Below are 72,089 nucleotides of genomic sequence, written 5' to 3' on the forward strand. Positions count from 1 at the left end.
TTGTTTATGAATCTTTTTATTTTCTCTGGAAAAAATAGAATTGATCTGTAACTTTCTTTTCAATGAGAAAATTCAGAAGAGAAATTGAACTTTTCTTCACTTCATTGAGAAAACTTAGAATTAAAGTGGAACTTTTTATTTCTCTGGAAAAAAATAGAATTGATCTGTAACTTATTTCTTAATGAAGAATATTCACAATCAAAGTATGAATTTTTTCTATCTTCAACAGAAAAATTTAGAACAGAACTTCAAATTTTTTTCACCTCTGAGAAAAATTAGAGCTGAAGTGGAAGCTTTTTTTATTTTCTCTGGAGAAAATTATAATTCAACTGTAACTTTTTTCTTATCGTTAAGAAATTTTTCAGAAGAAAATTTGAACTTTTCTTCAATTCTTTGATAAAACTCTGAATTAATGCGGAACTCTTCATTTTCTTGGTGAATATTCGCGATAAAAGTGTAACTTTTTTCTGTCTGTTGCGAGAAATTTAGAACAGAACTTTAATCTTGTTTAACCTCTTTGAGTAAAATCAGAACTGAAGGGGAACCTCTTTATTTTCTATGGAAAAAATTAGAATTGACCAGTAACTGATTTTTTTCTTTGTAAAATCTCAGGAGGGAACTTAAACTTTTCTTCACCTTATTGGGAAAGATCAGAGACAACAAAAGGCTTTTGTCTTCGAACAAAAAGATGGACTGTCCGTCAATGGTTTAAGAATGCCCTTAAACACAATGGAACTTTTTATCGTAAAGGCAAATTTTCAATATCATAGTATAGGTTTTTTCTATCTTTAATAATAAATTAAAAAAAAAACTAAAAAAAAATTTTCATCTCTTTGAGAAAAATAAGAACTGAAATGGAATTTTTTTATTTTCTCTGGAAAAAAATTCAATTGACCTGTAACTTATTTCTTTTCATTGAGAAAATTCAGAAGAGAACTTGAACTTTTCTTCAGTTCATTGCGAAAACTTAGAATTAAAGTGTAAATTCTTATCTTCATGGCGAATATTCACAATCAAAGTATAACTTTTTTATATCTTCTATGGAAAAATTTAGAACAGAACTTTAAAGTTTTTATTTCTGAGAAAATTAAGAATTGATGTGTAACTTACTTCTTTTCATTGAGAAAATTCAGAAGAGATTAATAAAATCACATGTTTTTTAAATGTGGTTCGTATTTCTGAAAACTAAAACCCAACTTTATTAAAAAATCAAAATCAAATATTATTAATGAAATCAGATGTATTTTAAACTGGGATGTTCGTATTTCTGGAAATTAAAATCCAACTTTATTAAAAAGAATCAAATATTAATAATAAAACCATATATATTTTAAACGTGGACGTTCTCGTTTCTGAAAACTAAAACCCAACTTTATTATAAAAGCAATTATTATTCATGAAACCAGATGTTTTTTAAATGTGGACGTTCTTATTTCTGAAAACCAAAACTCAACTCCATTAAAAAAAAAGTCGTAAAGTACTGTTGTGAGTGCTAAAATACGATAAGTACTTTAACTTTTAAAACAAGTTTAGGAGTAAAAATAAGAAAAGAACTTGATCTGAAATAATATAATAAAGCTTTTGAAAAGTATTTCTTCGTAATTGGGTATGCAAAAAAGTCGTAAAGTAATGTTGGGGGTGAAAAAGGATCAGTATTTCAAATTGTAAAACAGGTTTAGGAGGAATATTAAGAAAAGAACTTGTTCTGAAATAATATAATAAAGCCTTTTGAAAAGTATTTCTTGGTGTTGGGCTATGCAAAAAGTCGTAAAGTAATGTTGGGAGTGAAAAAAGATCAGTACTTCAACTTGTAAAACGGGTTTAGGAGGAATATTACGAAAAGAACTTGTTCTGAAATAATATAATAAAGTCTTTTGAAAAGTATTTCTTGGTGTTTGGGTATGCAAAAAGTCGTAAAGTAATGATGGGAGCGAAAAAAGATTACCAAAACCCTTGAAAATACTAATAATATAGGGTAAAATGTTGTTATTGTAGCTAGTTTAGAAGGAAAATTCTCCACCAAGGCTACCAAAACTCTTGAAAATACTAATAATATAAGGTAAAATGTTGCTATTATAAATAGTGTAGAAGAAGAAAGCTCCATGAAAGCTATGAAAACCCTTGAAAATACTAATAGTATAGGGTAAAATGTTGCTATTGTAGCTAGTTTAGAAGGAAAATGCTCCATCAAGGCTACCAAAAATCCCTTGAAAATACTAATAATATAGGGTAAAATGTTACTATTGTAGCTAGTTTAGAAGGAGAATGCTCCATCAAGGCTACCAAAAACCCTTGAAAATACTAATAATATAGGGTAAAATGTTGCTATTGTGGCTAGTTTAGAAGGTAAATGCTCCATCAAGGCTATCAAAAACCCTTGAAAATACTAATAATATAGGGTAAAATGTTGCTATTGTAGATAATTTAGAAGGAGAATGCTCCATCAAGGCTACCAAAAACTCTTGAAAATACTAATAATATAGGGTAAAATGTTGCTATTGTAGCTAGTTTAGAAGGAGAATGCTCCATCAAGGCTACCAAAACCCTTGAAAATACTAACATATAGGATAAAATGTTGCTATTGTAGCTAGTAGAGAAGGAGAATGCTCCATCAAGGCTATCAAAACTCTTGAAAATACTAATAGTATAGGGTAAAATGTTGCTATTGTAGCTAGTTTAGAAGGATAATGCTCCATCAAGGCTACCAAAAAACCCTTGAAAATACTAATAATATAAGGTAAAATGTTGCTATTGTAGTTAGTTTAGAAGGAAGGACGAGATTTAATGTTCTTGATAAAAACGTGGACGAGATTTAATGTCCTCGGTAAAAGCCTAGACGAGGTTTAATGTCCTTGGTAAAAGTCTGGACGAGATTTAATGTCCTTGGTAAAAGCCTGGACGAGATTTAATGTCCGTGGTACAAGCCAGAAGGAGATTTAATGTCCTTGGTAAAAGCCTGAACGAGATTTAATGTCCTTGGTAAAAGTCTGGACGAGATTGAATGTCCTTGGTAAAAGCCTGGACGAGATTTAATGTCCTTGGTAAAAGTCTGGACGAGATTTAATTTCCTTGGTAAAAGCCCGGACGAGATTTAATTTCCGTGGTAAAAGTCTGGACGAGATGCAATGTCTTTGGTAAAAGCCTGGACGAGATTGAATGTCCTTGGTAAAAGCTTGGACAAGATTGAATGTCCTTGGTAAAAGTCTAGACGAGATTTAATGTCCTTGGTAAAAGTCTGGACGAGATGTATTGTCCTTTGTAAAAGCCTGGCCGAGATTTAATGTCCTTGGTAAAAGCCAGGACGAGATTTAATGTCCTTGGTAAAAGCCTGGGAAGGAGAATGCTCCATCAAGGCTACCAAAGTTTCAGAAATTTAAAATAATTATTCTCAATACATACCTCCAAATAAAAAATAAAATGTATCTCTTAATAGAGTTAGCATTCCCTGAGATGCCTTACCTTTTTCGTTTCTACTTTCAAATCCCCTAAAATGTCAATTAATCTCTGACGTTTACTATGTTCTGGCAACTGTGCTCAGATACATTTTAAATTCCCATGAAACCTTCCAAATTTATAAACACGTCTCATGGACAAATTGTGTCAAACAGATATTTTGCCCCGTCAGTATTTCTAACTCCCTGATAAAAATGTTTACGAAGTGAAATGGTATGCCTTCTTCTACTTTCATTTAAGTGTTTTATGATCGCTGATCAAAGTTTATGTTATTTGTGCCTTTCATTTGTTGTTTTACTATGTTCATGGCCGTATATTTGGCTTTAAAATACATTTCTCTATTTATCTATCTAATATGCAGAATAATTGTACCAAACAAATTTTGCATGCAGACTCGCTATACTTTACACCCCCCCCCCCTAATATACAAATATATCGCCCAATTTTATTTCTAAAGTAGCTAAAAACTGGTGTGTTCTCGAATTTTACACAGCGTAAACTTGAGTGAGTGGTGCATAATACACAAGTACTAAATTCGTTCCCCCTACGGAAATAAAACTCAAATTAAAGTCTCAAATTCGGAAAGCCTTATTTTCCACGGGGAGTATTTTCCGGGGGGGGGGGGGGGGTAAACGCATATAACCATGAAAACCACATACCTTCGTTTCACGAGAAGCAATAACATTTGTTATTTTTTGGTGCTACGTAATTATTTGCTTGTTCTTAAAAATCATAGGCAGCGCAAGAGCGCTGCCAAAGTAAAGAGCAAAGTGGGCAAAATGTTTTGTTTTCACCAAGGCACTTTGCATGAAAGAAGTTATCATAGGATTTTGGAAGGGGCTAATTCATTTGGAAATTGAAAGTTTTAGTGCTCTTTTTAAGAGTCAAAAGTGATCGGAGGGCAACAAGCCTTTTTCCCTCGTATCTTTTTTCGCCGAAGACATACGATCAAAATTTTGAGGCAGCCATGTTGTTCAGCATAGTTGAAAGGTACAACAACTATGTCTTTGAGGATAACAACCACAATACAGCCCTGCGGGCAAGGGAGGTAAGTTATTCAATTTGCTCATTGCTTACACGCAGTATTCGCTATACGGAAAGGGGAGCATGTTTGACCTTTTGTGTAAAAAAGGCCAAGGGCATTCAGGTAAAGCTCTCACAGAATGCTGATAGGAGCAATGACCTAAGTCAAAACACACTATGTGCATACGGGTCGCCCAAAGGGCGCATCTCAACAGTGACTTGTTGGAAAGTGACTTGTTGAATGATGAGGGGGATTATCAATTGACCAAAAGGCAGTGTGGGCACGCTACTGTAACTAGAAGTACTATTTATTTTGCGACTACTACAAAGGCTGTGAATATTTAGGTAACATTTTCAGGAAATGTTGAGGAGAAAGTTTGACTAAATCAAAACACGACTTCCAGTTCTAGGGCATGATGAGGGGGGTGTTCAGCTGACCAAACAACGTTATGTGTATTATAGCTATTACTACTACTAAGCTAAGAAGTGCAGGGCTGGCACCCCCCGTGCCTTCTAAAGACCAGAATATAATTTGCACTTTACTGAAAGAAAATGCATTTTAGATGTTTTTCTGTTTTTAACTTCAATAAATCTGAAATTACTAGGACTTTCAGGAACGAATATCAGTATATATATTAAACTGTAAATCCACATTAATTTATTCAGCCCTACTTCTCTTAGTTTCTGATCTTTTTGAGTTTAACTTGGTTATTTATTGTAATTTCTGTTCGTTTTGGGTTTCACTTATTGATTGATGGTAGTTTACGCTTAAATAAGTATTTGACTTCATTTCTGCTTATCTTCGTTTATTTTGCTCATCTTTGGTTCTTTTTGCTCATTAATCTTTGGTTAATACAACCTGCACCGTTTTCTGACGCAAAAGCAAAATATTAAAAGAGTCAAAAATGGTTCCATCTCTGATCAGACCAGACACCAACTGCTGTACTGCTGAACGCCCTCCTCTCCCACCCCAATCTGTTAAAAGCTTCACTCTTTTACCCCCTTCCGTGAAGTTCCCATTTCCTTTAAATCCTTTCTTGTGATAATCCTTTATATTTAGTCATTTATAGATAACTATTATATGCAAGTTATAGTAAATCATATATTACAACATATGTATAAAAAAGTGAGAAGGTGACTTAAAAGTCACCTCCTTGATTTCCTCTAATAAGGTGGTCCCCATTTTCTTATGTTTCAATTAGTTTAAGAACCTTGAGCACTTTGAAAGGTTGTTTTTTCTCGCTTGGCGGAGGTCCTTGCTGCTTGTTCCGTATTTCTAACTCACTGGTTGAAATTTATCCTCGGCATTGCTTTGTCCTTTTGTTTCTTCGTTTTTACTTCTTCATTTTTCATATTTTCCCTTACCTTGATAGAAGTGCGGATGGAAGACGGTGAACTTCCTCAAGCAAAATCAGCAAAGAAGTACACTATGGGCATTCTGGATGAAATATACATTATATTATTGAAAGCAGAATTCTTTGAAGTCTTCCAAGAAAATGTTTCGAAATGAAGCAGACTCCTCTTTCTGCTACTTTTAACAACTTATTGCAAAAAAAAGATAATAAGCCGTGTCCGTTTCTTGGCTTGATTTGCCCAAAGCGTCACGATTCCTTGAGAAAGAAGGGCTCGCGATAGGCGGATTTGGAAAACGGGCCCAGAGTGTCTAATCACGGCTTTATAAACTGCGACATAAATACCAATCTAAAACAAATAACAATTACTAGTACTAGAAACTTTACTAGTACATAAAGAGTAAGCTTTTATATATTTTAAGCACAATTTTGCCAGTCAAAGGAACACATTTATCGATTCCAATCTGAAACAAAAGCAGACCGAATATTCGCCCTCGTGAAGACTTGTATTTTTTCATTGAACGACGTGAAAATTGACTGCTTGCCTTCTGTCAAGACCTAGTGTAAGTACCAGAAGCAATAAAATTTTATCATATAGAACAAATGCAGATAGAGTTTATTTTGAGAGTGCTCAAAGTAGGCTAAGAATCTTCAGGTAAAAATTTCTAGCTTTAGTCTTCAACCTTTGTCTACTTTGGATGGGATGCTGGGAATTTAGCGCAATTTTAATCACTTTTTTATAATGAGAGCGATGCACGATACAAAAAATTGTTCTGTGAAAAACAGACGCTGAAGAAAATAGTGCGCACTGTAAAAGACCTACTACTTGAAAGGTGCGAGCGGTTAGTATTCCAAGTGCGTTTGGAGCTTGTACTTTAATTGAGCTACAGTCAACTTCAAGCGTTTTACCCTCGTTGTTACAGCTATTCTGCTCGTTTTACTCTCGAACTCTAATTGACTTTTCATAACGCCCGTCACTAAGTAGAGTCAGAGCGTAGTCACTGACTACGCTCTGGAAGCTAGGAAGCTGAAAATTCCGCTTATGGGTTTCAGAATTTTCAACATAAGTTGTCTTAGTATATTTAAAAGGACTCAATTTCAGTTCATCCGAGAATTTTGCCTGCATATCTAGCAATTGCCTTACTGGCAAAGAAAAAAAAATTCAAAGTTCGGATCTTGTTGAAACTACAGTCAGAACTACGGTTGGACTGACTTAAGTCAAGTCGACTACAGTAAACCACCGTAGTTATTGGAGGTAAAGCATTAAACTCGATTAATGAGTATTCATCAGCGAACAAAGGAGTAAATCCATGTCTTTATGTGGAGCGATCAAAATCACTCTAACACTGCTCCAACATGAGATATATTAGAAATAAAAGTTCCCAAATACTCAACTCTCAAATTTTATTAAAGAAAATTCAAATAAATAAAGATTCCATCAAACTTGAAAACACCAATGCATAAAGATTTCTTTCAGAAATATATAATCAGAAGAATGAGAAGAACTAAAACAAGAATGCAGCCAACGAAAAAAATTGTCATGTCCTGATCGCTTCTCTTTTCTATTAATCTAATTACGGTAGACCCCATTCCAATGGAATTTGCAGCATCTAGGGCACGTCCCTTGATCCCTGCAAAATTATAGGTTTCTAATAAAATCAAAAGAGTACAACTGCAATCTAGAATAACGATGAAATTTGCCACTAATTGAAAGATAGCGCTGATAGGATTACGGGGATGGGTTGAATTGCATGGCATGATTATATTTTTATTAGATCTATTTCCTTTTCAGGAGAGGGAGGAGGTAGATTTTCTTAAATTGTACAAACTTTCTTATGAAAATTGCTTTACTTTGGTGTAACCCAATCTTGACTAGTATTTATACATTTGGCATAATCGTGAGACATGACCTCCCTAAGCGTCCTTTTCTAAGTTCAGCATACTATGCGACCAGCATCGCTTTCACGTAACCTCACGAGTCAAATGGTTCGTGTTAACGAGCTGTAAGCAAGGAGCGACTCGTGCTAATAATCCTTTAAGTTTAAAGCTACCCACCAAAAGTTGTAACTTATTCCCCCCTGAAAAAATCCTTTTGTACCCCCCCCCCCCCCCGTAAAAAATCCTAGATACGACCCTGGGCATAGAAAAAGCGGAGAAGGCTCATTTAAAAAGAAAAAAATTCTAGTATTCCTCTTAAGCAGCAAAAAAGATTGTGCCACAGCAAAGTTGTGTTTTGTGGTGCAAAACTGCAATTTTACCCCAAAGAGAGAGGTCAAGCTTTTGAGTGAGAATGCTGAGACAGCCAATCTATTTTAAACTATCGAAAAGTTATTTACTGACAATTTATTTCCATTTTCAGCTAGTTCTAGAAGCGCGGTCTCACTTTGTTGCTTGCAAATGCAATTTAAGCTATAGCCACAAAAACTGTGTAAGTTGCTCAGAAGCTTCTGCTAAGTTTCTGTCACCGTTAAGAATAATACTTAAATGTGTATGGTTCTCGACGTAGAAGGGACTATAAAAAAAAGGGTGGAGTTCAGAAAGTAGAGATTTTTGGATATAATCAGTCAAATACTTCTAAATAATTTTCCGATAACAAATACTACTCAGGTCCGCTCTATTAAACATATATATATTTGAAACTTGCACATCTACGTTAAAAGAGAATTTTATTTTGTTGCAAGTTTATATCGCACAGCAGTCTGAAAAACGGGGAGTACTCATAAGCCAGGGCTCAGGTTAACCTTACCTGCTATTATTTGCGAGATACCAGTAAATCTTAGACCTTGGCTCCGCCAGGGCCAAGTGTGGCACACAGCCTCGGCATCAAAGAAGTCTTGCCGGACGCCTCGGAGCGGAGAAGCAGCCATGATGTCCTCCCATTTTGGACGGAGTGACATTTCAGTACTCCGCAGGTCTCGGTCATACTGTCGTCAGAGGGTGTATTTCAGTCACCCCTTTTTCAACCACCCTCGGGTTGCCACTCCTAGACGGAATTCAGAATATGGTCTTCTGACATTCGAATGACATGACCAAGATGGGTTCATCTTCTCTGCTTCAAAAGATCAGTGACTGGTGGTTGACCTGTTCGTCTGCAAACCAATACGTGACCCTGTCCTGCCACAAAACATTCAGGATTCTTTTGAGGTAGACACTTTCAAATGCTAGGATACATTTTTCCAGTCGGACATTCAGCTTCCAGCTTTCATTTGCATGAAGGAGAACGGACATGTCGTTGCTATTCAACAGACGGAGCTTTAGACGCACAGAGTTTTTCTGGCTTCGTCAAACTGGTTTCAGTTTGTTGAATACCGATGTCGCTTGTCCAATTCTCCTTTTTATATCATAGACTATTCCGCCATCATATTCGATCCAATTTCCAAGATATTTAAACTCATGGACTTGTTCGATCGTTTTTCCGTTGCACATAAGGATCAAAGGTGAGTTGGATGTGGCCATGCTCTTCGATTTACCAACGTTTACTATTAGTCCCATTTTATCAGCCTTGTCCGCTATGGTGTCAAGTAGTAGCTGCAAACGTTGCTTCGCCTCTTCTAGAAGTACTACGTCGTCTGCAAAGTCTAAGTCTGTAAACTGCTGACCACTGACTTTTACACCAAAGCCTGATGTTTGCCGTAGGACATCATCCATTACTAGGGCAAATAGGAACGGGAATAATGCACCTACTTATTTCACCCCAGAGAGAACCTTGAAAGATCGCGTCTCCCCATATTTTGTTCGGACACAACATTTGCTCTCTTCATAGAGGGCCATTATTATATTGACTTCTTTATTGGGTACTCTATAAAATTTCAAATCTTTCATAAAACATCAGGATCGATGAAGTCAAACACTTTTTTGAAATCAATGAAGAGCAGACAAAGATGGGCAGACAACTGATACTAGATACCAATTATTTTCAGGAGCATTTTGCTATGATAAGTCAGTGTTGAAATACTGAGCATTATTACTTGGCAATTAAGTCTTGAGATACTAGGAGGCACTTCCTCATTTGTGAATATTTGTATTTTCGATAAGCATTGAAATTTCTAAATTTTAACCTTGTTGTTAAAATTTGCAGAAAAAGACCTTATTACTTATGGCAACTGTGGCACCAGTTTCAAATACAAGGGTCATTAAAAAACTAAAAGGCTGTTTTGATAGACATGTTTGGTAAAGACTGTCCATATAAAACGTTTGTGCTGAAACTACCAGCGAAACTTATTCGTCTATATTGATTCGATTATCAAAGATTAAGATAGAACAATTTAGCAGTACTTAAGCATCACATGCATTTTTAATCTTCTTTATAATTTTTTTTAGATGATTTTGTCTTTATACTTAATGAAAGCAGAACCATGAAACATTTTTTCATCCCATCGTGCGGTTTATTATGACTGAGGAAAAGATCATTACACAATTTTTTCTTTCTATAAATATTTTTTTTTAGTTTCTCCTTATCACACAGACAGGAGGATACAAAAGGAACGATAAAACTCAGTTAGTTATAAGAATAATTTCCTAGTAATACATAGTTTAAATTGATCTCAGGTGTTTCCTCTAAATTTCAAAATTTACAAAACACCCCAAAAACCGTGAATATTCTTAAAATCCAACTAGGCATAAGTTTGGTGGAAAGAGGGCAAATATTTTTCTCAATTTTTCACAAAAAGGCATACACCACGTCTTTTTTTCCAACAAGCTCTTTTGCTAGCTATTGACGTAAATTTGCGCACTTACGTTAAAAGAGAATTATATTTTTTTTGCAAGTTTAAGCGACTCGGTTATCGCACAGTAGTCTTAAAAAAAAAAAAAAAAACTCAATTCCGATTAATATAGGAATTGAGTGTTTCCTACTAGGTATAACTGGGTATTGTACCTAGTTGTTTATACGAAATAGGTATAATTTTCATATTTTGTAGGTTTTAGCACCTAAGCATTAGAATCACTATTGACTTTATACAGTCATAAGGATATTCTCTAAAAATAAGGATTAATGCCTAAAAAGGACAAGAAACTTTTTATCTTCGAATAATAAACCCTTTTTTCACGAGCCGAATTCGATCAAGTCCATCTAAAAAGCATTTACGAACATTCTCGATATAAAATAAATAACCACAAATTCTAGATATTGGTTTTGTTATTTGAAATCAGTTTTCGAAATTCTAGTAAACATAGATTTTGGGTGTCCCAGTACAAGAAGGATGAAATTTAATCTTCCCCTTTATGTCTATTTCTTACACAAATCGCTTACGATTCCAAAGATATGAGAAAAAACACACAAATCTAAAAGACTTGAGAACAGGGTTTAGGAAAATAAGCTGTGTATTTACAGACATAATTAAGTGACTGGTAAGATTCTGGATATCTAAAATCATCCAGAGGATTGGTACACTGAAAGAATAGAATATAATATATTCATTCACTACAATAGCTGGAGCTAACATGAGCATGTCATGACACACACACACAAAAAGAAGACACAAAACAAAGATCAGAGACAAAAGCAAATAAATAGCAACCCAAAAAATTAAAGCAGCAACTGCTGCTTTAATTTCAATAAATTGAAATGAGTCATAAATAAAATTAATATATGTCAAGAGTCAGTTTTCACGTTTAAAATAGTGACCGTTTATACAGAATATATCAGAATATTAAAAATATAAATGACTGGTACATTCAAAAACACTCACAGGCAAATACCTAAAATAAACTGCATCAAATATTAAATATTTGCCAAGGTAATATAACTAAAATACCGACTAAAATGAAGGACAAATGAACTGTAATATCTCTCGGTAATAGAGGCTGTGTAAGTCATTAACTGTAAACCATTATTTTTTGTTTATCGGAGTCTAGTGACTGGTTCTTCAGAAGGGGGGCTCTCAGGGTTAATCAATAGATCCCGATGAGTTGATAAACTTAAACAAGCTATTTAGAACGAACATTTAAATAAGATTTTACGTCTCTGAAGTGAATTCAGTTTGAACTGTTAAAGTGAATCACCATAAGTGGAGTAATTAGGTTCAAATATATTTTTTAAACCTCTTTTTGTATCATCTCAAGTCTATCTAATCGACCTTTCGTCAAGACCGGATGCCAAGCTAGACATGCATACTTAAGAGAAGGTCTAGCGTAGCTGCAGTATACAGACTTTAAAACTTCAGTTGACATACCAAATCTCTTCAGGTTGAAAAATGAATATAAAAGTAAGGCGCCTCTTTAGTCAGATAGTCAACGTGCGAGTTCCATCTTATGCTTCGTCGAGTTAAAAACTTAGTTCCAAAGAAAATTGTTAGATTATTTTATTTAGCTATTTTTTACCCGTATTTGCTCTATATATTTTGCTCTATATGGGCAGGTAATTTAGAGTTATGTTATAAAAAAAAATCAGAAAACTGAGCATATTTAGTCCCTTGTGGCGGACCACCAAATATATCAAAAAATCCAGATGGCTCATGATCAGGGAGTTGGACACACTGATATCTTTTAAACAGAAAACTAGCAAGCATGCGTACAACAAATGGACGGGCACCCATTACCTGAGCTTCTTCCACTGCTACATTGTGGTCAATACTATCAAAAGCCTTAACTATGTCAGCAAGTAATGCATCAACATGAGCTCAATTTTTAATAAATGTTTAAGGATGGTATCGTGTTATCTTTTATATCCTCAAATAAACAAACCCAAATAAAACTTTCAAACACTTTCGAAAGAGCCGGTGTTTTTTAATTTGGTCTCATATCTTTAATATCCTTAGGGGTCTTACACTTGGGAATTGGGGTAACATGCGCCTGTTTAAAAATACCAGGGAAAACACCATCAATAAAACATTGGTTATAAATTGCCGTTAAAGGAGTAGATAAAAGATTAGCACACTAGTAGTAATCAATGTTATACTTCTAATACTTTATGTTCCATCCTGTTTTATTTGCGGCCTTTACATTCCCTGGCACCTTTCCATGGCAGATTACCAGACTAGTTATTTGGCAGTGTATAATGTGGTCAAGCATGTTTTGAGAGTTTGGTCGTAATAACATAATGTCCTCAAACAGGTTTTTTTTTCTGTTTTTGTTGTCAATTGCACAATGAATGTACGTCATGAGATCACGTGTACATTCTTAAAAAACTGATATGATATAAAGTAGTCAAACATGTTTTGGGGGCATGCACGAAATTATATAACTCAACCGAACTGGTTTTTCAAGGTAACATCCGTTTTTTATGACCCAATCAGAGAGTGGCGGTTACTCCATATATGATAACTTGATTGATGATTGAGATTTTAATAAAAGGAATAGTTTTCTTTACAATTCATATTAGTAGGAGAATTGAATTCAAAGAGAATAGTTTATTTCAGAGGATATTAGTAGAGAAAAAAATGGGTGGTGCATCTACATTATTGGAGCTTAATGATGGAGCCGACAACAGCGGCAACGATATACAAGTACCCAATGTGGCTGTGGAAATAACCGCTGGTTGTAGACTATGTCTTGAATGAGACACTATGTATGCCAGATGCATTATATCATTTAGCAAATTTAATCATGAGAAGCAACTATGTTTTGCTGGAAATGTGAATATTCTCCATATAAATAAACTTCGGTCAGCATTAGATTTCCTATCGAACTATATTTATGAGAACAAAATTCATCAGTGATTATTATTATCATTCTAATGATGTTCAATAAAATTGTTTCTAAATCAATGGTATTTTTTTTCTTTCTATAATAAACTGCCGTATATTTTTTAGAGTAAAAAATTCTGGTTAGTCTGAAGTTGATTGTGAGAGAGTTAGGACTCTAAAAAATGGATAGATTCGAGAAAGAGCGAGTCATGAGGAATCTAGTTCTTATGGAAAACGTTTGATTCTAGATGACAATTTTCTAGAGGTGTCTATTCAAAGGAAGATATTTTCTCGGGGAATGCTTGTCGATATAATGAAAACTGATTCTCCATCATTAGACTATTGTATGAAGCTTCTACGTCGTGGTTCAAACGCATTTACACAATTTATTGATATATTGATCACAACACGGCAAAATGATATTGTGGAAATGCTTTTAAACTTTAGTCTAGAAATTTAGAACTTTTTTTTCATGAGAAAGATGATGCTCGAGAATAACTTACTTTTCTCTCTCTCTCTCTCTCTCCCAGACAATTTTTGATGTTGCTATCTCAGTTTCATTGTGGTAGTGAGAGTGTCAACTCATGAAAAAATGTTCCATACATGCCCATTATGTATGTACGCATTGGGCAGCTGGTCATCATGTGAAAATTGCACAATGATTGATGAGTATGATGAAAAGTGCGAATTATGCGACCCGTATAAATTGCATAGAGGATGTGCGAAAAAAATTAAAGATTGTAATTTCTGTCTTGAAGAGATTTGTGACTCTCATCCTAGAGGCCCCCTATGCCCCAAATGACACTATGATAAATGTAATCAGTGGGAGAGTACATATCCCGGTATGATTGGAAAGAATCGTAACCGTGATTTTAGTTTATTGCTACGAGATTGGTATCGTCGTGGTTTTAGATTGTTCTGGGAGGAGGAACCGGGTCAACGTTTCAACTGTTGGAACAACAGAAGAATATGGTTTCTACGTCATTGTTGTGAAGACAATGGGTGTTATGATTATAAGCCCACTGATTTTTATTTGGTTTTGACGGAATGTGATTCGACACTCGAGGACACTGTTTGTGAAATTGCTTCAAATAAGCAAATTGAAACATGTGAATTCTATAGAATGAATGAGAATAGTATCATTGACTATACAAAGAGATATGACAAGAGTGAAGGCACACTCTACTGCAGAAAATGTGACCCTGACATTCCAGTACATCAGGATCAGTACACTGTGAATTCAGATAATCTACCTGCACTAGTTGTTGTCGACAAATACCTAGTAGGGGATGAAATATAAAGAGTAGAAAAGTCGTTTTATCGTGTATATAATTTTTTTTTTATTAATGAACAATTTCACATCCATCTCTATAACATTTTATTATTAGGGCAATAAAATAAATATTAAATAAAATTGTAAGTATATTCTCCACTAGAAAGTCGTTCAATCGAAGTAAGTCAACGTAGATGTCGAGGAACTGCTTGTAGGTGTAGCCACGACATCTGAACATCAAAAAGAGTAATGCATGAAAGCCATATGTCTTAGTCATTAAATCCTGTACTCTTCGTTGATTTTGAATAATGGTTTTTCCACTGCTTTCGATAAAGTTGCTAAGGTCTAGAGCGTAGAATTTATACGATAGGCCAAGAGGATACAAAAATTCAATATTCTTCGCTGTTTGAAAGATGCATAGCCACTGACTGGTCTTCAAAGTTGATGGACTGCTATTAACACTGATGAGGGTATTTTTCACGTTTGGAATTTTCCTAATGAAGCTCAATGTCATATAATAGGCGTTGAATAGATAAATACATGAGTCAGTGCTTAATTCGCCCAATAATTGGTTCTTGTTCATGGCGCTAGGTCAAATGGAGCATTGCCGTTGGGGGGGAATTTCCCATAGGTTTCGAACTGAAATAGTGATATAAGCGTAATACTCTCAGTCAGAGCATTGGCAAATGTACACTCTAAACGTACATTTCCTGTTCGTACTAAGCTCATATCCTGTGTGCCAGACAAATCCAACACAATAACACAATGATTTTTTTAAAACATAAATTCGGTTATTCCATCCTCAGAGAGTTGAGTTTTGATCTAGTGACTGCATGTTGAACTCGTAGAGTATTCTATAGAATTTTTTTTCAAACTATAGAGTTTAGTATGAAATTCCATTCACTTTGCACACATAATTTGGGGGATCGAAAAAATTAAAATCCTGGGGAGATCCAGTCCAGAATCGGTTGATGCTGCCATTCTTTGCAAAGTCCAAAGCCGACTTAGAAGGGATTTCTTCTTTGATAAATGATGAATTACTATAGCTACGAGAGCCAGTGGCAATTTGACGTTGATTGGTGATTGTATGAGGTACAAGAAGTTTAATGTTGTTACCATTGGCTCTTAGCTTTTCCACTGCCAATGCAACAGAGCTCATAACCTGTTGTTTTCAGACGTGGAGACTTCCCGATGTGATAATGACGTTTGCATCGGGTGCTGCAGGAAGCGTTTTTCTGAAAATAAAATTCGATGGTGCCAGCAGTTACTTTATGTCAATCTTGACATTGGGGGGTAGCCAGTGGGAAATATTGAATATCTCATGATTTAATTTTCCGACTAGATGATACTCTTGGGTCACTGCAGTGGTCACGTCGCCGTCAGTATCAACACCTGATTTATATTCATAGACTAATGATTGTCCTCACAACTCCTTTTAAGCCTTTGGTGTCATCATCATAAATTGTATGTAGCTTGCATAGTTTGATAAATTATTGCTACTGCTCACCAATGTTCCATTAATAAATACATTAATTTGTTTGAATAGGTTGTGTAGAATACAGTTTTCATAGGAGAGACCATCACCGGCATTTGGAGTTGTATTATCTGACTTTTTCTTCACCACAACATTTAAATCAATAAATGTTGACGACAAATCAATGAAATAGTCTTCATTGGAAAATATTTGAAAGTGTATATTCTCCGAGAGGGGTTGTTGGGGGTGAAACTGTTCATAGTACCCATACTTGACACTGACATCAACATTTTCAGCATTGAATAGATTCAATAAGGAACTGATTGATGGATGTGATTCCTGGTGGGGGAGATAAGTCATTTTAAGAGAAGAAATCCTTCTTTGATCTAACAATATTTTTCTTTTTCTTCTTCTTCTGCTTATTGGGGTTCGTTGTTTTAGTCCTCAAAATCTTTATTGACGTCTTTTACTTCCTGTCTGGGTGGAGTCTGATAATTGAATGACGTGCACGTATCCTTATCAATCCCTCCCAATTTTGTCGAGATTTTAGTTGCTGACCAGCGGCTCTTGCTAAAGATCTAGTATTTTCCTTAACACTCTCCTTGAAATTCTTGCCCGACCCCCAGTCCTGTAGTGTGGAGGCGGCAAAATTTGATGCAGCAGGTACAAGATATTTTCTGGCAAGGGGTAGTGCAGAACAAAATAGCCTAGCAAACAAAGTTTTAGCTTAGAGTCTTAGCTTAGAGTTTTTGCTAGAGTTGAAGTTTAGTTTAGTAATAGTTAAGAGTTTAGAGTTTTAGCTTAGAGAAATTTAATTCAGGAAATTATTAAAAAAAAAAATTTAGACGGTGTTACGTGCGCGCACGTAGCCCCGTCTAAATTTTTTTCTTGAATCCGCCATTTGGATGCACAATACAGAAATTTAATTCAAGAAATTATGAAAAAAAAATGTAAGTAAGTAACAAATTCTATGCTTTTTCTGCATCAATTGTCGGATATGTTGAATAAAATATGCAAAGTCGACACTGTTTTATTTCATTTTTTAAGGTTAATTTACACGGGGGTACGGGGGCGCACGTAACCGGCTCACTTAACCTATATAAATGAAATAAAGCTGTCGACTTTTCATATTCTATTAAAAATATACGACAATTGATGCAGAAAAAGCATAGAGTTTGTTACTTACTTACATTTTTTTTTTTCATAATTTCTTGAATTAAATTTCTGTATTGTGCATCCAAATGGCAGATTCAAGAAAAATTTAGACGGGGTTACGTGTACGCATTTAAACCTGTATAAATTTTTTTGTTTCATAATTTACTGACTTAAATTTCTCTTAGCTCTAAGCTAAGACTCTAAACTCTTAACTATTACTAAACTAAACTTCAACTCTAGCAAAAACTCTAAGCTAAGACTCTAAGCTAAAACTTTGTTTGCTAGGCTATTTCGTTCTGCACTACCCCATGTCAGAAAATATCTTGTACCTGCTGCATCAAATTTTGCTGCCTCCACACTACAGGACTGGGGGTCGGGCAAGAATTTCAAGGAGAGTGTTAAGGAAAATATTAGATCTTCAGCAAGAGCCGTTGTTGAGCAACTAAAATCTCGACAAAATGGGGAGGGATTGAAAAGGACGCGTTCGCCTCAGTCACTCATCAGTCTTGACCCAGGCAGGAAGCAAAGGACATCAACAAGAACTTTGAGGAACAAAACAAGGCAGACCAATAAGCAGAAGAAGAAGAAAAAGAAAAATATTGTTAAATCAAAGAAGGATTTCTTCTCTTAAGATGACTTATCTCCCCCACAAAGAATCATATCCATCAATCAGTTCCTCATTGAATATATTCAATGCTGAAAATTTTTATGTCAGTGTCAAGTATGGCTACTACAAACAATTTCACCCCCAACAACCCCTCTCGGACAATACACACTTTCAAATATTTTCCAATGAATACTATTTCATTGATTTGTCGTCAACATTTATTGATTTAAATGTTGTGGTGAAGAAAAAGTCAGATAATACAACTCCAAATGCCGGTGATGGTCTCTCCTATGAAAACTGTATTCTACACAACCTATTCAAACAAATTAATGTATTTATTAATGGAACATTGGTGAGCACTAGCAATAATTTATCAAACTATGCAAGCTACATACAATTTATGATGATGACACCAAAGGCTTAAAAGGAGTTGAGAGGACAATAATCAGGCTATGGAAATAAATCAGGTGTTGATACTGACGGCGACGTGACTACTGTACTGACCCGAGACTATCATATGGTCGGAAAATTAAATCATGAGATATTGAATATTTCCCACTGGCTACCCCCCAATATCAAGATTGACATAAAGTAACAGATGGCCCCATCGAATTTAATTTTGAGAAAAACACTTCCTGCAGCACCCGATTCAAGTGTCATTATCACATCGGCAATTCTCCACGTCCGAAAACAACGGGTTATGAGCTCTTTTGCATTGGCAGTAGAAAAGCTAAGAGCCGATGGTAACAACATTAAACTTCTTGTCCCCCATACAATCACCAGTCAACGTCACATTGCCACCGGCTCTCGTAGCTATAGCGATTCATCATTTATCAATGGAGAAATCCCATCAAAATTGGCTTTGGCCTTTGTGAAGAGTGGCAGTACCGTTGGATCCTGGACTGAATCCCCCCATGATTTTAGTTTTTTCGGTCTATCTAGCCTTGTGTGCAAAGTGAATTGTATTCCACTTTACACTCTGTAATTTGACAAAAAATCCTATAGAACTCTGTACGAGTTGACCATGCATTCCCTAGATCATGACTCTCAACTATTTGAAAATGGAATAACAGATTCAATGTTTTAAAAAAATCATGGGGTTATTGTTTTGGATTTGTCTGGCACACAGGATATGAGCATAGTACGAACAGGGAATGTACGTTTAGAGTGTAAATTTGCCGATGCTCTGACTGAGAGTATCATGCTTATATCACTGAGTCAATTTGAAACCTTGTAGGAAATCACACCCGACGGCAGTGTTCTACTAGACCTAGCACCATGAACACAAACCAAATAATCACCGTATTTAGTATGGATCCCTACAGGTCCCAGTACAAGTCCTATTGCATACCTTCGGACTTCATTGAAAAAATTCCAAGTGTTAACAATACCCTTATCATTTTTAATAGCAGTCCATCGACTTTGAAGACCGGTCATTGGCTCGGACTCTTTCAAACAGCGAAGAATATTGCATTTTTTTATCCTCTTGGCCTTTCGTATAAATTCTACGCTCTTGACCTCAGCAACTTTATCGAAAGCAGGGGAAAAACCATTATTCAAAATCAACGAAGAGTAAAAGATTTAATCACTAAGACATATGGCCTTCATGCACTACTCTTTTTCATGTTCAAATGCCGTGGCTACACCTACAAGCATTTTCTCATCATCTACGTTGACTTACTTCGATTGAACGACTTTCTAGTGGATAATATACTTACAAGTGTATTTAATATTGATTTTAGTGCCCTAAGAATAAAATGTACTAAAAATGTATGTGAAATTGTTTATTAATAAAAAAAATTTATATACATGATAAAAAACGACTTTTCTATTCTTTAGATTTCATCCACTACTAGGTATTTGTCGACAACAACTAGTGCAGGTAGATTATCTGAATTCACAGTGTACTGATCCTGATGTACTGCAATGTCAGGGTCACATTTTCTGCAGTAGAGTGTGACTTCACTCTTGTTATATCTCTTTATATAGTCAATGATACTATTCTCATTCATTCTATAGAATTCACATGTTTCAATTTGCTTATTTGAAGCAATTTCATAAACAGTGTCCTCGAGTGTCGAATCACATTCCGTCACAACCAAATACAAATCAGTGGGCTTATAATGAAAACACCCATTGTATTCAAAATGATGACTTAGAAACCATATTCTCTTGTTATTCCAACATTTGAACTGCTGACCCGGTTCCTCCTCCCAGAACAAACTAGAACTCGACAATACAAATCTCGTAGCACTAAACTAAAATCCCGGTTAGGATTCTTTCTAATCATACCGGGATATGTACTCTCCCACTGATTACATTTATCATAGTGACAATTGGAGCATAGGTGTTCTCTAGTATGAGAGTCACACATCTCTTCATGGCAGGAATTAAACCTTTAATTTGTACGTCATATCCTCTATGCAATTTACACGGGTTGTATAATCTACACTTTTCATCATACTCATCAATCATTGTACAATTCTCACATGACGACCAGCTACCCAGTGAGTACATACATAATGGGTATGTATGGAACATTTTTTCATGAGTTGTCGTTCTCACTACCGCAATGAAACTGAGATACCAGCATCAAAAAATTGTCTGGGATAGAGAGAGAGAGAGAGAAGAGTAAATTATTCTCGAGCGTCGGCTTTCTTACGAAAAAAAGTCCTAAATTTCTAGACTAAATTTTAAAAGCATTTACACAATATAATTTTGATGTGTTGTAATCAATATATCAATAAATTGTGTAAATGCGTTTGAACCATGACGTAGAAGCTTCATACAATAGTCTAATGATGGAGAATCAGTTTTCATTATATCGACAAGCATTCCCCGAGAAAATATCTTCCTTTGAATAGACAGCTCTAGAAAATCGTCATCTAGAATCAAACGTTTGCCCATAAGAATTAGGTTCCTCATGATTCGCTCTTTCTCGGATCTCTCCATTTTTTAGAGTCCTAACTCTCTGACAACCAACTTTAGACAAACCAGAATTTATTTTGCTCTAAAAAATATATGCTAGTCTACTGTAGAAATAAAAAAAATACCATTGATTTAGAAACAATTTTATTGAACATAATTACAACAATAATAATAATCACTGATGCATTTTGTTCTCATCAATATATTTCGAAAGGACATCTAATGCTGACCGAAGTATATTTAAATGGAGAACATTCACATCTCCAGCAAAACATAGCTGCTTCTCATGATTAAATTTGCTTAATGATATAACGCATCTGGCATACATAGTGTCCCATTCAAGACATAGTCTACAACCAGTGGTTATTTCCACAGCCACATTGGGTACTCGTATATCGTTGCTGCTGTTGTCAGCTCCATCATTAAGCTCCAATACTGTAGATGCACCACCCATTTTTTTCTCTACTAATATCCTCTCAAATAAACTATTCTCTTTGAATTCAATTCTCTTACTAATATGAATTGTAAAGAAAACTATTCCTTTTATTCAAATCCCAATCATCAATCAAGTTATCGTATATGGAGTAACCTCCGCTCTCTGATTGGCTTGTAAAAAACGGATGTTACCTCGAAAAACCAGTTCGGTTGAGTTATATAATTTCGTGCATGCCCCCAAAACATGTTTGACTACTTTATATCATATCAGTTTTTTAAGAATGTACACGTGAACTCATGACGTACATTCATTGTGCAATTGACAACAAAAACAGGAAAAAAAACCTGTTTGAGGACATTATATTATTACGACCAAACTCTCAAAACATGCTTGACCACATTATACACTGCCAAATAACTAGTCTGGTAATCTGCCATGGAAAGGTGCCAGGGACTGTAAAGGCCGCAAATAAAACAGGATGGAACATAAAGTATTAGAAGTATAACATTGATTACTACTCACACTCAATAACCAATTTAATCGGTATCTCACTTGGGTAACTAGATTTACGAGAATCAAGTGTCTTCAACTTTTTAGTAAGTGAACTAATCTCTAGGATAGGAATATTTGAAACTGAGTCATTAGGTGGTAAAATTGTTAGCAACGAACGAATTTTTCAAATTGATGCAAAAAAACATTAATTTGACTAGGTAGCAGGGGTCTACCATCATCATCTCTCACTTCAACTTTGGTCACTTTATTACCGATAAAAAAAAAAAAACTAGTTTTTTCAACTGAAAGTAAGGAGCAACATTAAAACTTATAACAAACAGAAATTATTACGTATATGAGGGGGTTCGCCCCCTAGTCAATACCTCACTCTTTTAGCTAAAGTTTTTTTTGGTACTTTCAAAAGAGCTATCAATTCTAATTAACCGGCCTTTGTGATTCAGGGGTTTGTGATTCGAACAAAATTCGAACTTTAGCGTGAAGAGCAAGGCATCGACTAGGGGGCAAACTCCCTAATATACGTAATAAAACATACGAATATAGAAGTTCGTTACGTAAGTTACGTCAGAACAAAATTTTAGCCAAAAAAGTAAAATTAATATGCAAACTTCGTTTTAATTATTCATGTACGGTGAGCCAAAATCAAAGCTGTATTAATTCAAAAACGTTCAGAAATTAAATTAAAAAAAAACAAGTTATTTTAGCTAGTTATTTTAGTAAGGAGCGACATTAAAACTTAAAACGAACAAAAACTATTCCGTATATAAAAGGGGCTGTCCCCTCCTCAATACCTCGCTCTTTACGCTAAAGTTTGGATCTGTCAAAAAACTTTATTTTTTAAAACAATAAAAAACTTTAGCGTAAAGAGCGAGGTATTGAGGAGGGGATAGCCCCTTTCATATACGGAATAATTTTTGTTCCTTTTAAGTTTTAATGTCGCTCCTTACTTTCAGTTAAAAAACTTGTTTTTTTTTGTATCAAAATTGGGTATCAAAATTCCGGTTTTTAGAGTTTCGGTTACTATTGAGCCGGGTCGCTCCCATTTCCCATGTGTTATCCTTGTTTTAACTCTGTACCCTTAAATTGAATCATTGCAGACAAAGTCTATCAAAAACCCTTGAAAATACTAATAATATAGGGTAAAATGTTGCTATTGTAGATAGTTTAGAAGGAGAATGCTCCATCAAGGCTACCAAAAACCCTTGAAAATACTAATAATATAGGGTAAAATGTTGCTATTGTAGCTAGTTTAGATGGAGAATGCTCCATCAAGTCTAACAAAAACCCTTGAAAATACTAATAATAGAGAGTAAAATGTTGCTATTGTAGATAGTTTAGAAGGAGAATGCTCCATCAAGGCTACCAAAAACCCTTGAAAATACTAATAATATAGGGTAAAATGTTGCTATTGTAGATAGTTTAGAAGGAGAATGCTACATCAAGGCTACCAAAAACCCTTGAAAATACTAATAATATAGGGTAAAATGTTGCTACCTGAATAAAACATTAAGGTAATGTAAAGCCATAGGCTTTATCTGGTCTATTAATGTACTGTAATGCAACTGTCAAGTTAGTGAATAATATAATTTGAAATCTTGCTGAATCTGAAACCAAATAAAACTACTTTTGGTAAAGGTGGTGATCTTTCCATAAGCCTACTGAGCTACAAATTTGGTGAACATATCAATCAATACTTATTTATTTTATTTCCAAATAAAATAATTAATCTACTGAAAAATCCAATTTTAAGCACTTTATGGACCCTTAAATCTGATACATTTTACTCATATTTTTGGCCATGGAAAAAAGTCAAAAACTAAATTTATTACTTAATAAATTACTTGGCACTTATCTGTTATAGCACTTATGTTAAGTTCTTCATCTAAGTAGAACCTGTTTATGTGACTAATTCTAATGAAATACCACATAATATGATGAAAATATAATACTTCAGAAACAAATTTGGGCTATATATTTGCACAGTTGGGGGGGGGGGGTATAGCAAGTCTGCATGCAAAATGTGTTAGGTACAATTATTATGCATATTCTGAAGTAGTAATTTTTTCCTAACTTTACACTGTTAAAATAATTTATCCCCCCCAATGTGCAAATATATAGCCCACATTAAATATTTCCTATCTATTTTGTCACTTTTCTTTGTCTTGTCTCACACTGAGTTGAAAGAAACTAATGAAGACGCTGGTTCTTCAGTGTGTAATAAAAATATAAATACATTTAATGCAGAAGCTACACTACAACATTTATTTACTTTGGGGGGGGAGGGGTGCAGGCGAGGTTCACGGACTTTACATGTTTTAAATCAATTCCATTCTCTTGATGTATCTTTTGTTATCAAAACTCTGTTTTTTTTTGTTTTGGTTACTATTGATTCGCGTCACACCTTACTAACAATTCGTTACCACGAACTGTTTGAAATACATTAATCTTTATTTTTTCCTGCATGAGAGGTGGGTAAGTCCATCTTCAACACCTTGTTCTTCATGCAAAAGTTTATAATATTAAAAAAAAACTTGCAATTGTTCTAATTAAACAACCCTTGTGTTTCAGGCGTCGTTCATAAAGAATTGGGACAAAATTCAAGCTTCAGCGTAAAGAGTAAGGTGTTGACGAGGGGGCAACCCCCACATATACACAATAATATCTGTTTGTTTTTAGTTTTAATAATGTTTCTTACTTTCAGTTGAAGAAATTTGTTTTTTCATTTAATTTCTGATCGTTTTTTAAATAATGCCATAAAAACTGTCTCCACCTCCACAGAAAGATCTCTCCTCCCTACAGAAATATTCTCTAGATAATTCAATCTTGGTGATAATTTACCCCGCACAATTACCTTTAAAATCTCCACGTGTAAAAGTGAGTCGGCAAAATGAAAGCAAGACACATAAAAAGAATTTCGTATTGGAATTCTGGCAAATTCCCCCAGTGTAAAATTTCCCGTGAAAAGTTTCCTCCCTGCAAACTTACCTCCCCGTGGAAAATATTCCTTTTCGAAATAAAACCAGCAGAAAATTTCCCCCCCCCCCAAAAAAAAATGCATGCATAGTTCCCAATAACAAATACTATACGTATACAATTGGGAAATTTAAAACTTTAATACCTTTCCATAAGGGGTCTAGGGGGAATTTGTTACCTTCAAAGATATATTTTTTGGGTATTTCGACTATGCTGAACAGCATGGCTATCTCAAAATTTTGATCAGACGAAATTGGGATAAAAGGGACGTGGGAGGGGGCCAAGTTGCCCTCCACCCTTTTTGTGTCACTGAAAAGGGCACTATAACTTTTAATTTCCGTTCAAATGAGCTCTCTCTTTATGTTCAAGGACCACTGGGTCGGTACGATTACCCCTAAAAAAAAAAAAAAAAAAAAAAAAAAAAAAAAAAAAAAAACATGCATCCGTGATCTTTCTTCTGGCCAAAAATACAAAGTTGCAGATTTTTGCAGATATGAGCTTGAAACCTATGTAGTAGGGTTTTCTGATACGCTGAATCTGACGGTGTGATTTTCATTAAAATTCTTTCACTTGTAGGGGATGTTTCCCCCCTCTTTCAAAAATACGGTAAATTTTCTCAGACTCGTGAGAAAAGAGGCCTTTGATGAGTAATAATAAATTTAATAAAATTTATATATTTAGAATCAACTTTATAAGCCCATTCTTTTGATACATTTATTGACATCAAAATTCCGTTCTTAAAAGTTTCGATTACTATTGAGCCGTATCGCTTGTTTTTTTATAGTTTTTTTATTACGTATATATTATTACGTATATGAGGGGGTTCTCCCCTTAGTCAATACCACGCTCTTTACGCTAAAGTTAAAATTTTGTTTAAATCACAAACCCCTGAATCACAAAGACCGTTTAATTAGAATAGATAGCTCTTTTGAAATCACTAAAAAAACTGTAGCGTAAAGAGCAAGGTATTGACTTGGGGGCAAACCCCCTCATATACGTAATAATTTCTGTTCGTTTTAAGTTCTAATGTTGCTTCTTACTTTCAGTTGAAAAAACTTGTTTTTTTTCATTTAATTTCTGATCGTTTTTTAAATAATACTGGGAAATCCGGCGCCCCCTTCATAGAAATATCCCTTACCCTAAGGAAACATCCTCCACGGAAAGATTCTCTCGAGTAACCCCCTCCTCCAGCCCCCCCCCACCAGAAAAAAATCCTTCCTGAAAATGTCTGTATACTTCCCGATAACCAACACAATATGTAAACAATGGGCAAAGCTCATAACTTGCAGCCCTTCCCCCGGGAACTCTGGGGAATTATGTCATCCTAAAGGAAGTATAAATTAAGTGTCTGAAAGTGTTGAACAGAATGGCTATATCAACATTTTGATTGAACGATATTTGGAAAAAAATGAGCACGGATAGGAGCCGTACTGCTTGTCGATTTTTTGGTCACTTAAAAAGGGCATTCGAAGTTGTAGTTTCCGCCAGGGAGAACTCCCACATAACATCCTGGAGCTACTAAACCGATACGATCACCCCTGGGAAAAAAAACAACAGAAAAAGAAACAAACAAATAAACACGCATCTGTGATCTTTCTTCTTACAAAATATACAAAATTCCATGTTTTTGAAGATAGGAGAGCTTGAAACTTCTACAGTAGGGTTCTCTGATACGCTGAATCCGATGATGTGATGTTCATTAAAGTTATATAACTTTTAGGGGGTGTTTCGAAAATAAGTCAAATTTTCTCAGGCGCATAACTTTTAATGGGTAAGACTAAACTTGATGAAACTTATATATTTGAAATCAGTATAAATATCTGATTTATTTGACATATCTATTGGCATCAATTTTGTTTTTTGGAGTTTTGGTTACTATTGAGCCGCTCCTTACTTACAGTTCGTTACCACGAACTGTTTGATAATGCTCTGAACTGTATTAAGGAACTTCCTCAGGTTGGATTTATATATTTGCTTATCATTTTAGAACCACACTGCTTACGTGAACATCTTTTTTTTATACACAATTGTATTTCTTAATTTTTTGAAATCTTCATCAGGACCAGTCAAATGCAATTCATTCCTCAATTTTATCAGATCCCTGGTTCGATATCTTGAATAATCCATGGTTTTTCATTAGATTTCAAAGATTTTCTTTCTTTTTGTGAGAAAATTTCACAGTATGTTCCGAAAAGTTCATTACAGAATAAACTTGTCATTTTGTCACCATAAAGTCACCAGTCATCATGACACCAGCGTTAGGATACAAGGATCGTACATTGTCAGTGCAATTCTGTAAGTAATTCACAAGTCTTTAAGATAGGGACCACGGAGCGGATAGCAAACAACACATATCACCAGTGATTCAAATTCCTTAGGTGGCCTCTCAGGCCTGCATAACAGCCACAAGACTTCGAAACCGAGTTTATTTGGGATATTGATGAAATTGATAACTCTGTTTTTTATAGATGATCGACAAATAATACCAACACTACCACCATCTGTTACTGTAACGTCATCAGATGCCATTCTTGGTTTGAAATAGGTATCATATCCATCAAATGCAACATACTTTTGAGTCGCGGACCACGGTTCACAGATACAAGCAATATCAACAAGTTCATTTTTCAAGCATAGTTCGACCTCTTCCATTTTGTTCATAAGTGACAGGACATCTTACGCTGATAATTTCGGAAATGAAAAGGGATGAATGAAGGGCTTTACTCTACGGTTTCAAATTTGCTTGCCAGCACACTGAATCGCTTCCAAGTTGGGAAACTCGGAAAACATGGTTTAAAAGGTAGGCGAATCTTTGATTTCTTTAAAATTCCAAACTCGTTGGCTGTTTGGACCAGACGGATTGTCAGAATGCTGGCTAATATTAGTTCTTGGCAGTTTCTCCAGAGTTTCAAGAGAAGAGGCTGGTATGATGGGGGAGGGATGTGCATCGACTGATTTAAGACAGGCGGCTTGAGATTCAAGCTCATAAGCGGGACTGGATATAGCTCTCTTTGGCAGCCTTGCATCAACAGGGGTGCATTTTTTTGCTCCCCGTTTTTTGGACTTCGCAACTCAGTCTTGGAACGTAGCTTTTTCCTTCTGCGAAAAGTGAGATGCACATTAGGACAACAGTTCATGAAACAAAAGCCATGAACAAACTTTTTACACACAAATTTGTGTGGCAGAAGACAACACTCGTCAGGGCAGCTGCCTTTTAAAAAATCCATGAAAAACGAGAAACAAGCAATTCTCTGCCTTTTTGTAGCCCCCACTTATGTGAAATCTGCAAACACGTCACTCAGGGGTATGATCCGTTGAATGAGCCTCATCATCTGTATGAACGGACTGAGGAGACTCAGTCTGAGTTCAGTCTGAGTGCCTTGACTGGCAACAAAGCTACTGCATTGAACAGATACATCAGTACTGGGACATTTTGAGCTGTTCCTATTACCCTGGTTCAGGCACTTTTCACAGGTAAAAAGAAAGAATCGCCTCGAGGGCTTCTGCAGAGCAATGACTATGTCTGCATCAATTGCAGCACAGGTCGCATGCATGCGGAGTAAGTATTGATGACAATCAAACGAGGGACTGTCTTTAGTCGCTTCGTCACATATGAGACAACTCGGTACTTATGCATTATATGGTACCCACGAAAGAAGTCGAGTTTGGTTAATGCTAATGAAATAAAATAGGATGAATATATAACAGTTTAGAAACAAATTTGGGATATATATTTGCAAAGTAGAGGGGGGGGGGGTAAAGCATAGCATATATTAAATACGGAACCTAACCTAGGCACCTCCCCCCCTCAAAACCCCAAAAAACAACAGTTTAAATATTGTCGACTCAAGGAGAAACCACGCTTTGCGATCAACTTATCTCTTGCAAATACCCGTTTGACGAGTTTCCATTAGTATTTCCTTGTACAGTCTATAGCGGTGGGTATCGCATAATGCATAAGTACCGACAACTCAGATCAAAACCTGAGAATTTGTTTCTTTCCGCAGTTATATTTTCTATAGCAGCCATAAGTCTGGGTGCAACGCCAGGAGCGGCTGGTGATTTTGTAAACAAGTTTTCACTCGGGAAAATAGTATTCGTTTTAAATTGATCATGGTCCTTCTCGTTGTTATTTAGCTGTTTTGGATTGTTATTTTTGACTTCAATTTATTCAGAGAACAGGTTTTTGGAGAACCTTTGTGCGCACAAATTACGCACATGAAGGTCTTCTTCAAGTCGTTTGAGTACTTAGTTTCTCCACAGCTAAAATGAGGCCATTTACTGCATTTCATACACTGCACGCACCTGTTTCGCTGCTTATTCTTTATGAGCAGATACCCCAATGTTCTGGGTCCATTATAGATACCACTGCTGTGCACAAAGAATAATCACACAGGTTGAACCCTTACTTTATTAAAAGGTTAATATCCAAAAATAAGTTGTTTACACAACGAAGAGGATCACAACGAAAGTGGATCAGTGACTTAGCTGTAGCATCACTTTAGAATTTATTTAGGTTCACTGTTATTAGTCTTCGTCCATCCTCTTTTTCAAAAATTGCCCCAAAAGCTTTCAAAAAGGGTTATTTAAACAAGAAAATAAATGACGTCAAGTCATAGCACGTATCCCAGTTCATTAGATTTCCATAAAACTCAGTAATAAAGTAAACCAAGTCCACATTTGTTATTTGTAAAGCATTGGTTGTAAAAAAAAAATAAATCATTCAGGCACTATATGCCCTGCCCAGACCTCAGTTTGACCCCCCTCTCCCACCTAGCTGAAATTTAGTTTCTTTAAAAATCTGGTCAAAACTAAGATAAGCCTGCATCATTCAACTATCCACAGAAGCGGGTCAGTTTTCGTTAGTATTTCTTTACCTTTATGGTACTATAGATATAGATATATTTCTCACAAAAGCCCCATAGGCCATGGATATTATAAATACACATAAAACATGATAAGTTCAAACACTTTTGAAAATAACACTACGATAGAAAACCCTCCCTATGTCTCATCCCCACACTCACAAAATCTCCCAAATTTTTAATATCCACTTTGCAACTAATTCCTATTTTATTTTCTAAACAACTTCTACGCATGACATTCCTCCCAAAAATTTCCCTTCAAAGAACCTTCAGTTCTTCATAGTAACACATAAAATGTTCTAAATATTCAGACTCCCCGCACATCAGGCAAGTGAAGGGACCTCTCCGTACCTTAACACTCCCTAAATACTTTCTTCTCCCCCCAAGCGACATAAAATTCCCCCTTACTGATAAAACCTATTTTAATGTATCATTTTGGAGCCCAAATTTTAGATATATTTCTTCTCCCCAGGCTTCTTTAATTATATATGGCGCATATTTCAGTTTTGACGGTCATTTTCACTTGATTTGCAAAAAATGGCTCCAACTTTGACCCCCCCCCCCAGGATTTTGACAAGATTGCGCCAATGTATCCTATTTACATAACACACACACACATAATTACTATTGTTTTTCAAGGAAAAATCTTTCCACAGTAGCCTTGAAGGATGCCATATGACTTGCATTTTGTATTGCAACTGGTAGTATACTCCATACACAGGGAGCAAAATATCTTATTACAAAAGAACCTCTAGTCGTATTTCTAAATTGATGTACTAGATTCGATGCTCCTCGTGTATCGTGACTATGGAGATTGCTATTAATAGAACAAATATTTTCGAAAGAAGAAGGAAGTATATTATTAAGATATTCATATGTGAAATACTAACTTGATAATCTCTAGTTTTTGAAATATCAACAAGTTGATTTTTAATGTAAAATTCATTAATATTTTGAGTAATGAATATTTTAAGTGACAAAAGTTTAACAGCTTTATTTTGAATTTTCTGATTTTTTTATATTATGACACAAAATTACTTGCTCATTTAGAGCAACCATAGGAAATATACGGGTAAAAAATAGCAAAACAAAGTAATCTAAGAATTCCCTTTGGAACTAAGTTTTTAACTCGGCAAATTTCATCAAACATAAAACCCAAATACTTAGTTATGCTCACTCTTTTTATTTGATTTCCATTTACTATTAGTTCTGAGTTAGTATCAATACTAGATGTCCGACAAAATAAAATGTAGTTAGTTTTGGCATAATTTATTGTCAAAAGATTAAAATCTGCCCACTCAATAAACTCGGCCAATGCCTTTTTTATTTATATATATATATATATATATATATATATATATATATATATATATATATATATATATATATATATATATATATATATATATATATATATATATATATATATATATATATATATATATATATATATATATATATATATATATATATATATATATATATGTACGGTATATAAAAATAATTTTTTGTTATATATTTTACCAAATTTATCAAATGACGGTTTTACCTTATATTCAACAAATGAGTATTCACTCTATGTCATTACAATGTATTCTAAGGCATATTTTATATTCTCTGTTTTAAATTTTGTATAGTTTATGATGTCAAATTGATTCTTCTTTATTCCCAGTTTATTGGCCTTTTCTTGTATTGGTTCTTTTTTTTTTTTTTTTAATCCTATAAAAACATATCTGGGCTTGTGATAGTCAATTTGAGAAATAAAATTCTTATCTAAAATACGTATCTAGAACTGAGTACCAGCAGTAAGTATTTATCAATGCATATACAGGAAGCTGGTAATTATTTCGAATAAAGCATTAATCTATTTGAAAGCCTTTGAATAAAGTTATTTTGAAAGATGTTTTCACCAGGATATTCGAACAAGGTGAAATTTTTTTATGTCAGGGTGCGCGGAATTTAGCTGCTGAAGCAAAATTCAACTCCTTTTAGATCCTATACTATTCCACTATTTAATACTAATATCTTGGCAAGCATCAGAGTAAAAGTAATATCTTGGCAAAGCGGTAATAAAATAAACGTAATACCTTTTATAGTAACTCGCTGGGTTTTCAAGGTTGAAACCATGGCCTGTGAAGCTTCGATCATGCTGTCGAGACTCGACTTAGTCCTCTGAAAAAATAACAGACGTGTAATTCCTTTAGTTCTGCTTATCAAGAACGATAATTATGGATTTAATAACGGAAAGCCCAAAACAAAACGATTTAGAGCACATTTTCCTTTTTTGACCGAAAGGTGGAATGAGTTTTTGAATCTATTTGCAAAAACATATTTTAAGACAGTTAGAAATTATCTCTGAATATAGTAATTAACATGAAATAGAATTAGCATACACGGTACTTGTGAGTCATTTCTTCTAAAATGAGGATTGAACATGTGTACACCTAATAGCACGGAATTCATCAATACTGATAAAAACCCGATAATGTTTATCATAAAAAAGTAGAGGAGAAGCGTGACACAACTTGATACAACCAAGACCCACATCATGCCTAAAATTTGTCAATAAATACATACTAGAAACCCTTACATCAACTGATTGTCGGTATTCTAGCTCAGCATCTACATTGAGCCTAATTTCTTCAGGCTTGCGTCGGGCTAAAGAACTTTCCTCTAAAAGACTGGCTCTTTCTTGTTGTCTTCTTCTTTCTTTGATCTCACCCTAAAAGATAATAATGACTAAAACAATATTTTCAAGTGAAGCAATGTATTTAGATTAAATGATTATACTATTTATTCTTTTCTTCTTCTGGGTCAATATTTTTTATCTGTGCTTTTCTTTATGAAGATTTCGTAGCTTGAGAATTATTAGAAGTATTAGAATTTCAGTTCCTTTTTTTGTTCCTATAGAATTAGTCCAAGGCAGCACAGAAAATTGGTATGGTGAAAGGAATACATTTATTCACCAAATCACAGATGGAAAGAATAAACACTGTTGTCCTCCGTTTATTTCTTTTATAGCGAATTATGAACTGCTATCTAGTAATCTGTGGAGCATTGTATGAAGGAATGTTCAAAACTTTTATAAATTTCCAATAATAATAATAATAATAAAACAGACTTGTAAAAATTTCATGCATACCATAAAAATTAAAAGATGTACTGCCATCTTGCAATCCCGTCATCAGTAATGTGTGATTAAATATTCAAATCCTTCATTTTCCCGCTATATCAAACGCTCATCTACTATGTTGAATATCAAGAGCCGCGTTTTCAGGCTCAACGGGTTCAAACACGGGTTGTTCTCGTCTAGTTTCAAGTTTTTCTTCTAATTTCAGCGGGTTCGAAGTTTCAACCCCGTGTTTTCCTCGAGAACCCGCTTTATAAAAACGCTTGATGCACTAGACGAGAACAACCCGTTGTCGAAGACGGCTTGTTCACAGCTCAGCGGGTTCGAACACGGGTTGTTCTCGTCTAATGCATGAAGCGTTTTCACAATGCGGATTCTCGAGGAAAACACGGGTTGAAACTTCGAGCTCAAATGAAACTAGACGAAAAACTTGAAACTAGACAAGAACAACCCGTGTTCGAACACGCTGAGCCTGAAAACGCGGCTAAGGAAAATTTGTGCTTGATATACATTAGATGTATTAGGTTATGTAATTATAAAATGAAATTGAGGGTATTTTCAGTGTTTCTAAATGTTGAAATAACTTTTTTAAAGGCTGAAACAACTTTTTATACGCTAAAACAATAATTACTTGACTGACAAATGCTTTTATAAAGCTTCAATGAAGCTAACAAAAGATTATAATTTGCACTGCTATTATTTCCTTGCAATTTAATTTATTCTGCAACTATTTTGGGGTAATTTGCGACAGACAAACTCCAGATAGCGAAAAATCTTTCCTCCAGGAAACAGCTTCAGAAAGATTTCCTTCAGACAAGCCCCTCACAGGGGCGTTAATCCACAAAATTACAGAGGGGAGGGGGTAAAATTTATTTTTCAAAATGTAAACTAAGTCGGGGGGCAGTTTTGTTGTTTGTCCATTTTTTCATATGAAAATATCAACAAAGGTATTTTTCAATAAAAATACCAAAAAAGGGTATTTTTCAATAAAAATACCAAAAAAGGTATTTTTCAATTAAAATACCCGAAGAAGGTAATTTTCTAGATTTATTAGGGGGCAAGTATTTTTGAAATTGGCAGCATTGCCCTCCCTTTCCATAAAATTTGGCTTTGTACACGCATTAGGCTATTTAATTGGTAGAACAAACTTTGTTTTGGTAATTAAAAGGTGTCATGTGAGATTTTCTGTGAATTCAACTTTTATATCCCACACACTGAAAGCAAGCACACCAAACCGATTGGTCATATCGTCAATCATTTAGATCAAATGAGATCATCATTGGTCATTCAAATCAGAGCATCTCATTTGATTATAGAGAAGTAAAAAAACAAAACACTCCTATTCTCTTGAATACGTGATTTGTCTTTTCCTAATATTTGGAAATGGCTGGAAAACAAAATATTTAATGTCAAAACTGTTTTGGTCATTATTGAAAAAAAAAAAAAAAAAAAAAAGTTTATATTTATGTGCTTTCCTAAAATTTTTACGTGGCTAACATAACATGTTCTAAATTGAAGCAGCCAGACTGAGCTTTGGAAAGTGAAATATGTTGCTACAACTATACACAGAAACAAACTTACTACTGTTTGCTTTGTTTGTTCTAGCATACACTTCTGAAAAAGTTTTAAGCATCTGACCTTCAGAGATCAGATAGCGTTATGGACGCTTATGTAGGCAATTCTTTTAGATTTCCTTAAGCAGTATTACAAGTCATCAAAATTTTACTCTCTCAATCCATAATTTTGAGCTTTTTTCCCAGAATTTAAAATATTCATGAGATTTTATTTATTATTCGTTTTTTTTTTTGTTTGATCCACTCTACTCAGTTATTTTTCAAGGCTAATTGTGTTTTTTTCTATCTCTCTTTTGTGTAAATCGTTTTTTTTAGTGTTTCTGTAATTTTATTTACTCACATTGTATGATGCTCAATTTTAAGAGAAGGAAATAAAAATATGGGCTTTTTCAAACATTAATTTTTAAATTTAATGACCATTTCTTATTCAATTTGTTTTGATGCTCTGAGTAAATCATGTGCTTCATTTTGTTTGTTTTAATTTCAAAATTTAAGAACTTGCGGTTGATGTGATTTTTATTGGCCTTTTTAGTCTGCTTATGATTTTGTCACTATTACCAATGATATTACAAATGGTAGTCGTTAATTTTTTTTTTTTTTTTTAAGTTTCCTTCTTTCAAATGTTTCCCAGAAACATAGCTTTACATGAAAAAGAAACAAACCACACATTTGATTACTAAAAAAGTATTTAAATTTTTTGTGATGACGATACTGATGATAATTAAGTTTTTACAAAATAGTATAGCATACAGTATGTTTATTATATACATTAATAGATATACAGTACATAGTATACAAAGTAAAAAGTATATATACAAAGTACATAGTATACAATGCACAGCTACCAAAATCTACCGTAAATAAAACTGTACACAGTAATATATGGTTGAGTCTCTAAGGGACCAAAATGAGAACACTAAAGTAAGAAAAGTCAGTAAGGGTGGCAAGCTTAGTCAAGTTCACCCTATTCGCATTTTTCTTAAATTGATCAGAAGGGCAAAACAACTTTCAAAATAAAAATAAACATTCAGTACATGAGGTTTTTAGAGGATCAATATCTTTGAACCTATGATGTTCATGATATACTAATAGTAATTATACCATTTTCATTAACATAATTATAAATACTCACATCCAAGCTCATCAGATCTGTCCAGTATTTTCGCGTCTTTTCTTTGGCAGCAAAACGATTAGGCATATTAGAAGCCGCAATATCCATTCGGTCATATAATCTTCTCAATTCAGACATTTTCTGTGAAGTTACATGAGTGGCTGGCAGGTCTGATAGGGTTACTAATCCTCTGAGCTCCATATAGAGAGCCTCAAACTGAAAGAAGGTTCAAATTAGTAGAAATATTTTTTTTCAAAAGGAACAAAAGTAAATAAAAGAAAACAAAAATGTCCTCTTGGGCTATTATTTCTCCCCTTACTGAAAAGGTTGTATTTTGAAGAAGTGTTTTTTTTCCCTTTTTTATGGGGTTTTTCTATACTGAATCAACACATTTCCAAAACTATAAGTTTTTAGCCTCTTATTCAGATTCTTGCTGAAAATTAAGTAAAGCAGTTTGATTTCAATATATACAAACCTACTGCTGTATCACCTATAATACTCATGTTGTTTGAGTGTATTTGTTTAGGACCCTCCCAGAATTAGTTCCCCAGGGAAGAAAGCTATTTATTTACAGCAATATTATCATAAAAAATAAACAAGAGCATTACATTCAGTGGGGCTCCCAAATTGTTCAGACAAAAACATGCAAATTAAAGCATCTTATTTTGTTTACTCATTTACAAATAGATGGGCATAAAAAATGAAAAAAAAAACAGTATAACACGTTCATACTTCCCTGAGTCAAGTCAACTTCAAGTCAAAACACCTTCTACTTCTCCTCTCCTAACATCTCCAAACAACCAAAACAAACTTCAACCGAAAAAACATTCAAACACTCTCCCAATTTTTTTTTTCATACCTTCATCCTAAGATAACTAACATTTACCCTCCCATAGGTCTACCCATACATTGCATGATCCACACACTATAACTCCCTAGGCTATGACTTTTAATAAGTCTCCTTTACTTCTTGCATTGATTTCAAGTCAGCCAGAAGAACAATCCATGTTTCAGGTCTTATATGGCATATAGAAAATGATGATCTTGCTGCTAAGTCCTTTAGTGTCCTAAGAATACGACTTTGAAGTCTCATGCGCCCCGATAAGAAAATTGTGTCCTAAGAATACAACTTTGAAGTCTCATGTGCCCCCATAAGAAAATTCTGATCTTGCTGCTAAGTCCTTTGGTGTCCTAAGAATACGAATTTGAATTCTCATGCGCCTCCATAAGAAAATTGTGTCCTAAGAATACAACTTTGAAGTCTCATGTGCCCCCATTAGAAAATTCTGATCTTGCTGCTAAGTCCTTTAGTGTCCTAAGAATACGACTTTGAAGTTTCATGAGCCCCCATAAGAAAACTCTGATCTTGCTGCTAAGTCATTTAGTGTCCTAAGAATACAACTTTTAATTCTCATGCGCCCCCATAAGAAAATTGTGTCCTAAGAATACGACTTTGAAGTCTCATGTGCCCCCATAAGAAAATTCTGATCTTGCTGCTAATTCCTTTAGTGTCCTAAGAATACAACTTCGAATTCTCATGCGCCCCCATAAGAAAATTGTGTCCTAAGAATACGACTTTGAAGTCTCATGTGCCCCCATAAGAAAATTCTGATCTTGCTGCTAAGTCCTTTAGTGTCCTAAGAATACGACTTTGAAGTCTCATGTGCCCCCATAAGAAAATTCTGATCTTGCTGCTAAGTCCTTTAGTGTCCTAAGAATACGACTTTGAAGTCTCATGTGCCCCCATAAGAAAATTATGATTCCACTCCTATAGGGGAGCTGTGAAGTTTTGCAACTGTTACATACGTCTATAGTCACTATACAAGTCTATAGTAAATTATAATTTATGCAAAATACAGATTTCACATATATTTCAAAAAATCATTTGGAAATAAAATTTTCCACCAATTAATACTTTTTCCTTAGAAACCGGATGACTATCTGAAAGACACACTGATGCTTTGAGTCTGACAGCCTTTCACACAACAGCAGATAGTACAGCAAAAAGTTAGAAAAAGCACAAGAACCCAGGGGTGCTAATTTACAAAAATATAGGAGGGGACAAGGATTTTTCTTCTTTTTTAAAAAATAAAGAAGCAAAAAGAAGGTGTTTCTCAAAGTCAATTTTTTTATTTTTTTTTTTTTTTTGGGGGGGGGGGGGGTTAGTCCAACGAAAATGCTAAAAAAGGTACTTCCAAAATTTAACGGATTCCCAAGTCCTAATTCGCACCTCTGATAGAACCAAATATTTCTGTTCATATGGATTTTCTCCAATCCCTACTTGAACATATTGAAGGTGGTTAGGTGGTAAGAACAATATTTAGGTCGAAAGCTGAAACCTTAATCATAACGTTTTCTGACACTCTCGCTTTGGATGGCATAGTCAAGACCGGATCCTTTTTTTGGTGGTGTTTTCCCATTGTTTCTAAGCTATTTATTAACTGATTAATTTTTAAACCACACTTAAAAAAAGTATGAAGGTGGAGTAACACTAAAAAAAAGCATACAAGGTGAATCAATTTTATCAGAAGACCAGTGAAACTTTACAATTCCTCAGACTTCAAAATCCCTTCTTGTGGAAAAACTAAGGCAAGACTCAGGATTATATTCCTGAAAGACTTATTCACCTAACTTAACTACTTTCCAGGACTGTGAAGAGTCCACCTGGAATTTTATCTATTTTCCTTTTTCTTGAGAGAATCTCGCTATGAGAACATTTAATTATTTCTTTGTCATGAAGAATGTGTGTTACCTAAAAGTCGACTGTAAAACGTTTAGAGTAAACAAATGCTCTCTGGACAAACTTTATTTAATGTTTAAAGGTAATAGTGAGCTAAGTGAATTCTTGAAAAAAAGGAGATATATGCGTTATAGATGTTGTTCAAGGTGGGTGGGTGGGGGGGGGCTCAAGACGTCTAGATAAATGCAAGACGTCTAGAAATGAATGTGTATTAGCCACGCCCCGTGCCAACGTTAAACACAGATGCTATATTAAACAAAAAGGATTTGCTATATTAAAAGGATTAAAGAAAGCTGTTTTTTTTTTGGAGAAGCTGCATTTGACGAAAGCGGGCCCTGGTTTTATTACGAAAAGGGGCTTTTGCGTGAAAGTTTCACTCTATGGCTTTTTAGCTTTACTGAATAGGCGAAGCGGTATTAATTGTTATAAAGATGATATTAATTGTTATTTTCACAAAGCGGGTTCTCGAGGAAAACATGGGTTTGAAACTTCGAAACTAGACGAAACTAGACAAAAAACTAGAAACTTGAAACTAGACGAGAACAAACCGTGTTCGAACCCGCTGAGCCTGAAAACGCGGCTAAGGAAAATTTTTCCTTGATATACATTAAATGTATTAGGTTACGTAATTGTAAAATGAAATTGAGGGTAATTTCAATGTTTCTAAATGTTGAAATAACTTTTTTTAAATGCTGAAACAACTTTTTATACAATAAAACAATAATTACTTGACTAATAAATGCTTTTATAAAGCTTCAATAAAGATAACAAAACTTTATTTAATGTTTAAAGGTAATAGTGAGCAAAGTGAATTCTTGAAAAAAGGAGATATATGCGTCATAGATGTTGTTCAAGGTGGATGGATGGGGGGGGCTCAAGACGTCTAGATAATTTGAAGACGTCTAGAAATGAATGTGTATTAGCCACGCCCCGTGCCAACGTTAAACAGAGACGCTATATTAAACTAAAAGGATTAGCTATATTAAAAGGATTAAAGAAAGCTGTTTTTTTGGAGAAGCTGCATTTGACGAAAGCGGGCCCTGGTTTTATTAGAAAAGGGGCCTTTGGGTGTAAGTTTCACTCTATGGTTTTTTAGCTTTACTGAATAGGTAAAGCGGTATTAATTGTTATAAATATGTCAGTATAAAAGAACACTTTGACGGCCATATGGACGTGCTGCTGCAGTTAATTTCGAAACTCCAGACAGAGAATAAAGTATTGAGAGCTGAAAATAAATTACTGAAAATTGAACTGATTCATGTTAAGACCACTGCTCTATGGTCGGAAGTGTATGCCATGTGAAATAATATTCTAATACATGGTATTGAGAATACGGAAGGAAATGAAAACCTGCGAGATACTGTAGTGACTTTCCTCCAGTCTAAACTCGGAATTGCATATGCCGACCAGCTACGTATGGGTACTAAGTATCGTATTTCTTAGAAAATAGTTCACTCCCAGTCAGGAGCCGGCCCGAATCTGCGGCGAACAACGCAAAAGCAAAAAGTCGATGAGCCGATCTATGTGAGATTTGATAACACGGATCGCTCAATCATTATGAAGGAGTGTGGAAGGCTTAAAAGACATGTTTAGTGTGTCAATAGACTTACCAGCTGAGCTCGGTAGGAGAAGAAAGGAATTGCTAGCGCTCGGTTACAATTTCAAACCGTCAAAATCACCAGCTGAAAAGGTTGCAGAGACACGTGTAGTCCGGCAAGAATAAGATTATAGCTAGATGTCAAAATTTCTCGAAATTCGCAGTGGACTAAATTTTCAGATGACTGCTCTGATCCGCTCAAACTGTTGATAACGGTACAATTTGCCGTCGCTGATTCTGATTCTTAGTTATTTAAATGTGTTCATGAATTGTTTTTTTTTTCTTTTTCTTGTCGATTTTTCTGCTGTTATGGTCGATAATGTAAAATTAAATTAAGGTGTAAAAGTATGATTATTATATGTAAGATTTTACGGCTATAACAGCGGAAATGGGTAAGAATGTCATCTGTCAATAAGTTGTTTCTGCTTGCCTGATTGAGTGTTGCGCTTTCCAAAGATATTTCATTTTCCTATTTTTCTTGTGTCTTGCTTATCAGTTATAGTCATAACCCATTTTCTCAACAGGTTAAACACCCGAGTTGGAACCTGATTTCATCGAAAATGTTCAGCTTGTTATCTGTTAAGTCCGCCCAAACCTGCAGTGGAGAAGTGCTAAAATTTTTGTACAAGTAGGCATCCGAATGTAATGTTTTATAGCACAAGAGGAAAGAGACACATTTAATTGCCATGAGATAGGAACGCATTTAATATGCATTTAGCGTTTAATATACTAAAGGAGGCTAAAGGTTTGATTCTATTTAAATAAAATTGAAGAAGTAAATTCTTTTTTATGTTAATTAAAATTGAATATGTAAAATTTGAGTAGTGTATTTTTCATTTTCATTTCAATACTTTAATAACTGGAAAAGGAATTATTCGTAATATAATTCCCTTTCAGTGAAGCGCCAATGACGCCGTAAGCTTTAGATTTATACAGTTAGGAAAGAAAGCATTACCTAAACTCTTGTTTGTAGTGAAATTAAATTTGTCGTGAACAGTTTTGGGAAGAAATAAGATTAAACTAAATATTTGATATATGATATCAAATATATTACAGAGGCAATCAAGCCAGTAGCTCTGTAGCCCACAGAGTGAAGCAAAAGGAAAAGGGCTAAATAGTATCACTGAAAAGCCCGCCCGCTGTTAAATAGAAGAAGAAGATATCAGCTGCTGAAAAGCCCATCATTTCAAAATTTAATTTTACTGTAATTTCATTTTTATTTTCAATATTGTAATAATTATTTAATATTTTTGTTCATTTTAAGCTTATTTTGCATATTCAATTTTAGCTGAACTCGTATTAAGATTTATTTATTCATTTATATTAGTACAACAGAAGAATAAAAACGAAAGCAATACGAAACCGGAAGAATGGATCAACAAGAACAGTGCAAGAAGAGATAAGAAAACTAGAAATAATGTATTTTTAAAAAGAAAACCAAAAACAATTTACCCGCCTCCCTCTCCTGCACAAAAAAGCAAACCAAATGTATTTAAGCTACTCCAACCCATCCAGGTAATAATAGTCCAGCCTAATACAGGTTATATTTTAATTACTTTTAGTTTTATTAACAAGCAATTCTGATTGTCCCCTTCTCTTCTTCACTTGATTAGTTGCAATTCCTTCTTTCTTATTGTTAGACGTTTCTGTTCTTTTCTGGTTTTTATTGGCATTGAGCATGCCTCGTTTGACGCATCTAACGATATTATCGGTCTTTTTTTTTATCTTTCCTTGTCCTTTTTTGGTGGTTGGCGTTTACTCCCCCCCCTCCGGAAAATAACCCCCACGGAAAATGCTCCCAGAAAAAACAGAGAACTCCCCCTCCCGAAAATATAACCCCACGCAGCTGGAGGGTCTCCAATCCCTTTGGACTTAAAAAAAGGACTAGAACTCCCAATTTCTGATCTAATGAGCACAGTCCAAAGTTTCTTTGATCTTGAGGTGGTGGTGTGGATAAGGAAGGGGCAATCCCCTCCTGTACGGAATAAAGTTTGCTCATTTTGGGGTTTAATGTTTTCATTACTTACAGAATAACAGCATAGACCAGAAATATACCAAGAAATCATAAGGGAGTTTGATGTGTTTTCAAAAGTTTCTTTTGTACCCCCCCCCAAAAAAAAACCTTTGCTGGCCTTTTGTTGGAAAACTTTACACGGAGGGGATTACCAGCATGATTTTAAAAACAATAAGAAATTAAGGTGTTTTTCAAATGAAAGTGCGCAAGAAACATTTTCCACCTGAGATTGTCCACAAGAACATTTCTGGGTGGAATTTTCAGCTACAATAGAATGTCTTAAGGGAACTTCCCTGGAGGGGGTACTTTTACGTGAAAAGAGCTTTCGACGAAAACAAACTTAAAAAAAAGGCTTGAAGCAATAGACATATCCATTTCAGGCAAGAAGGGGGTTTAAAAATAGTATTTTCTGGCGCATGGTGGCCGAAACTTTAGAAACACATGTCAATAAAAGTCATTTTTCCTCACATTTTAATGTAAGGAATAATCTCCCCATGAAAAGATCTTCCCATGTAAACTCCCCACCTCCACCAGAAAAATCTCCCCTGAAAACGTATGTTCACTTCCAGATAACCAATACTATATGTAAACAATGGGGAAAGTTTATAACTCGCAGCCCTTCCCCCAGGAACTGTGGGGGGGGGGTAAGTCATCTTCAAAGACATTTTTATTAGATTTTTTGACGCGGCTGAACAAAAGGTCTATCTAACAGTATTGAAATGAAAGTGACCAAAATTTTTTGATAAATTAAAAAGGGCCAGCGGCCTTTTAACTTCAATTTGAATGAGCCCTCTCACATTATTATAGGACCACTGGGTCAATACAATCATCCCTGAGAAAAAAAAAGAAATAAAAACGCATCTATGATCTTTCTTCTGGCAAAAAATGCAAGAGTCCGCAATTTTGTACATAGGAGCTTGAAACCTCTACAGTAGAGTTCTCTGGATTGCTGAATCTGATAGAATAATTTTAATTAAGATCACTTGAAGTTCGAAGGATGTTTTCTCCCTTTATAAAAATCAGGCAAATTTCCTAAGGCTCTTAACTTTTAATGGGTAGCGTTAAATTTGATGAATTTTACATATTTTGAATCAGAATCAAAGTTTGATTCTTTCATATTGAGGTGGAGGTGTGGATAAGGAAGGGGCAACCCCCTCCTGTACGGAATAAGTTCTGCTCATTTGCATGTTATTGGGGTTTAATGTACCCCGCCCCCCCCAAAAAAAATAAAACCTTTGCTGGTTAATACCCTTTTGCTGGCTTTTTGTTGGAAAACTTTTCATGGGGGGGGGGGATTACCAGCATGATTTTAAAACAATAAGAAATTAAAGTCTTTTTCAAATGAAAGTGCGCAAGAAACATTCTCCCCCTGAGATCGTCTGCAAAGAAAGTAGTGCAATTGCTAGCAGCAGTGACTTTGTTGACAGAGCAAACCAAGAAACCAAGAGTATTCTTAGTGTCAATGCTACAAGCAAGGGTGCATATCCACCACCTCACCTCAAGAAAGCTGGTGAAAGCTTGGAGTCTGAATTGGAAGTGCTTTTGCTCAAGCTTCATGCCATTGCTGATGCTTTAGAGATGAATGAAGAAGAAAGTGACAGACTATTGCCACTGCTTCTGTCTTTGGTAATTTCCTCATTCTGTACTTTAAAGTGGATATTCAGACCTGTAACTCTATTTCCTTCCATTTTCTTACTTTCTCTTTTTGCCATTTCAAACCACTAGGTTGAATCCTTGGATTTTCCACCACCAAGTCGTAAACAAAGAATCACATTAACTTAGGACTCTTATAACTAATTTTTTTTTTAAAGATTATCTCAAGGGACACTTGGTCAATTTCGGTGTTTCAAGGATTTTTAGCCATTGTCCAAATGTTTTTTATTTTCTTTTGCATGTGTTCTCAGTAGCTCTATTTATGGTGATCAAACCTTGCCATGCATTCTTAATTATCTCTTTGGAATTGAATTGTGTGAAAAGTGATGGAGGATGTTACTGTTGATTGCTTTCAAGTAGTGGTGCAAGTCTTATACAAATGAACAAACTTTCAAAAATGTTTCATCATTAGAAGAAGGCTTGACCTGGTACTGCAGATATTTTGTCTGGTTTTAAAAAGCAACTCAATTTCAGGGCTAAGAGAGACAAACTGTGATGCTCCCAGAGACTAATACAGAGATTCGTGTCTAAGTTCTTTTGGCAAATCTTTGACTCATTGCCAAAAAAGGTAAAGAAAACGGGAAACTTGAGAGGTAATCAAGAACAGCAGTGTTCTTTGACAAAGTCACCTTTACAACTGAGGCCTTGGGTCTGGGGAATTACTTCTGTGAGCAGTTTCAAACTTGTAGACCAAACTGAGTGTTTTCTGGTTCCCAAGCAAGCAAGTATAACAAGTAGAGGTGGAACTTCTTAAAATTTGCTGGATGACACAGGTTTGGTGATGGTAGAATGTGACCCAGGACTGCGGAAAAATGTAACTTTAACTGATCTGTAGAAACTTAAGTTAATAAAACATGGATCTAAACAGCCTATAATTAACTTTTATGTAGAATAAAAGTAAGATCCATACACCCTAAAAACCAAAACTGTTTTGTCAAGACCTGGTACAGTGAACATCCTCACCATGAGTACAGTGTTGCAAAAGATGAGGCTTGCTGCTTTGCTTCCTACAGGAGTGGGTGGAGAAAAGAGAGGGATGGGATTCTGTGAAGGAGTACATTGATGGCACAAGATGCACAGTAAAGGTGATAGACTAAATTTACTCACATCCCACTTTAAGTCAAAAAGTCATAAGGCTTCAAACTCAGATCTTGTTACTTTTACTTACCACAAGGCTTTGCTGCCATATTTTTTTGACAAAGAAAAGCAAGGAAAAATTATTGAAGGAGAGAAAGAATGAGAGAGAAATAAAAAAAAAAATATAAGAATGTTGATACATGTCACTATCACACTTGATAAACAAGGACTTGCCTTTTTGAGGAAAAGATTACAACAGGTGTAAACTCATCAGGATTCTTCTGCTAAAAGGCTTTTAGTAGGCCTTAATCTTTTAAAAGGGAATGAACCCACCTGATTATCTAATGAATGTAACTGTATAATGCAGCTCTTAGTAATTTTGATCTTCACTTATGGTAAGACATTTGTTTTAAAAAATCATGAGGTCTAATGGGCCACATCTGGATTGAAGACATTAAGCTACCAACTAAGCCTACATTTTTTTTTCTCAACTAGAAAAGAGCTTCATATCCTACTAGGCCAGGTCTATTCTAAAAGTAGAGTTTAAAATTTTGTTTCACTTTCACCAAGATGCTACTTACTTCAGAGAAAAACTGCATAAGGAAATCAATATTCCTTAACATAAGGAAGTAAATAAATAAGGGTTTGCAACATTTGACTATAATTTTCATTGATCCTTTATATACTAAGGATCAGATATTGTCATTTATTACTATTTAGAAAGCAGTATAACGTCAAACAAAAGACAATATCATGCTTTTTTCCATTATTCAGAATAGTAAAAGCAATACAGATGACTTTTTATGCCTCATTCTTTTAAAGAGCAAACATAGATAAAGTCATAGAGATGACTTTTTATATCTCATACTATTATAAAGCAAACATGAATAAAGTCATATAGAAGACCTTTTATACCTTGTACTATTAAAGAGCAAACATGAATAAAGTCATACAGATGACTTTTTTTTACCTCATACTATTATAGAGCAAACATGAATAAAGTTATACAGATGACTTTTTAATATATCATACTAGGTTATCATAAAGCAGTAGCCTATGAATAAAGTCTTACAGATGACTTTTGGTTTCCTCCTTAAATATATATGATGCACTAGGATATCATGCAGAAGATATTATACTACTCCACCTAAATATATAGAAAAACAGCAAAATGTGAAACAGATGGCTTCTTATACATCATTTCATTATGGAGCAGCCTAAATAAAGTCATACAGATGACTTTTTAATATATCATTAACAAAAATGAATAAAATCATACAGATGACTTTTTAATACATCATTCTAGGTTATTATAAAGCAGTAGCCTATGAATACTCTTACAAAAGACTTTTTTGGTTATCTCCTTAAATATATATGATGCACTAGAATGTCATACAGAAGATGTTATACTACTCCACCTACATATAGAAAAACAACAAAAAGCGAAACAGATGGCTTTTTATACATCATTTCATCAGTAAGACTATTCATACTGCTTTATAATAGAATGATATATTATAAAGTCATCTGTATGACTTTTTGTTTTTTTTTTCAATATATATATAAGTGGGGTAGGCCTAAGTATAATGTCTTCTGTATGACATTAATTAAACAAACTTTTTCCAAAAAATAAATTTTTCAAAGAAAAGTAAAGAACTCCATTAAACAAAAAATGAGCAAAAATAAAATCAAATAATCTACCAAGCATGAAACAACAACAAATCAGCATTGATAAATAAATGAAACCCAAAACAAACAGAAATTGCAACAAATAACCAAGTCAAACTCAAAACAAGCAGAAATTAACATGAGTTGGGCTCAAAACCTCTATGCCTTCCCAAGGCCAGAACATAACTTGCACTTTACTGAAAAAATACAAATGATTGTGCATTGTCAGTTTAATCTACAGATACTGATATTTAGTAATCAAAATGTTAATATTATTTGATTTATTAAAGTTATAAAAGTAAAAACATTTATATTTTTTTCAGTAAAGTGCAAATTATGTTCTGGCCTTGGGAAGGAATAGGGGTTTTGAGCCCTACTCATGTTAATTTCTGCTTGTTTTAAGTTTGACTTGGTTATTTATTGTAATTTTCGTTCGTTTTGGGTTTCATTTATTTATCAATGCTGATTTGTGGTAGTTTCATGCTTGGTAGATTATTTGATTTCATTTTTGCTCATTTTTTGTTTAATGGACTTCTTTACTTTTCTTTGAAAAACTTATTTTGTGGAAAAAGTTTTTTAAATTAATTTCTGTTTGTTTTATATTGACATAGTCTTTTCAGAGAAAAAGAAAATAATCCTTTAAATCTTTTTGTTTTTTTAAGAATTTATAGTTTGGCCTACTATTTGTATGCTGGAGAAAAATTTTCAGCAATTTTTAACAACATACACCCTCTTAAAAATCTAGACACAAATAGAAATGTTTAATTTAGTTTCATACCACCTCTAGTTGACCTGAAATGGAAAACATGATGCCATTTGCAACAAAATCTGTTTACTTTCTTTGATAGCTTGGATACACTTACACTATTTTGATTTGGTTAAATTTTAAGAGCAGAAGCAGCCCCAAAAGTTTGAACATAATACCCTCAGTTGTTCTTGGGATACTGCTGAGATGCGTTTTTGGGAATTAGCATTAACACAGTGCATTTTGATTTAATCTTATGGCAACATTTAGTTTTTAAACATAAAAGTCAAATGGGAGGGTGGGCGTGGAAGGAGGATTAGTTTCCCTCCAATCACTTTTGACTATTAAAAAGGGCATCAGTCCTTTCTATTTTCAATCGAATGAGCCTTTTTCAGAGTTCCTACAACAACTCCTTCGATACAAAGTGCCCTGGTCTAAACAACAACAACAACCAAAAAATAATACATCATACCCACATTGATCTTTACAATAAAAATGTCAAGCCTTCCAATCACTTTTGACTATTAAAAAACGGCACAAGGCCTTTTTGATTTTCAATTGAATGAGCCCTTTTAGAGTTTCTACAACAACACTTCCTATAAACACCTTAAATCCCCCCAGGGCATAACTTACAAACTTTGCCCTGGCAACTCTGGGGGGTTTGTCAACCTTAAATACATAATGTCCAGAACTTTCAACTACGTTGAAGAAAATGGATATCTCTAAAATGCAATTGGCTGTATTTCGCGAAATGGTTGGCATAATTGGGGGGTTAATCACTCTTCACTCACTTTCTACCATTGAAGACGGCCATCTTCATTTTCAGCCGGATGAGCCCTTTTTTAAGTTTCTACGACAATTTTCTATATAAACCTTATATGCTCCCAGGGCATAAATTAAATCCTTTGCCCTGAGGGCTCTGAAGGGGTTGTAATCCTAAAAGACCTAATTTCCAGAACTTTTGACTATGTTGAACAAAATAGCTATCTGAAAATTTTGATTGGATGTGTTTGGGGGAATGGTGGGCGTGAGAGAGGGGTTAGTTACCCTCCAATCACTTTCAACTATTAAAAAGGGCACTAGCCCTCTCAATTTCCAATTGAAAGAGCCCCTTCTGAAGATTTTACAACAACTATATCATTAAAAACCTTATATGCCCCCATGGCATAACTTACAACCTTTGCCCTGGGGACTCTGGGGGGTTTCTCATCCTTAAATACATAATTTCCTGAACTTGGGACATGTCCTTTTTCCCCAAACCCATCCGATAAAAATTTTGAGATAGCAATTTTGTTAAAAATAGTTCCAATATCAGATAATAAAAACTCCGAGGTTGACACAAACCCAATTTTTCACTTTGATATTGTTACTTTGATATCAGTTTTGATACTTTTGATTAACATTTGATTTTTTTTTTTAAGTTTGATTTTGAAATAAGGAATTTTTGAAAACTTGATTCTTTTTGCAATAAAAAAAGAACAAAAATTAACTAAAAAAAAATCTTTCCGAAAAATTAGTTTTTCAAAGAAAAATAAAGGCCATTTTAAACTTAAGCTCAGCAGATACAAATACCTTTTAAAATTCAAACTCAAAACGACCAGAAATTACTATTAAAGAATAAATGAAACCCAAAACCAACAGAAATTAAATAAACAATCATAGCAAAAACATACAAAAAGTAATAATATAAATGAATAAATAGATCTTAAGGCAAGTAATGCTTAGTAATCAAGTATTCAGGGTATATATTATATATTAGGGGGGTGGGGGTAAAGTTAAACTTACCTCCCATTTACATCAGAAATAAAATTTGCCCCCACCCCCCTAATGTGCAAATATATACCCTGAATTTGTATATATAAGGGTGGGGGTAAAATTCATTTCTGACAAAAAGGATTATTACATTTGGAAAGAGCATAAAAAAAGGCTTCAACTGGTATATTCACTTTATTTGTAAGTCAATAATATGATTTGGTAAAAATTTACCAGTTAGGCTATGTTAGGTTTTAACTTCTTTTTATGGTTAAAAAAATGAAATACCTACCTTTGGGGCCCCTTCAAGGGCTCAAGATGCAATTTGCAACAGAAGCAATTATTGAATTATGAAATAGCCTAAAAAAGGCATCAAATGATGTTTTCACCTTTGTCCTAGCTAAAATATAGTGCCACCTAGAAATTTACCTGAGTTACTAACTACATTTTTTTTCCTCAACTAGGAAAGAGCTTCATATCCTAATAGGCCAGGCATACTCCACAAGTAGAGTTTGAAATTTGGTTTTGCTTTAACCAGGATGCTACTTCAGAGAAGATCTGTATAAGAAAATCAATTGTAAATCAGGTTTGATATTTTTTTTCTTTACAATTATTAGTTTGGTGAGGATTGGCTAAGAGCTGCTGTGCTTGATTCTTAACTAGATTTCCATAGCCTATGGTACTACCAAATGAGAAAGAGAGTCAATCTCTTAGGGTCATAGCTAGGACTTAAGATTTCAATATTTTACAAAAACCTTCAGCGCAAAATCCTCGAAATTCATTCTGATATTATTTATCTAAAGGAAGGATCAGCAAATCACGTGTTGAGAGTTTAAAATTATGCATTGTGAGCTAATAGCTTTGAACTAGAAAAAGTGCTTATGGCTGAAATCTTAAAACTAATTCGGCGTTTTACTGGCAAGCGGAAATCAAATGAACCAAAGCAAGTCAATGAAAGTGTAAGAAAGAGGTTTCCAAAGGTCAATTTACACTTTCGTAGACTGATTTACTTTCTAATGCTTAAGTGATACGCCATATGAATTCGGACTGGTTCACCCGAGACATTTAGGGTCTTATCGTCTTATCACAGTAAGATTCTATTTTACGTCATATTATTGCGAATATCTCTTAATAGCTCGCTAATCGTCCCATGAATTTGATATAGCTTTTCTTGATCAGGAATAGCGTCAAGTCGGCATACCAATCCCCTTTTTGGACCGTACCAACAACTATTAACTATGATATTGGCTTGCGTCTATTTTTCAGATTTTTTGTTTGTTTCCTTGTAGTGGGCTAGTTTATAATATCTAAAAATTCATGCTCTATACATAGCCTACTATGTAAAAACAACGGTTATGTGTGGTGACAATTGGTTGCTTTAACTTCCACATGATGTAATTACAATCGTATAAGTAGTTTATTGCAGTAAAAATGGTAAAACACTACCTAAATTATCTACTAGCTCTAAATGCTGAAGAATACCTATTAGATTGACTTAGTGATACTCACAACAAACTGTCGACAATAGTAAGAAAAAGAGAGCACGTGTAAAAAGACTTGCAAAAATCTACTTTGTTAATTTGTACTGATTAACTGAAAAGTAGATATGAAAAAGAACTAAAAGTATTCTAAATTTATTCTAGCAAGGATTTCTTTGAAGACCTTGACAAGCTTGTAATTATTGTGGTTTTTATAAGTTTTCTCAACTGTGTGGATCGCATGGCTGTTATAATTAGTTCTGTGCAGCTGAAGATCCTTTCTATAGTCGTAATGGTAGCGAGCACAAATAGTAATTCTGTGCCAAGGCTGTTATTCATCATGGTATATGAGACCAATACTATTTTCAAAAGGCTATAAAAGGATCTACTGCTTGAACTAAGTATGATGTCTTAGCCAATTTCAGACACAAATATCATTGCTTTGCAAGTGATTGACAAATAATTATCAATTTCATGTATGTTAATTAATTTGGAAGCTATAAGCACAGTTGTGACCACCACATCACTCAAAGGAAAGCGAAATTCAACTGGGTTCTGTATTTTCCCTTCAGAACATTAGTAGAGTTACTATCACCAAGTTTTCTTAGTAAGATTTTGGCAGAAACATTAAAGGTAGAACTTTTTTTCCCTTAATAGCCTCTAAAAGTAAAAAAAAGGTGGAAAGCAGACCATAAAGATTAATTATGAGTTCATGCTAATCTAGAACTCGAACGAGGTTTAGACTGAGGACTACTCTGAATTATATTAAAGGTGGTATTCTCTTTTGTGGGCAAATCACACTTCATTGATCTGTATTCTTTATGTGCTGGTATCAAGGGCAGTAACTTGTTAGTAACCTACAAAATTGGCTAGTGGGCAGAAGCCTCAACAACCTCGTCTAGACTGCTAAATGTATTTTCTGAAGCAATAAGGTATTTTCAGGTAGAAATATCTCTACTGACCAATGGACCCTTGTAATTGAAGATCTCCATACCGAACCTATTTTCACTAGTCCCTTAATCTCATAAACTTCAGCCATCCCGTCAATAGCTTTTATTTTGCAAAGGTCTTAAGCAATTTTGTTCCAGGACTTCGATTCCATGCGGTTCAAATAACAAGCTTTCAATACGTTCCATTCTTTACCCTGAACCGTAGTCGAATTTCTGTAGGTGATGGCAAAGAGCTTGGAAGTAGCATGACAGTATCTCCAGTATACTTTCAGCCGTATGGCTAGCATGAAATATATGAAACCTAAATTTTGCAGTTTGAACTCTCTATTCAGATAAATTAACCGAAAAACTAGTAACTAAAAGGCTAATACAAGTCAGCCCAACTGTCAAGAGCAAGAATAGTGTCTTGTCAGTTGATTCTTCAAACTGTAACTCTTTCACGGCTAAAGAAATTGAGTTGTAGACATCCTGGAGACAATTGCGACATGTTCCTGTTGCTAAGTAGGTCACTGGCACCAGCGACAATATCATTTTTGGCACAAAAATCCCCAGAGTCAATCCCATTTACAAACACAAAAAAGGTAGGCAGTCAGCATTAGAGAGGAGAGTAATGTTACGCCCAAAAATAATTTTTGGTTCCTTCCTTATGATTGTGTTAGATCTAGGGGAACCATGAAAGGAGTTTAAAGGATCTAATATCCAATGTTTGCATTAATTTCTTCGTGCCCAGTTCTGGTATTCCCTAGGCATCTTTTTTTCTTTTTATTTATGGACAGCCTTAAGATGGGAAGCATATTCCCAATGCTGACTACTTATTTTGTATCTTGGTAATTCCTTATACTACTACTACTAACAACTCACGGCAGCATCAAGCCTTCTGAAGCCAACACAGCTACACACACTCCTCTTCAAATCCAATCTGTTCAAAGCTTCATTCATTATTCCTCTAATAGGTTCTTTAACTCTTCCTTTTATCAGGTTCCTCTAAACAAGAAATTTTGCAACATTCTTTTAGTCAACTGCTCTCATAGGTGCGTCTTTTTTCATTTGAAGTTAGCCAAAGAATAGTCAGGCCATAGATTTATCAGCTTTCACTGTTACAATTCAAAAATAAGTTCTAGTTTCAATGCCAAACTTCTTCAAAGACAAAATGGTATGCTGTATCAAACAGTGCCTTACCGTGGAAATGCTAGAAATTCCTTCAGTGAGCCGTAGAGCATTTCCATAGAAAGGTGGGAAGTTGGTGTTAAAATATTGGAAAGGTTTTACATTTACTAAATCGAAACATCTAAAATTAAATCCAAGCCATTGTCCTTTTTATCTTGGATGATGTTTCCTGCCATTTTATAGCGTGAATCAGAGCTAAAATCGATAGACAACAGACTCGCTGAGTTTAAAGCAATTTTTGTTTCTAACATAGCTCATTGAACCAATAGGGCCTTAAATCAATTTTAGAAGCATGTCCTAAAGTGCATCTAATTCGTCAAAATGACACAGATGCAATATCTCAGGGATTGAATATAGTATTAAGCTGAAACTTTCATGAAAAGTTGGGGGGATGTAAACCTAAATCAAAATAACCTATGTGTATCAAGATTTTCAAAAGTGTATTTGTGCAATGTCCCAGGAAAAAACTCAGGGTATAACTTTGGGACTTCAAGATATATTTTTGGGGACGTTAAACTAAATTAAAATACAGTGTGCATCCAATTTTGCCCGAGGCCATAGCTGTGATACATCAGGAACTGCTTAAGATTTTAAGTTCCAATTGGCAGGGCATGTTGCGTGGGAAATTGAAATAAATTAAAGCACAATATGTGCATCCAAGGTTGTCAAAAAGGTATATCTACAATATTTAAGGAAAGGTTGAGGATATTAAGCTGAAACTTTCAGGAAACGTTGGGGGTTTGTCTAGGCTCGTGTGGCCTAGTAAAGTAATACTCGAGCAAAAGCAACTTGTGCCTGTTTTTGGGCATTTTGAATCAACAATACAACTGTTTCCCATAGTCTTTGTCTTCGTTAGGTCTCCTTGTCTTTATTTACATGCCTTGTAAGTTTAAGTCAATCTGAGAAAACCCTTTATTGGTCTAATTTCAGATGTCACACATCTATACGACCAATCTTCAAAATTGTTTCCATTAAAATCTATATGACCCTGTGTACATGCTTTGAAAATTGAGATCCTATCCGCCACAGCACAACATTTAGGCCTGTTTTCAGGTGTACCGATGCAGCTGAAACTAGTTTCAGATGTACTTTTTTGCAAAGAGTTTATAAGTTTTCATAGCTTATGACTCGTCATTTCTAGGCCGATTACATAGACGAAATCTAAAAACCTTTTTTTTTTTAGACTCGAATCATTTAGTCTACAGTATGGACGAGTCCCAGCTGATTTGAAAAAGTTTTGGACCCATTTTCGGGTCCAAAACTGGCCATTCTGGCGGACTCCATGGAGCAGTTGCTGGAAGCGCTTCGAATCCTACGAGAAGAGGCTGCAAAAGTAGGACTGCAGATAAACTGGACTAAAACGAAAATTATGGCCATTGACCCATCCTCTCCTGCTGCCAATCCTTCAGTTAGCCTGGATAGCACCACTACCATCGAAGTTGTCCAAAGGTTCACCTACCTGGGCTCCATAATTTCTTCAGATGGCTTGCTTCTTTCTGAACTACAAGCGAGAATATCCAAAGCGTCTTCGGCCATGGGCAGACTGAACCGTTACCTCTGGCGAAAACCGAACATCAGTCGCACAACGAAGCTGCGGATTTTCAACGCCCTCGTCGGCTCTGTGATGCTCTATGGAGCTGAGACGTGGCAAGCTTCAGCCGCTACCCTCAAGGCAATTGATGTCTTTCAGTCGAAGAGCCTGAGGAGGATCGAAGGTCTACGATGGTTCGACTTTGTCAGCAATGAGAAGCTGCTGCAGCTCACCAAGCAGTCTCGGTTTTCCACCCAAGCAGCCGAGCGAACACTACGATGGTTTGGACACCTACTTCGAATGCCTCCACACATACCTGCAAAAATGATCCATGACTTCGACCCTGTCAAAGCCGGTTGGAAGTGACCTCGCGGCCGACCGAAGAAACGATGGTCTGACAGCCTTTCCGAGTTCCTGGCGATGGCAAATATCAGGTTGAGCGATGTGCAAACGCTTGCCATGGACCGAAGAGGATGGAGGAGGCAGACGTCACTCTCTACGCCGAGCAGCGCCCGGCAGGAGACATAAGTCAAGTAAGTCAAAGCCATTTTCGGGTGACAATTTGTTCTGAAGCTTTTATAATTTCGGAGACCACGCTGCCTTTGCATGACGATAAATAAAAGTTCAAATAGGGATAAAATCCTTTTAATCGACAGTGTTTCACAAACAGTGATAGAAATTCCCAAAAATACCAGATATTTCGTTACTTAGTAAATATTTCAGTTTTACTACTGATGACGGTTACTGCATATGTGACGGAAATATCTGGTATTTTTGTGAATTTTCATCACTGTTTGTGAAAAACTGTCGATTAAAAGGATTTTATCCCTATTTGAACTTTTATTTATCTGAAGCTTTTGTTGTTGATTAGGGTACTCTGGACCCAATAACTTACAAATAAAGTTTTAAACTTTTTAAAACAGAATTGTCGGTTCTTTTCAGACGGCCTAACATTCAGGAGATAAAAAAAATTTTGTACTCTTTTCAAAATCTCGATATTTTGAGTCCTTTAACCCTCACCAACACTCCCTGAAAGTTTAAACTCTATCCCCCCAGTCGTTCCTGAGATATTACAGATATGCTATTTTGTTAGCCTGGGTGAGTATACTGTCTTGTGACTTAGCTCATTATTTCACCGTAATTAATTAAAAAAAACTTTTTCGACAAAATAAGTTTTTCAAAGAAAAGTAAAGAACTCCGTTAAACAAAAAATGAGCAAAAATAAAATCAAATAATCTACCAAGCGTGAAACTACCACAAATCAGCATCGATAAATAAATGAAACCCAAAACGAATGGAAATTACAATAATTAACCAAGTCAAACTCAAAACGAGCAAAAATTAACATAAGTTGGGTGCAAAACCCCAATGCCTTCCCAAGGCCAGAATAAAATTTGCACTTTACTGAAAAAATATAAATGTTCTTACTTTTATAACTTTAATAAATCAAATAATATTAACATTTTGATTACTAAATATCAGTATATGTATATTAAACTGACAATGCACATTCATTTGTATTTTTTCATTCATTTGTATTGCATATTCATTTGTATTACATTCATTTGTAACTGTAGCGTAAAGAGCGAGGTATTGACTTGGGGGCGAACCCCCTCATATACGTAATATTTTCTGCTCGTTTTAAGTTCTAATGTTGCTTCTTACTTTCAGTTAAAATAACTTTTTTTTTTTAATTGAGTTTCTGATCGTTTTTTAAATAATTCTGGGAAATCCAGCACCCCCTTCATAGAAATGTCCAACTTGCAATTGTTCTAATTAAACAATCCATGTGTTTCAGGCGTCGTTCATAAAGAATTGTGACAAAATTCAACCTTCAGCGTAAAGAGTAAGGTGTTGAGGAGGGGGAACCCCCACATATAAATAATAATTTCTGTATTGTTTTAAGTTTGAATAATGTTTCTTACTTTCAGTTGATGAAACTTATTTTTTCATTAGTTTCTGATTGTTTTTAAATAATGCCAGGAAACCTTGCTCCTCCTCCACAGAAAGATCCCTCCTCCCGACAGAAATATTCTCTAGATAATTCAATCTTGGTGATAATTTACCCCACACAATTACCTTTAACATGTCGACGCGTAAAAGTAAGTCGGCAAAATAAAAGCATGACACATAAAAAGAATTTTGTATTGGAATTCTGGCAAATTCCCACAGTTTAAAATTTACCTTGAAATTTTTCCTCTCTGGAAACTTGCCTCCCCAAGAACAATCTTTCCTTTGTAATAAACACCAGCAGACAATTCACCCCCCCCCAAAAAAATGCATGCATAGTTCACAATAACAAATACTATACGTATACAATTGGGAAATTTAAAACTTTAAGACCTTTCCATAAGGGCTCTAGGGGGAATTTGTTACCTTCAAAGATATATTTTTTGGGTTTTTCAACTATGCTGAACAGAATGGCTATCTCAAAATTTTGATCAGATGAAATTGGGAAAAAAAAAGCGTTGGAGGGGGCCAAGTTGCCCTCCAGCATTTTTAGTCACTTAAAACGGCACTATAACTTTTAATCTCCGTTCGAATGAGCTCTCTCTTGATGTTCTAGTACCACTGGGTCGGTACGATTACCCCTGAAAAAAAAAACACGCATCCGTGATCTTGCTTCTGGCAAAAAATACAAAGTTGCACATTTTTGCAGACATGAGCTTGAAACCTATGTAACTGGATTTTCTGATACGATGAATCAGACGGTTTGATTTTCATTAAAATTATTTAACTTGTAAGGGATGTTTTCCCCCTCTTTCCAAAATTAGGTAAATTTTCTCAGGATCGTAGCCTTTGAAGAGTAATACTAAACTTAATAAAATTTATATATTTAGAATCAGCATTATAAGCCCATTCTTTTGATACATTTATTGACATCAAAATACCGTTTTTCTTAAAGTTTTGATTGCTATTGAGCCGTATCGCTTGTTTTTTTTAATACGTATATGTTATTACGTATATGAGGGGATTCTCCCCTTAGTCAGTACCACGCTTCGTTTAATTAGAACAGATAATTTCTTTTGAAAGCAAAAAAAAAAAACTGTAGCGTAAAGAGCAAAGATTTGACTTGGGAGCGAGCCCCCTCATATACGTAATAATTTCTGTTCGTTAAGTTCTAATGTTGCTTCTTACTTTAAGTTGAAAAAACTTATTTTTTTTTTAAATTTAATTCCTGATCGTTTTTTAAATAATGCTGGGAAATCCGGCGCCCCTTCATATAAATGTCCCTTAACCTAAGGAAACATCCTCCGCGGGAAGATTCTCCCGAGTAACCCCCTCCTCCAGCCCCCCCCCCACCAGAAAAAAATCCTTCCTGAAAATGTCTGTATACTTCCCAATAACCAATACTATATGTAAACAATGGGCAAAGTTCATAACTTGAAGCCCTTCCCCCGGGAACTCTGGAGGATTAAGTCATCCTAAAAGACATATTAGATTTTCGACTATGCTGAACAAAATGGCTATCGAAAATTTTTTAATTGGGTGACTTGGGGAAAAAATGAGAGTGGGAGGGGGCCAAATTGCCCTCCAATTTTTTTGGTCACTTAAAAAGGGTACTAGAACTTTTAATTTCCGTTCAAATGAGCCATATTACGTTATTATAGGACCACTGGATCGATACGATCACCCCTGAAAAAAAACACACACCAACAAAAACAAAAAAAAAACAAAAAAAAACGCATCCGTGATCTTTCTTGTGGCAAAAAATAGAAAATTCCACATTTTCGCAGATAGGAGCTTGAAATATCTACAGGAGGGTTTTCTGATACTCTGTATCTGACGTAGCGATTTTCATTTGAGTTATATGACTTTTAGGGGGTGTTTTCCTCTTTTTTCGAAAATAAGTCAAATATTCTCAGGCACGTAACTTTTGATAGGTGAGATTAAACTTGATGAAACTTATATATTTGAAATCAGAATAAAAATATGATTTATTTGACATATCTATTGTCATGGAAATTCCGTATTTTGGAGTTTTGGTTACTATTGAGCCGGGTCGCTCCTTACTTACAGTTCGTTACCACGAACTGTTTGAAACAGTCAAGCCTTCCAATCACTTTCGACTTTTAAAAAGGGCACTAGGCCTTTCGATTTCCAATCAAATGATCTCTTTTGTAAACGACAGCACTTTCTATAAATAACTTATTTGCCCCAAGGGCAAAAATTACAACCCTTACCTTACTGTCTGTTAGGGTGGTTATCATCCTCTAAGACCAAATCTCCAGAACTTTCAACTACGTTAAACAAGATGATTATCTCAAAATTTTGATTGGATGTGTTTGGGGAAATGGTGGGCGTGAGAGGGGCAGTAGTCGCTCTCCAATCACTTTATACTATTAAAAATGGCCCTAGCCCTTTCAATTTCCAATCAAATGAGCCCTTTTGAGGTTTCTACGACAAAATTTCAATAAAAATCTTATATGCCCCCAGGGCATAACTTACAACCCTTGCCCTGAGTGCTGGAGGGGGAGGGGTGTGTGTCATTCTCAAAGACCTAATTTCCAGAACTTTCTACTACGTTGAACAAAATGGCTATCTGAAAATTTTGATTGGATGTGTTTAGAAGAATGGTGGGCGTGAGAGGGGGGTTAGTTAACCTCCAATCACTTTTGACTATTACAAAGGGCACCAGCCCTCTCAATTTCAAATTGAATGAGCCCCTTTTGAAGTTTTATGACAACTCTATCTATAAAAACCTTATATGCCCCCAGGGCAGAACTTACAACCTTTGCCCTTGGGGCTCTGGGGGTTTGTCATCCTTAAATACATAATTTCCAGAACTTTCAACTAAGTTGAACAAAATTGTTATCTCTAAACTTTGATTGAATGTTTTTGGGGAAATGGTGGGCGTAAGAGGGGGGTTAATTACTCTCCACTCACTTTTGACTATTATAAAAGGGCAATTTCAATTTCCAATCAAATGAGCCCTTTTTAAAATTTCTATAACAAATTTCTATATAAACTTTATATGCCCCCCTGGCACAATTTAAAAAGGCACAAGCCACTCCAATTTCCAATTGAATGAGCGCTTTTCGAAGTTTCTACGACAACTTCTTCGATACGAAGTGCCCTGCTCTAACGGAAAAGATTAATAAATAATACACTCTGCCAACATCGTTCTTATATACCCCCAGGGCATATTTTAAAACCCTTGCCCTGAGGACTATGGGGGAGTGTCCTCCTCTTTACTTAGTCCCTGTTTCTTGTCTCGTTCTCGAATGTCCCCGCTCTTTACTTGGGCAGCGTGATCCCGCTGCCTAAGATTTATGCAACAACTTTCTATATAAACCTTATATACCCCCAGGGCATAACTTACAACCCTTGCACTGAGGGCTCTGAGGGGGTTATTATCCCAAAATATCTAATTTGTAAAATTCTAAACAGAAAATATCTTTTAACAATTTGATTGGGTGTGATTCTGAATAAGGGGTGTTTGAGAGGGGCGTAAGTTAATATCCAATTACTTTGAAGTGTTAAAAAAGGCAGTATCCTCCTCATTTTGAATTGATTGTGCCGTTATAAAGTTCCTAAGATAGTGCTTTCTATGTTAATTTCATGTGCCCCAGGGCATAACATAAAACCCTTGTACTAATGGCTCTGAGGGTGTTATCATCCTAAAATACCTAATTTCCAGAAATTTCAACTACGTTGAGCAAAATGGATATCTCAAAATTTTGATTGGATGTGTTTGGGGAAATGATGGGCGTGAGAGGGGCGTTAGTCGCTATCCAATCACTTTCAACTATTAAAAAAGGAACTAGCCCTTTCAATTTCCAATTGAATGAGCCCTTTTGAAGTTTTTACGACAATGCTTTCAATAAAAATTTATATGCCCCTAGGGCATAACTTACAACCCTTGCCCTGAGGGCTGTGGGGGGGGAGGGGTTGTCATCCTTAAAGACCTAATTTGCAAAACTTTCAACTACGTTGAACAAAATGGCTATCTAAAAATTTTGATTGGATGTGTTTGGGGAAAAGGTGGGCGTGGGAGGGGGGTTAGTTGCCTTCAAATCACTTTCGGCTATTAAAAAGGGTAATAGCCTTTTGAATTTCAAATCGAATGATCCCTTTTTCAAGTTTCTACGACAAAGTCAAAACGATAAAGTTAAACATATAGTCAAAAACTAGCAACCTAGTAAGAGACTTCCAATAAAAACCTTGTATGCCTCCAGGGCATAACTTATAATCCTTGCCCTGAGGGTTGTGGGGGAGTGTCTTCCTCAAAAATGTTTTCTATCTGGAAAGCAACTACGCTGAACAAAATGGCTATCTAAAAATTTTGATTGGATGTGTTTGGGGGAATGATGGGTGTGGGGGTGGGGGGTGGGGGCTAGTTGCCCTCCAATCAATTTCGACTATTAAAAAGTGCACTAGCCCTTTGAATTTTCAATCGAATGAGCTTTTTTGAAGTTTCTACGACAACCCCTTCTTTCAAAACCTTATATGCCCCAAGGGCATAACTTAAAACCCTTGCCCTGAGGGCTGTGGGCGAGTGTCCTCCTCAAAAACATATTTTCTATCTGGAAATCAACTATGCTGAACAAAATGGCTCTCTAAAAATTTTGAGTGGATGTGTTTGGGGGACGGCTGGGCGTGGGGGGGGGGGCTAGTTGCCCTCCACTTACTTTTGAATATTAAAATGGATACTGTACCTTTGACTTTTCAATCAACGGAGCATGTTTTGAAGTTTCTACTGCAACACCGTCTATAAAAACCTTATATGCCCCCATGGCATAACTTAAAACCCTTGCCCTGAGGGATTTGGGGGAGTGTCCTCCTCAAAAACATATTTCATATCTGGAAATCAACTACGCTGAACAAAATGCCTATCTCAAAATTTTGATTGAATGTGTTTGGGGGATTGATGGGCGTGGGGAGAGGGGCTAGTTGCCCTCCAATCACTTTCGACTATTAAAAAGGGCACTAGCCACTCCAATTTCCAATCGAATTAGCCTTTTTTGAAGTTTCTACGACAAATCCTTCGATACGAAGTTCCCGGGTATCATAGGCAGCGCGCACTGCCTAAGTAAAGAACAATGTGGGCAAAATGTGTTGTTTTTTTTCTCCATATCCCAAAAGTCATTTACCGTGTTTTGATTTACCTCACTACTTAGCTGTGCATAGATTGTAAGCTCCATTGGCATGGGCGTAGGCAGCATCTTGTGTTTAGGGGGGCAGCCGCTTCTGTGATGGAGGGGGGAGGGATCTTACTAAGACTTCCCGAGGTCCTTTCAATATAGGTCTTTAGAAACTAGTCATTCTATATTTCACTAAAACTTGGCCTTTAACATTTTCCATGTTCTACTTTTCCTACAACATTATAACATAAGAGACCCACTATCATACTTCCAATTTCCAGAAAACATAAACACCATAAAAGCGATTTGACACAAATCACATTATGGTTAGATAACAGCTTCTTCTAAGAATCTGATTCAAAAGTTTACAGTTGGGCAAAATTAAATATCAAAATTGGTATAGGGGAGACCGGCCCACGTTTAGCCAAAGCAAACAGTTTCAATATAAAAACCTATGGGGCTTCTGGTGGATTATAAAAGCTCTGAAAGATGGCAGTGTTTTTTTTAAAATGTCTGACCTTAATTAATGCTTTTACCAAAAATATCAGATTGGATCAGGTTTTATGGTGATTAACTCTGGAATTTTGTTTAAGTTTATCTGAGAGCCTACGCTTAATAACGAATACTAGAAAACTCGCGTTGTAAACTAACATTGTATTCTCTTATTATTTTCCTGTTTTTGGCAGCTTCCGAGACGTGCCATCTTCACCAGTTTGCTGTTAGTATTTTTTCATCCTGTGGGATAGTGAACTCCCATGTTCGGCCACAATACCCAGGGTAAATTGGGCATGCCGTACCAAGGTGTCCAAAAGTGGCCATGCTTGTAAAAGCTGTGTAAACAACATATTTAAAGGTTGAAGGCAAGCTTAAAACCCAAAACTGTGTTATTTCTGGGGTTGTTTAATCCTGTCAGAACAGTAGGTGAAGTAAATTTTATTTGTTCCAGTTAAATTTTGTTCAAGATAAGGTGATTAAAATTAAAACATGAGAGAATATGAAGAAAAGTGGCTGTGATCGAGAAAAAAATATTATAGTATTTTTTTCTCTCTTATTCTACAAGAAGTCAGTTGGATTCTCTGGAAGTACCATGGGTGTCCCTAGAGGAACGCAGCAAGACTACATAAAAAAAAAGTTGAGAAGCTGAATATCCCTCTAAAAAGTCTGGACCTGAATTTCTTTACAACCTGTTACAACACATGATAAGTATTTACAGAGGAACAAGAAAAAAGACTAAAAACTTACTTGAAAACGATAGCTGATATGCTTTCGACTGTATTCCCCTAAAAGCGTGTAAATTTGCATACACTTATGCCATTATTAAGAGCATAAAAGTACCGGATAACGGAACTGCAAAGGCAGTGGAGACAGTGGAGGAATTACAGGTAAAGATTGGTACCGTGGTTTTATGGATTGCCTTAAAACTCTATTGGTCAGAACGCCAAAAAGTACAAGCCTATGATGGACAACTGCTTTCAACTGTCACAGTGTAGGAGCTTTCTTTAACAACCTGGATTGAGGCCTATATAAACACATGTTCAGACCACAAGACATTTGAAGTTTTGACGAATCAGGTCTGAAAAAATCCACAAGCCTGGTAAAATCATTGCACAGCGAGGCCAGAAGTAAGTAGGGAAGGTCACGTCAGCAGAAAGAGGTCAGTTGACCACGATTTGTGCTGTTTTTAATGTGTTGAAACCACAGTCCCTCCTCTACTTATTTCCCAGCAAAAATAGTGTCTGGAAATTTTACTCAGGGGCGCCTTACCAGGAACCATCATGATCAACTCAGAAAATACTTTTGGCTGGATGACTTCCTCTCATTCTTTGCTTTACTTGCAGCATTTTATCAATCAAGTCAAACCCAAAAACTCAACAGGAAAAAAATATGAAAAAGTCAGATGTGCTCACTGACACCCCCATGAAAGAATGCATTACTGCTAGGATAAAAGCTTACAGTTAGTGACGATTCTGACGTCGATGATCCTGTATACAACAACTCTTCAGACCCCAGCATAGACACTGAAGACAAGCCCCCTACCAGCAACTTCTAATTTGACACTGAGAAAGTCAAGGCTGGTGATTACATTCTGATTGAGCTGAAGAGCAAGAAAGAGAATTCTGTTTACAACATTATTATTATCAAAAAGTAGCAACTGAAGAACTTAAGGTCCACTTTTGGAAGGAGACTGGAGCAAGAGACTTTGCGCTAACTGACGAGATGGATAGTGTCTTAAAGACAGAAGTTGAAATGAAACTGCCACCACTAACAGGTAGAACACCAAGATTAGCGGAGCGGCTTACTTTTGGTGTTGATCAGTAAATTTATAATATGAAATTAATGCTCTTTAGTTTTTTTTAAACCTTAATGAAATTCATTTTGTAGTTTTTTATGCTGACCATATTTTTTCTTAATTTTATAGCCAAAAAACAAGCTTTAATGTTCTCCTGGTCACTTTCATTTTTCTTTTGTCCTGTGGCCAAACGTAAGCCACAGACGACCGAACCGGTGCCGGGGTGGCCAAGGTTTGGCACTCTTGACCACTTGGATAGAGAGGCATCCAGGTGGAAAAATGGCGGAGTATTTCTATTTGTCTTTTTCAAAGATGGTATTGAATGAGTTACTTTTGCTTTGGCATGCTCAGCAACTTCTTATCGCTTGAATCAATTCATGGAGGATTAAACAAGTCAAAATCGGCCGATCGTGGACCAGTCTCCTATCTATATATTGGACCGAAAATCAATATTGAAGATCGAAACGTAAATGTTGTTATCGCAAACGATATTTGAAAATTTCTGTTTATTTCCAGCTTTTTTAACCATCTACCAGGTAACATCCAACACAAAATTCCAACATGCGAAAAGTTCTCGCTAATATCTATCGTAAATTTGAAGTTCTAGGGGGGCGGGGGGCAGCTGCCCTCCCCTGCCCCCCTTCCCTACGCCCGTGTCCATTGGAGCTTATAGTGCAAAGGCGTTTTGGTGAATCAGAGATAAAATCATTTAAAATTTTCACCACCCTTCCCATAAAAAAAAATCTGAAGTCTCCTTGTCTCGCCTTTCCCTTTAGTCTCCTCAATATTATCTGAAAGTTTCGACTTCATTCCCCCAGCCGTTCCACAAATACTATAGATATGCTATTTTAATGACCTGGATACACATAATATCATTCGATCTACCTCTCCCCTCCCCCAAGTTTGAGATCTACTTGACCCTCTCCCTTCGACACTCCTTTAAAGATTTAACTCGATGCATAAGCCATTCCAGATACATTCCAAATAATTTTACACTCATCAGCACATAGCGTCTTTTCATTTACTCAGGTGCTTTAGTCGTTTCCAGAGAATACACTTGGGAGACTCTGGGAATCTTGGCCAAGTGAACAATTCATAAGAGCTCCTAACAGATTAGACAACCAAGACGAAATATTGACACCTATTTGAAGTTTATATCATATTGAAGTTTAATGGAGAGATTCTGGCTTCCCCACAATCACTTTCGAAACCTAATAGGACACCAGAAATGACAATTCCCAATTGAATGAGCCCCCCCCCCTCCAAAGTTTCTACGAACACCCCTTCCGTACGAGGTAGCCAGAAAAAAAAAACACATTGCACACTACAGGCATATTTACTTAGGCAGCGCAACAGCGCTGCTTCTGATTTAGCTAGGCTGCAGAAAAATTTGGGTTCCTGGGCTTAAAAATTTATCTTTTTTGATGCACAGACAAACCCATCCCAGAGTGCGGTTTTTTACAATCTCTGCCCTAGAGACCTTACCCATGTGTATCGATTTTAGTAAGTGACCTATTTATGGGTCATTATTTATATATAAGTTGTTAGATTAATAACTTTGAAAATTTGGCTACTTAGTAATTGTATGTGTAAAATAATGTATTCAAACATATTTTGCTGCCGAGAAGATGTAGGGCATTGTATGCATTACCAAGTCATATTATTTATTGTCTTGTAGTTTTTAACATTATTGGTGGAAATCAAAACAAAGCTGTCACACCTTTTAGTGGAATATTTAAAGACTAGCAGAGTAATATCATTATGAAACTAGACAAACATGGGATTAAAAGACCTTGCGTTGTGTCTAAAAGAGGTATTTTCCATGCTGACAATTCTCCCAGCAGTGTACCATCTTCAGCACTGAGACCAGGGTGATAGTCATTCTTTCATGGGTAGATCTTGCAACATCGTCTTGTATCCTATAAATCCTAATTAGTTCTCCCTTTCCTTCGTTCTTTCTCGAGTTAATAGTTTTTATTTTTGGTCGGTTTTATTTACTTTTACTAATTTGAATTGTAATTATTATTAGGTAGTTGGAGTCTCTGTTGAAGCCCAGAGTGCTCGGTATAAACTTAATGTGAATTGTATTTAGTTTCAAATGAGACATACAATACGATTTTTGAGGGAAGAGGCTCAATAATTTTCTCTGGTCGTCAAAAAACACAGTTCGCCACACCTTTTTCTTGTTTTATGTCTGTAGTCCGACAGGTTCTTTGCCTAGTAAAATAACACACAGTGATGCGAAGCAGCAACTAGCCCATACTTAAATATACTACAACAAATAATACAAATTTTTTTGTTTTATGATTATTAGTACTTACTGGAGAACAAAACAACACGATACCCAGAGATCAAAAGCCAATGTCTAATTTCGTCACTGATAAGAAGGTAATTTTTACGCTTCAGCAAACTCAATGCCAGTTTTGCCATTAAGACTAAATAAGGAGGAATCATACCGAATGCCAATACATACTGCCTGGGCAGTACGTGTTAACTATTCAGTCCATTCTAAAATATCCCAAGTTGAGAGATAATTCCAGAGATAGTCCCAAGGACATGAAGAATTATGACTCCTTGATTTGCCAAACTAACTGAAAAAAGATGAAACTAAACCAAAATTATATGAAGTAACCATCACTTCAGAAAAGTCAACATAGTATGCTAAAGAAGTAAACAAAGCAATTAAGGAAATTCAAGAGCGATTATCAAATATTCTCAAGGGCAATAATAAGCTTTAATGACGAAATAAGTCATAAAATTTATAAAACAATAAACTTAGGCACCGGGATGTTGGCGTTTGGTAAATATTTGAAGAAGAGAAAAATTTAAACAAATAAGGCCTTCAAAAATACTTCGACTATTACAATTATGTTAAACAGAAGTAAGAGAGTTGATATAAAAACCCATGGCTTTCCAAATCAATTAGCTATAAGAAGAAAGAAAACTAGTGAAGAAGATTCATACTAAGCAAAGCCAAAATCTCAAGCAAACTTCAAAAAGAGCAGTTAATCAACCTGGCTTCCGGAAGAGTTACACATTAGCTATATTTTTTCTTCCCAAATTTGTCTCAGAAAATAGCTATGAAACAAAGGAATTACATATACAAGAGTCTAACTAGTAGGAAAATAGATGAGAATAACTTAATTTAAATCATATGAGTTTTGCATTCTCTTAAATTGTACCATAGAAAAAACTTATAATTGCTTCAATCATATTGCAGTCCCTATGCGTCTACTCTTAAACTGTATTATACGTTCAGCCATTGTTACCTCACCATAATATCGCTAGTCCAATGTAGCAGGAGCTAAAAGGGCGCAGAAAAAAAAATTATTAAAACTTAATATCTGCTAATTAGCGAAAATGCCACCAATCGGGAAACAAATGTTCTTTTTGCGCAGAGCATGAATGAGAAAATCATTTTCCTGAATTCTCCTGTCCTCTACCCAGCAATGTGCCTTTTCAGGATTGGTCCAGACATGCTTCATATCAACTGTTGACCTGAATTTTACCATTTTTGCGCCCTCAGCCGATCCGAAATACCAAATTGCTGAAAAAGAAAAAAATAATTGCAACATAGCATATTGATTATAGAAATATTATGAATTATAAAGATGAACATATTGATAAAACACCAAAAACTTAATATCGTATTCAAAAGGAATTCGGCATGACATACTAATCAGCAAAAATAGAACAAAACTTGTTTCTATATCAGTACTTCTCACAGGAGTTATTCACAACCAAATATATTTGGATACTAGACACCAAATAACGCTATTTTACAGGATCTCCATGCTGTATTTTTTCCGATTCTTTGATTAGAGATTACGGCTTTGATACTTATTACATTTTTTTTTTGCATCATTGCTCTCGTCTCCTTGCCAGTTTTCTGTGACTGGAACGGTACGACCTTAATAATATAAATTCCTTAGATAGAAACGATCTCCATACATTCTAACCCACATAAATCTATTATCTTGGGTTTCTCTAGCCTATATAATTTTACAAAAATTTGGATACAGTAGTATTTTTTTTGTTTTTGTGAAAACAAATCTTTATTCGATGAGCTACAAATTGATTTCCATGGATTCAGTTATTCCCAGAATAAAAAATGTGATTCAGGATTCTTTTTTAATACTACTACTGCTATTAATAACTCAGTTTATCATCATATTACCTGATGCCATCACAGCTGCACAAACTTCTCTGTCACCCCAATCAGCTCAAAGTCAATAATCTTTTATTATTCGATTTTTTATTATGACCTCTTCCTATCGAATTTGAAGACATCCTGCGTTTCGCTTCTTCCCAAATGGGCGATGAAAAGCACAATTTCGTTCCGCCCCAGCCAGATAGGTGGCAAAAAAATTTGACCATCTTATGCGAAAAGATAATCAGACACATCAACACTAGTTAGAGCTTTTTGCCAATCCAGTCTTTTTCATAATAATAAAAAAAAAAAAAAAAAAAAAAAAAAAAAAAAAAAAACTAAAAATTGCACAAAACTGAAATGTGTTGTTTCAGTACAGAAAAGGCCATTTTGAAACAACTTCATTTCCTGAGTCTTGTTTTATGTGATTTGATTTTTGTCTTTTAATTTTGATAAATTTGTATAATTTACCTGTTTTTCATTGCTCAGACAAATTACCCACCCCATCCAAAATTTAGAGAAATCAATTCATATCTGTACCTGTATATATTTTGGGGGAGTATTCACACCTTCCTAATATCTAGATTTTCTAATCAAAAAGTAAACATTTTTAAAAGACCATTTCCTAAAAAAAGAAAAAAGAAAAAAAGGAACAAACTTGTAGGCTTAATCTCATGCCTAACCTAGGTGAAAAACATCAGTTTCAGCAAATTTAAGTTTCATACTTTTCGTCCTCTCATCAAGGCTGACTATTTATTCTTTAGCCTTGATGTTTTCTATAAGTAAGTTCCAGTCAAAACTTTTTACCCTTTTCTAATTTCAAACTTTCTGCGACTTAGCTTTTTCCTCCGTAATGAAAAGCAAATTTTAGAGAAGCAAAACTCTCAAAACAAGTTTAACACTCACCTTGAAGATCTTCTGAACCACTAAGCTCTGCTGCAAGCTTTTCCTTTTCTCCAGACAAGGTTTTGAAAATTGGTAAAGTAGAAAATGCGTCAACAACCGCAAACGGAACATTCGGACAACAGGGGATAATGACGGAATTGCCACAGCTTACTGCACATCCTACTAGCGTGCATAAAGCAGCCAGTTGATTTAAGTCTGGAAGAATAACAGCTATCACACCTAAGGGTTCTTCTATAGCAATAGTGAGTTCACCATTAGATGGAAATTGCACTCTTTCTTCTAGCTGATTGGCAGTAACAATCCAATAATATAGTCTTTTAATAGATAAATCAAGTTCTTGTTTAGCTTTCAAACTGTCGATTTGTGTAATCTTAGCATACTCTGCAACAATAACCTCTTGCTGTGATTCAATGGTCTGTATCATCTTATAAAGCTTTAGATTTCTATCCATCATGCTTAATTTCATCCATGCTTTCTGAGCTGCAGAAGCTGCAGTTACTGATTTGCTGAGGTCAACTTTGACTGTAACTGGTAAATGTATGTAAGGGTCTGCTTTTTCCATTTGGAGATATTCACTTTGCATAAAAGGTAATAACGAATCTGCACCAGATCTACCCCAGTTTCCACTTTGCTCAAATCCAGTACCAATACAAGCGGGGTTGAAATATCCACACATATTAATGCATACAAATTGGAAGTTCAACATCTGAGAAACTTCTAAGGATTGAGCAAAATTTTCGACAAATATAAATGCTGCAGAACCATATAAGCTGTTGTTGGCCATCGCTACAGCTTCTTTTACAGTGCGAAACGGAGTTATTGTAACAACAGGCCCATCAGCAGCTTCTTGATATACATCAGAGGCTGTTTGAATATTTGAAATAATCACTGGATATACAAAGTTTTCTCTAGGCTCACTTGTTATAAAGACGTCACCTCCTTCAGTATGTGCAAAGTCAACGACTCTCTGTATTTTTTTTGCATAGTCATGAGATGGAAGTGGACCAAGATCTGCATTACGGTCAAGAGCATTGCCCACTTTAACTTTCATTGCCCTCTCTTTTAATTTGTCTGTGAGCTGTTTCAATATGGATTATTGAACCAACAAACGACTGTGAGAAAATTCCACACTTGACATGCTTTGAATAACTGCTTCACAAGCTGAATCAAGGTCAGCTGATTCAAAAACGATCACTGGGTTATTTCCTTTACAGCCTATATGCAAAGCCAAGCCTTGTCTACTAGCACACATTCTCAGCTCTCTGGAGTGAAGAAGACTTCCACGATAGCTGATTCCTCTAAAGTCATTGCCAGGTTTGACAGACATCAGGTTAGGAGTCGCACTGTCAGTATCCCTATACATTACATTGAACACCCCTTTTGGCAACTCTATGGATTGAAAAGCCTGGCAAAGCCAAGTCAATTGTAGAGCAGTAAAACTACTTCCTTGTACAAGCACCTTGTTTCCAGCAGCTATAACAGGAATAAGTTGCATTAACATTGAAGCTAATGAGCAAAAATCTGGAAGAATGATTTCAACTGGACCTATAGGACTCCAATTTGGGAATTTTGAGTCAATTGTAAGACAAATGTCTGAAAAAAAATTAATAGTACAAATTGCATTTGGAATGTCAAATTCTTCAATATGCTTTATGTTTCCACCGACTACCATAGCTTGTAATAATGATACCAGTTTCTTGTCCTTTTCAACCTGGTCTGCTAATTTTCTCAAAATCCGACTCCTAACAAATCCATCAGTATTCCAAGCTGAAGGGGCATCAGATGATACATTTAAGGCTGGAATAATAGTCTCTTCATCACAGATTTTGACATCTGCTATTTTCTTTGATGTGCTAGGATCAACTACAGGAACGGTTTTAACATAATCGCTGATAAAAACACCGTTGATATATGAAGAAACGCTATGGCCCTTACTGTCACACCAAGAATCAACTAATTTATTGCACATCTCTTCACTCTCTAAGTCAAGACAGCTCAAAGCCTGAAGCAAATCTTGATTCACCATTGGATGAATTCTGAAAAATAAACCAGGCTATTGAAACAGTATACAAAGGTGCACACAATAAAAATGGTCACAGTGTTCCTTTCTAAAAAAAAAAGTTTTTCGATTTTTTACTTATTATTCAAGACTAGTCTTCGTTTTTATTACTTTAATGAGTCCTTTTTTTCTATATTAATGACATAGTAATAAATATAATTTTTAAAAACCTCGTTTCTAGATTGGACTAAAAAGTAGAATTTATTTTTCTCGAGAATCTATGAGTGCAAGTAAAAACGAGGGGTGCACGCCGGATTGCATAATATTGATATAAAGTTGATCCAAGTTATAGATGCATAAATGAAAAAATTGGTGAGGCGAGGAAAATGAGTTAAAAAGATAAAATTATGTAAAGGCAAATCCGTTTTGCGTCCCTAGTTTTCACTTATATTCATATATTCTCGAGAAAAAAAAATCCACTTTTTAATCCATTTTGAAAACAAGTTTATATTTTCTGTATGTACATAAATTTATTATTTTTGACTTTTTAGTCTTCTCTTTATCTGAAAAATCTTTAGACTTTAGTCAAAAGTTTATATTATTTGAGATTCGAGCCTAAGTTACCATGGCCACAGGCATGTGTGCTAACTGCTGCACAATCGAGTCTTTTATAATACTGTTTGTTTTATACTTTTTGCTGTGCCCAATCAACAATTTTGTTGCTTTATTTATGCAAGAGGAGTAAACAAGAGGGGTAATTTTGATATTGTGTTATTGCACTGTCATCAGAAGTGTATGCACTGATAAAATTTAGAATCAATTGAACATTCAGAAGCAGTAAAAGAAATGACACACAAATTCAGCAAATCTATGTGAAAAAATACAAAAACATATCTGACAAAAGTACAAGTCGGCAAGTTAAGGAAAACAAATCAATAATGAAAAAAAAAATCATTTGTGTTGAACCTTAAATCAAGCGTTCTCATCACTCATCAGAAACACTTATCATCAGTGTTTAGGTAATTATTTTATATTTTCCTAAAGTATCCTTTGGATCAGGCTTACGAGGAGGAGGCGAGGGTGGGCTGAGATTTATCTGAAAGATTATCTTATCTATAGACAGTTCATATATTGTTACAAAAATAGTTCCAAGATAAATCTCAACCTCATCTCCTCTACAAAGAACTGGACTTATGTAAACTTCTGTGTGCAGGTACAGTATATAGAATCTGGTCAGATTATCAAGTTTTTAAACCTCTTTACCATATGCCCAAGGCTGTACACAGGGAGGGAGGTAGACCTGAGATGTATTCTTGGCAATTATAACGAATAAAACTATAATGAAACAACTATATTAGATTAACCTAAACTATAGCTCTCATTAACAACTTGGTTTATAGGTCTATGTACCTTTTTTCTTGCAGTCTAATCAGTTATACTTTTTTTTAGTAGCCAACTAAAAAAGGGTTTAACAGTCTTTTTTTTATACAGTCAAAAGATCATAGTATGCATGATATCATTGTTTACTTACTTTGGTGCAATTCTTCTTTCTAGAAACAGGATCACTGCCCAAATTGGAGCAGTTTTACTATATTCAATTGACCATAAGACAATAGTACTTGTGTCTGCGCTTTTACCTAGACATCTTTAAATCAAGGAATGGAGTCTGCACAAATTTAAAAATTAAAACGAAACCTACTGATAATAGATAAGGTTGAGATGAAAGAAAGCCTTGTAACAAAGCATGTTTCTTTTATAAGAAGGTTTCTGTTAAATGTTACAAACTTTTAACTAAAAT

The 72,089-nt window shown here is 35.2% G+C and overlaps 3 protein-coding genes across 3 annotated transcripts in view; all 3 read right to left on the reverse strand.

Moving 5' to 3' along the window:
* Positions 1–7,221: 7,221 nt before the first annotated feature.
* On the reverse strand, positions 7,222–49,573 carry LOC148945175 (putative Golgi SNAP receptor complex member 2). Its single transcript, XM_089099333.1, has 5 exons — positions 49,491–49,573; positions 35,511–35,705; positions 32,265–32,396; positions 31,762–31,846; positions 7,222–7,459 (listed from the first exon to the last, which is right to left on the reverse strand). Exons 1-5 carry the CDS (start codon positions 49,515–49,517, stop codon positions 7,302–7,304), a joined length of 597 nt encoding a protein of 198 aa, XP_088955459.1. The 5' UTR covers positions 49,518–49,573; the 3' UTR covers positions 7,222–7,301.
* Positions 49,574–65,948: 16,375 nt separating this feature from the next.
* Positions 65,949–69,343, reverse strand: LOC148945176 (aldehyde dehydrogenase family 16 member A1-like). The gene is made up of 2 exons (XM_089099246.1): positions 68,293–69,343; positions 65,949–66,783 (listed from the first exon to the last, which is right to left on the reverse strand). Exons 1-2 carry the CDS (start codon positions 69,341–69,343, stop codon positions 66,584–66,586), a joined length of 1,251 nt encoding a protein of 416 aa, XP_088955372.1. The 3' UTR covers positions 65,949–66,583.
* Positions 69,344–69,381: 38 nt separating this feature from the next.
* Positions 69,382–72,089, reverse strand: part of LOC148945177 (aldehyde dehydrogenase family 16 member A1-like) — a 7,041-nt gene continuing 4,333 nt past the window's right edge. Inside the window, exon 2 of the mRNA XM_089099249.1 lies at positions 69,382–70,328. Within this exon, the coding sequence (XP_088955375.1) occupies positions 69,386–70,318 (933 nt within the window). The 5' untranslated portion in view covers positions 70,319–70,328 and the 3' untranslated portion in view covers positions 69,382–69,385. The remainder of the gene's footprint in view (positions 70,329–72,089) is intronic.

Source organism: Artemia sp. Qi Xiang Cuo, chromosome 13, assembly GCF_049724085.1.
Source record: "Artemia sp. Qi Xiang Cuo chromosome 13, ASM4972408v1, whole genome shotgun sequence".
Classification (NCBI taxonomy): domain Eukaryota; kingdom Metazoa; phylum Arthropoda; class Branchiopoda; order Anostraca; family Artemiidae; genus Artemia; species Artemia sp. Qi Xiang Cuo.

Coding starts and splice junctions, on each gene's coding strand:
- LOC148945175 (XM_089099333.1), bottom strand. CDS start 49,517: ATGAATTTCGAGGATTTTGCGCTGAAG. Junction 35,706..49,490: donor TCGAGGATTTTGCGCTGAAG/GTTTTTGTAAAA, acceptor ACCTTCTTTCAG/TTTGAGGCTCTCTATATGGA. Junction 31,847..32,264: donor AATACCGACAATCAGTTGAT/GTAAGGGTTTCT, acceptor TTATTTTTTCAG/AGGACTAAGTCGAGTCTCGA.
- LOC148945176 (XM_089099246.1), bottom strand. CDS start 69,343: ATGAAAGTTAAAGTGGGCAATGCTCTTGACCGTAATGCAGATCTTGGT. Junction 66,784..68,292: donor TGGTTCAGAAGATCTTCAAG/GTGAGTGTTAAA, acceptor TTTCTTTTTCAG/CAATTTGGTATTTCGGATCG.